The 72,089-nt window shown below is 32.1% G+C and overlaps 7 protein-coding genes and 1 non-coding gene across 10 annotated transcripts in view; 3 read left to right on the top strand and 5 right to left on the bottom strand.

Moving 5' to 3' along the window:
* Window positions 1–2,253: 2,253 nt before the first annotated feature.
* LOC146887511 (uncharacterized) lies at window positions 2,254–2,978 on the bottom strand. Its single transcript, XM_085671032.1, has one exon. The coding sequence runs from the start codon at window positions 2,898–2,900 to the stop codon at window positions 2,499–2,501; it is 402 nt and encodes a 133-aa protein (XP_085527158.1). The 5' UTR covers window positions 2,901–2,978; the 3' UTR covers window positions 2,254–2,498.
* A 19,912-nt stretch (window positions 2,979–22,890) lies between these two features.
* TRNAP-AGG (transfer RNA proline (anticodon AGG)) lies at window positions 22,891–22,962 on the top strand. Its single transcript has one exon. It is a non-coding gene; the product is annotated as a tRNA-Pro (tRNA).
* A 36-nt stretch (window positions 22,963–22,998) lies between these two features.
* Window positions 22,999–23,986, bottom strand: LOC114179533 (major pollen allergen Ole e 10-like). 2 transcript variants are annotated; one of them, XM_028065902.2, is made up of 4 exons: window positions 23,830–23,986; window positions 23,651–23,703; window positions 23,343–23,589; window positions 22,999–23,197 (listed from the first exon to the last, which is right to left on the bottom strand). In XM_028065902.2, the coding sequence occupies exons 1-4, from the start codon at window positions 23,891–23,893 to the stop codon at window positions 23,172–23,174; spliced, it is 390 nt and encodes a 129-aa protein (XP_027921703.1). In that variant the 5' UTR covers window positions 23,894–23,986; the 3' UTR covers window positions 22,999–23,171. The 2 variants fall into 2 exon arrangements, with proteins under 2 accessions (XP_027921703.1, XP_027921705.1); XM_028065904.2 differs by having other exon boundaries at window positions 23,675–23,703; window positions 23,830–23,983.
* A 6,668-nt stretch (window positions 23,987–30,654) lies between these two features.
* On the top strand, window positions 30,655–35,010 carry FLS2 (Leucine-rich receptor-like protein kinase family protein). Its single transcript, XM_028063879.2, has 2 exons — window positions 30,655–34,018; window positions 34,406–35,010. Exons 1-2 carry the CDS (start codon window positions 30,871–30,873, stop codon window positions 34,750–34,752), a joined length of 3,495 nt encoding a protein of 1,164 aa, XP_027919680.1. The 5' UTR covers window positions 30,655–30,870; the 3' UTR covers window positions 34,753–35,010.
* Window positions 35,011–35,325: 315 nt separating this feature from the next.
* LOC114178146 (uncharacterized) lies at window positions 35,326–36,313 on the bottom strand. Its single transcript, XM_028063880.2, has 2 exons — window positions 36,139–36,313; window positions 35,326–36,056 (listed from the first exon to the last, which is right to left on the bottom strand). Exons 1-2 carry the CDS (start codon window positions 36,175–36,177, stop codon window positions 35,466–35,468), a joined length of 630 nt encoding a protein of 209 aa, XP_027919681.1. The 5' UTR covers window positions 36,178–36,313; the 3' UTR covers window positions 35,326–35,465.
* A 1,545-nt stretch (window positions 36,314–37,858) lies between these two features.
* Window positions 37,859–38,850, bottom strand: LOC114177672 (chlorophyll a-b binding protein 3, chloroplastic). The gene has a single exon (XM_028063121.2). The coding sequence runs from the start codon at window positions 38,778–38,780 to the stop codon at window positions 37,989–37,991; it is 792 nt and encodes a 263-aa protein (XP_027918922.1). The 5' UTR covers window positions 38,781–38,850; the 3' UTR covers window positions 37,859–37,988.
* Window positions 38,851–59,696: 20,846 nt separating this feature from the next.
* On the top strand, window positions 59,697–61,613 carry SAD1 (Small nuclear ribonucleoprotein family protein). Its single transcript, XM_028062324.2, has 5 exons — window positions 59,697–59,829; window positions 59,974–60,035; window positions 60,141–60,264; window positions 61,109–61,181; window positions 61,346–61,613. The coding sequence occupies exons 2-5, from the start codon at window positions 60,002–60,004 to the stop codon at window positions 61,376–61,378; spliced, it is 264 nt and encodes an 87-aa protein (XP_027918125.1). The 5' UTR covers window positions 59,697–59,829; window positions 59,974–60,001; the 3' UTR covers window positions 61,379–61,613.
* A 1,526-nt stretch (window positions 61,614–63,139) lies between these two features.
* SS4 (starch synthase 4) overlaps window positions 63,140–72,089 on the bottom strand; it is a 9,767-nt gene continuing 817 nt past the window's right edge. For both annotated transcript variants that reach the window (XM_028064703.2, XM_028064704.2), the window contains exons 3-16: window positions 71,338–71,428; window positions 70,139–71,228; window positions 70,011–70,062; window positions 69,654–69,776; window positions 69,483–69,558; window positions 69,227–69,411; window positions 68,953–69,147; window positions 68,804–68,875; window positions 67,839–68,048; window positions 65,886–66,011; window positions 64,276–64,425; window positions 64,102–64,163; window positions 63,941–64,016; window positions 63,140–63,774 (exon numbers count right to left, since the gene is read on the bottom strand). In XM_028064703.2, the coding sequence (XP_027920504.1) occupies window positions 63,598–63,774; window positions 63,941–64,016; window positions 64,102–64,163; window positions 64,276–64,425; window positions 65,886–66,011; window positions 67,839–68,048; window positions 68,804–68,875; window positions 68,953–69,147; window positions 69,227–69,411; window positions 69,483–69,558; window positions 69,654–69,776; window positions 70,011–70,062; window positions 70,139–71,228; window positions 71,338–71,428 (2,685 nt within the window). In that variant the 3' untranslated portion in view covers window positions 63,140–63,597. The remainder of the gene's footprint in view (window positions 63,775–63,940; window positions 64,017–64,101; window positions 64,164–64,275; window positions 64,426–65,885; window positions 66,012–67,838; window positions 68,049–68,803; window positions 68,876–68,952; window positions 69,148–69,226; window positions 69,412–69,482; window positions 69,559–69,653; window positions 69,777–70,010; window positions 70,063–70,138; window positions 71,229–71,337; window positions 71,429–72,089) is intronic.

Genomic DNA, 72,089 nt, shown 5'->3' with positions numbered 1-72,089 from the left:
CTTTTGGCCTCAGTTATTAATTGAACCGAGGCCATAAGGGCTGTTAAAATTCCCAATTCGCGAGCCCTAGCTACTATTCATCATCTCCCCCAACTCTCTTCTCTCTGCGCGAATTTCTCTGCTCTACCACCACCACCACGCTCTGCCTCCGTCGCCGACTAGCATCCGCCGTCAATAGTCGTGCGTTGTCGCCTTCGTCGCGCTATCCAGGTTCACCGATTGCAAATCACCTCCCGCCGCGGGTGAGTTCGAAACTGCTTGGTTCATCTCATCATTAGTAGCCTTTGATGCGGTATTTACATTGGTATCACCCTTCTCCTCAGATTCTGATGAAGAAACACTTGGTGAATTCGAAATCGAGTGTTGAGCTTGCAGAACTTCTGATTGTTCTGGATCCAGTATCTGATCTTGTAGAGGAGGGTTTTCTGGCTTAACCTCTCCTTGTTGGATTTTGTGTTGTGTTTCAGTGGGAGCCATGGATGGAGGTGCACTGGGTGGTGCAGGAAGACACGCAAAGGGTGTGTGAAGTGGAGTACATAGAGGAAGCAATCCATGGGCAGCCCACCATACAGTTGCGGCGACAACGGTGGCTGCTGTAATATGGCTTCGATTTTTGTGGACCTGAGGCAGAAAAAGGAACCTTATGGCTCCGGTTCATTTAGAATTGAGGCATAAAAGGGACTCTATGGTCTCGGGTAATAACCGAGGCCAATATGCCTCGGTTCCAGACCCAAGGTAAAATGAGAAAAATAACCGGGGCAAAAAGCCCTTACTGCACTGGTGTTTGAGAAACCCTTAAGATCCCCAACCACTCGAAAAATCATCCATTGCTTGCAAACCACATGTATTCGTGCATCCAGTAATTAAACATCTCAATTTATCATGCAAACTTCAATTCATCCAAAATCACTCACAAAATATCATATTTCCCATGCTTTCCCAAACCCTAACATTGCACACATGTCCATTCATGGAATGATTTATCCAATACATCACAACAAAGTAACCATTCATCAAATCATGGCATCACTCAACATAATGGTGGTTCTATCACCGCTAGAAATTTCATAGAAAAACCCAGAAATCTAGGTCAAACGAGTTGTGTCGCCTAACAAGCCTTCGTTGCCACTAGGCGGTGTCTAGGCAGAAGCCCAAAAATTATGAAAACAACGCGAATTTGAGAAAAAATCATGCATCTTGACAAAGGCTTAACTCGAAACACATCATTCAAATAAATAACAAGTAGGTGCAACTCCCCTTACTTGCAAATCTTGCTCCAATTGCACTCCTAATGCTCCTCTTTGCCCAAAATTGATTCCTTTGGCTCCTACCATTTAGCACTGCTTTTGGTCTTTGAATTCTCTCTTGGTTCAACATGCAAAAAAATTAAATAATAAAAATTAACACACTAATAGCATATACTAGACTTGAACCTAAGTCCTCTTAGGACAATCAAGTACTCTCAATCAGTTTAGCTGGTATTGTTCCTTATCATAACTTTCTGCATTAAATAATTTATTGATTCCTCCCCTCACATTTATTAAATAAATATTTACTTATTTATTTAATTTTCTCGAGTCTTACAAGATAGTTGAGAAAACAAATGTAGATGAATGTGTGTAGATGAAAAGGTTGAGCTTGGATGAAATAGATGAATGTAACCGAAGAATGAGTCTCCATGAAACATATGAGTGTGAGAAAATTTATGAATGTGAATAAAAAAGAAGAATATGAGAAATTTATAAAAAACGAGAAAAGAAAATTATGAATAATAAGATTTGTTAAATCTCAACCATTAGATTAAATCTAATTTACAATTCATATTTAATATAAAAAATATTAAAAATAAACGAGACTAATTCCACCAAATCCATGCTAACCTTCTTTAACTTTAGTATGTCTTTATAATGCATGTCCCAAACTTAAAGTAAATATCAAGTTTAATCTTGTTTATTTTTAATACTTTTTTTATGGTTAAGGTCCATGAAACCGACTTAAATAAATAAATAAAGGAAAATGATTTTTTTACTACTAAATTTTGACAATTTTTTCTTACAATCATAAGTGTCATCTTTTAAGTAGTTTTTCATCTTTTCTTCTTCTCATTTTCAATATATATAAGAGAAAATTATCAAAATTTAATAGTTAAAATATCATTATCCATAAATAAATAAAATAATCTTTTACGTCGTACTACTATCCTACTATTGTACTTGAGTGGATTAGGCAAACAGCATGACAATTTGGCCGACGTTGAAGATAAATCAGTTAGTATTAACAATAGCATAATTCGGTTACTTTGTTTCACCACAATTCACTCTGGAGCTAAAGCTCCGATATTGTAATTATTATCACACTAGTACATAATCACCACTAAAGACACAAAATAAGCAGTTATTATTCCCCGTAAGCATGTTTGTTTGAACCCTGCGAAGATCTTCAGACATGCATATATGTATACACCTTGAAGGTTGTAATTAGCTATAACGAGGAGAGAATCAACGTCCAATCCTAGCACCGGTGTTGAACCTGCCATTTCCGAAATCCTGCTTTCCGGAGCCAGAGTTGTTAAAGGAGTCTACAGTTCCATTGTTGCCATTGGTAGGCACGCGATTCCCGTTAATTTTTGCACCAGTGTTGAACTTGCCATTTCCGAAATTCTGCTTTCCAGAAGCAGAGTTGTTGAAGGAAGTTTTAGTCCCGTTATTGCCCTTACTAGGCTCCTGCCTCTTCTTCTTGTTGGTGGTGTTACTCTTGCAAGGGTCGTTCGTCCTGTGATTGCAAGGGTGGTGCCTCCTATTGTTGCTACTATAACAAGGAACGTTGATTGTTACAACAGGATAGCGATAGCCATATCCTCCCAAATGCCCCAAACCCAGGAGGCTGCATAAAAAAGTCATGCTGTCAAAGGAAACTAAAGATCTCTCTCACTCTAACTCTATGTTCGTCAAGTTGATTTTCTTAAGCTCGTGTTTTTTCTGTAGGCCTGGCTTTTATATTTATGTTGAACGGAGAATCTGATGCTATTCATTCCTTAAACACAATTTGGAGTGATGACTTAATGTTTAGATGGAAGAGAATAGAAAGGAGTGAAAGGTCGTGGTTCGATCTTCTTGTTAACAATTTGAAAAAATGAATGAGTGCTCCGTTGATCGTACGAATGAAATAGAATGTTCAAAAAATCTGGTTAGTATAGACTTTTTAAACAAGGACAATGATATTTTGAGTAGTAAAAAAATCATTTTTCTTTAAACAATGGTTTTGATACCAATTCTAATACTATTTTATGTATCCTTACATCACATGCAAGATGAGGATATTACAAGGGATATAAAAAAATTCGTACCCGCGGGTATCTGCTATAATATCTGCAACAGGTAGTAAATGGATATTGAAAATGAATATCCACGGATAATGGGTATGTGTATTTTTTATACTCACCTGTTAACAAAACAAATACGGGTATCATATCATAGTATCCATACCTACTATATTCTAATTTAAATTAAAACAACTTATTAAAACATTAACACATTCATTTATTTTGAATGGGTTATTTTTTATTAATTGATTTTAAAAAATCTTCATTATTTATAAATTGTCATTGAACACTATTAAAATAAATTATTTTCCTTTTGTTTGACATTTATAAAGGTTATATATTATATTTTTATTTGAATTTATGATTATAATTTTTTATTAAATATTAAATATTTCTTTTGTAAATAACCATAAATACAAATGAATATTAAAAAAATAACATATACTCACGTAACATATACCCGCATAAATATAAGTATAGATATATACGAATATTTATCGAACCAATACCAAAATATTATTACTCATACCTTAGCCCTGACATTCTAAATATTACATTACGAATTGAGATAAGAGAAGCCCGTTCGCATTATCTTACAACGTGTAAAAGATTATCTCTAATAATTTCATATGTAAATTAAACGTTAAAACTTTGTCACCATCTTCAAATTCGCATATTGCGAATGAAAAAAATAGAAGTACTTTTATCAAAAAGCTATACTAGACTGATTTTTTAGTTCAATTTAAAAAAAAAAAAAACTATTAAAACATTACTTAAACGTATGTTGAAAAATTATTTACATAATAATTTACCTAGTTTTTGTTGAAGTTACGGATTATATTAAATAAAATTTCAAATAGGAACTTTTTATATATAAAATTAAATATAAATTTTAAAAATATGTTTCAATATTCCTGTAAAGAAAAGGCAACTCTTTCTATTTATTTATAAAATTAAATATAAATTTAAAAAATATGTTTCAGTTTTACCTTTGATTAATTGTTTATTTATTTTCATGTTCAGTAGATATAATTTGTCAAAGATTTTCCACTATATATACATGGTTAATAAATGAATTTATATAGTATTTTTGAGTTAAAAGAAATAAAATGATAAAAGTTCTCTTTGTATTCAGGGTGTCATAAAAATATAGCTAAAATAATAAAATTACTTTAGTTAACAAAAAGTTAAATTAACAAAGTGTCTTATATGTAGTTAATTAAACTAAAAAAAAATAAGTTAGTGGTTCAGTTTAAGTTGTTTCTTAAGCTAAGTTTGAGTATATTTTTGTGGGCAAACTATTTTTCTAGTATAGTTTATTTTTATATAATTTAATTTAGTTCAACTCATTAGTTCTAGTAGGCTATTGATGCAAATTTTTATAATTCACCACCATCTTTTTTTTCGACATCCTTTTTTGTTAAACAGTACCAGGAAATAAGATGTTCATAGTTTTTCATTTTGCTTTTGTTTAAAGAAAAAAAAATATAATTTAATAATTATAATAGTTCAATTTTTTAATATAGAAATTTTTAACTAAATTTGTAAATAATTAGTAGAATTCACGGTTAATTAACTTTATAGTTTAGTTAGATTTCGTGGAATTATTTATAGTGTTTTTTTCTTATGAAACTAAATCATTACCTAACATGTTGAGAAAAACCCTTGTGAATTCCAGTTTAAGACTTGTTACACCGAGAAACAAATATTTTGTCTCATTTAACATCAAAATTTTAAAAAAATAACTATTTAAACACACTGGAAGTAAAAAATTATTCCATTACTAATACACAACAACTTTTTGTTTATTAATACAGCTTATACGATTGATTTGCCGATTAGATGTTAATATATAGCTTATAAATGATGGAGTATATGTGAACCTAGATTTGAAATATCATAATTCTATAATTACAATATGTTAAAAGCTTTCATTTAAGAAAAAACAAATCCAGTACATAATTATCCCTTTCACACGAAAAGAATACATATTTAGTTCCCAACCATTGAAAATGAGTAAGTACCTGTTCGCTTTGCTGAGGATCTTATTCCCATCAAAGTTTCAAATATACGATAAGATCGGACAGCGTGTACATTACATTCAATTTCGTTTATAATATATGCTTCAATGATTTCTATATCAACTATGATTTTGAAATTTATCATTTTGCATTTTATCAGTTGCATCTTTGCATAATTAACTAATTTTTATGAAATTATTATTTTTGTAATTTTTTAGCATTTTAAGATGATTATATTTCTTAATCAAATCATTTACGCGTTTTAATAATCTTGCTTCTCTACTTGAAGTATAAACTTTACCACATGCTTTCGAGGAAAATTGTAATATGTATACTCTCTTACCAACAAAACTAATAGTCATTGATAAATCCAAAATTAGATTCGGATTTTAAAATTTAAATTATCGACGAATATTTCTGTCAATAACAAATCTTTTAATACAATTTGTTGATAAGATTTTTCAGAAAATTAGAGTTTGTATTATTGACAGATATTTTCATCGATAATTTATTTGATGATCAATTTCATTTGTAAAATCTCCTCAATAATTTGTAATTCTTATTATTGATAAAAGTACTCTTCGGTAAAATGGGTAATCAATTTTCTGTCATGTTTGATGAGAAATTTTGGAATATTAAGAGGAGATAGGTGACAAGAAGAAAAGGAGGAGGAAGAGAATGAAGAGAAGGAGGAAAAGAAAGAGAAGGAGGAAAAGGAAGAGGAGGGGAGGAGGTGCAACGGTAATGGAAGCACTATGGTGGTAGTGGCACGACGGTGACTCGTTGATTGTGGCGGTTGAAGTTAAAGGAGAAAGAGGAATTACGATGGATTTTGCATTCATCGATAATTATCGATGGATTTTGTGATCTATTATTATCGACGGATTTTGCGATCTATTAGTAAAATTTAAAGCAACCATTTTTTTGATGAATTTTTTACTATCGATAAACTCGAATTACCACAAATTTATGCTATTACATATTGTTTTTTGAGGATTTTGATTTGACTTTTGTTCAATATGTTTTTGGTGAACCAACTCGGCGTAAATTATTTGTCAATTGGACTAACAAACAATTATTTTTCAATCTAAAATAGTGTTTTAATTTAGGATTCCACAATCAACACAAAGTTAATGTGTAATTAGTTTATATTGTGGACTAAATTTATATAAATGTTCAATTTGTTGAATTCTCTTTATGTGAATATAGAAGTTCATGCATTTTTTTTCTTTCCCGATACTTGTGTGTTTGTGTTAGGATAAAGATGGGATAATGTAATGTAGTGAAAAAGAATGAAGAAGATGAAGATGGATTGAAGTGAAATTTTTGACAAACTAGAAATATAAAGGTGCAAAATGAAATTGCAGGAAAATAAATTGTCAAGATTGGAACAAAAATGGGTAAAGGAAATCAACCAAAGTAATGACCCAAATTGCAACATTTATCATTAGATTTGTCATTATTTGTTTGCACATGGTGTTTGAATTGTAAATACTATTTTTTGCCCATTTTTTGTACATGAACAACTTATTTATATTTTCTCCCCTCTTTTCGACAATTAAACCAAAATAAAAATTACATAATTTGTAATAATTGTTTAAAATCATCCATGTTTTGTCGATTACATAATTTGTAATAATTTTCTCCCCTTTTTTCAACAATTACATAATTTTGCTCGTTTTTCAATCTCGTGTTGTCACTCTTAATGTTGTCTACCAAATGTCTTTCCGTATGCATTTCTTGAGTTACCAATTGCTCTTCAATTTCCACTCTTGTACTTAGTTCATCTTGATTCTCTTTGCAACCATCTTTTTCTTAATCTTGTCCTTGATCTCTTCTGATTTTTCTATTTTGATATCCTCATACATGAATTTGAATGCCATTAAGATACATTTAAGAGTTAGTCTCTATAATTTCAGCATTTTTTTTCTTATTGCTTTCCTCTCAAACTTTGCAATTATTTTTACTAATTTAAATTGGATAAGTACACATAAAACCAAATTGAAATGGAAATGAATCTTTCCCATATAATTATATCGAATTTTGCTACTAATGTGTATTGTGTAGCAAGATACATATAGAATAAAGTTTGTGTGAGTATCACGTCTGCATCATTGTTTAGGTTGAAAAAACAAAAAGCAGCTTTGGTACGTTGTAAAAGATTCCAACAGTGAGCTTATGACCCTGTGATGCAACTATGCTAATGTCACGCAGCAAACGACAAGAAAAAGAAAATATTCTAGATGAAATTGTTATTTTTCGAAATAGATAAATATTCCATTGCTATCCAAACAAACTTTGATTCAGACATACTATTTTATTCTTTAATTCCCCCTCAACCGTTCATTTAAGATGAATAAGTATTTGTTCGCTTTGCTGAGGATCATATAAAGTATCAATTATACGAGAAGATATCAATCAAGGTGAATGTTACACTCAATTTCATAATTATATATATATATATATATATATATATATATATATATATATAGAAATTAATTTTAATTTTAGAAATTAAAATGATATCTATATCATGTTAGAAATTTAGCGTACATGTCCAATTTTATCATTTTATCAGTTGAGTGTTTGCATAACAAATTTTTAAGAAAACATTAAATATATTTGAAATTCTGTCAAATAAATGAGTTTTGATTTTCGTTCATGTAAAAAGAAATTCTTTAAAATTGAAAATTACGAATTTTGATTCCTAATGTTATATGATAATAACTAATTACTTATATATTAAATAAAAGGTTAAATACATGTCAAATGACACATTATAATATAATCTTAACACGTGTCACTTAAAAAATTATCCAAAAGCTTCGTGAAATAAATATTACTAATCTATCTTAAAATCAATACTAAACAATTAAAACATTAATTCAAATTTTTAGAGAAATGAAAATGAAGGAAAATATCTGAGGCAAGAAACCAAAATTCACATATTTTTGTAAAAAAAGTAATATCATAATGAAATTTACAGAAAATTTCCCAAAGAAACCAATTTTGGAAGAGTAAAAATATATTTAAAGCTGTTGCAAAATTTAGTTTTGTAATTTTTGAGAATTATATTTCATGAATTAGTATTTTTCAGCATACATTACTATCGTTGCTTCTCTAGAACCCTTGAGTTTCGACCGTATAATGTGTGTGCATTCTCTTTCATATTTTCATATATCATTGAGCTTTACGATAATTTCCAAATATGAGAAAGTTATTAAAGGAAATGGATAGGCTGTGGCGTATGCAAACAAAATTAAAATTTATAATATTAAAATTACATTTTTAGTAAATAAAAACTATTATTATTAATTTGGCTGAATAGAGTTTGATTTTAACATATGTGGATCAAGATATAAAAAAAATTCCACAAAATAAAAAATATCAAACACTATGATAAAAAAAAATTTAACGTCCGTTTTTCTTTTTGTTTAATGTTTGTTCAAAATATGTCTTTGCAGATTGAGAGCGAGATCCAATAAGAAAAACCCGATATTCAAAATAGTTTCCACTGGGACAATTGGAATAAAGGTGAGCTCTTGATTCATCTAATCCAGCTACCAGGAGGCCAACTCCATAAGGACGTTTCCATCACCGTTGCGTGCAAACCTACAACTCAAAATTGCATCACAAACACTGATTAGAAAGATATCTTTTAAGTTCAAACTCATACCCTATTTACTCAACTTCTTAAGACTAAAGCACAAATTACACAGGTATAACTACATATAATAGAAATAACATGTTTGGATAAACTTCACTCAAACACTTTTAAGAGAGAAAAAAAAAATAAGGAAAAATGAATTTTACTTCTTTATAAGTTAAAATTAGTTTATACATGGAGCTAATTTGTAGAATTTGTTTCCAAACTTAGCCAAATTTCTTCACAAAACAACTTTCTCAGCACAAATTTTGCATAATATAATATCTATGACACAACTGTTAGATTATGAAATCAAAACAGATCAAAAAAACATCAAATCATCTATCGATATAATAAATGATACCTAAATATTAAGAGTAGTTCTTACTAATAATAGTAGAATGCAGAAACGTACCAGATCAATAATTAGAAACAATATAAATGAAAAATTGATATCTAATCTTTCAAATAAAATCAATGAAAGATTACATAAAATTGTTTACGTGTGAGACGATACTGCTCTCTTCCCGATAGGTATGTCCAAAAGACTAAATGCTCACAAGCACGTATCAAATGTCTTATTTCTCTATATTAAAAACTAATTAACTAATTAATGGGATATCAATTTTATATCCTTACCAACAGAAACCAATGACCTCTCTACAGGTTACTGAATATTCAAGTGCATCACAGACCGTTCATTGAACATTCCAACACATCATAGACCATTCATCAAAAACTCAAGATTACATATTATCCATAAAATTAATAACCATGTACTATATAATTTATACTAACAAATAATATAATTTATTGATTAATGTTAATCCACAATAATAACAAAATAGAGAATAATAATTTTATATAATAAAATTATATAAAATACAACAACGACTGCATAACTCGCAATGATGCAAACATGAATATTATCATCCTTCACACGACAAAAAGAAACCTCAGTGGTACTATGTGCTACTTAAATTTCCAACAGTAAAAGAACCAAAAGCCTCTACCACACAAAATTTCAAATACAATAGTTGGACTGTCTTGTGGAAGTGAATCAACATTAAGATGGGAACCAACCTCCATACCTCGGGTACCGACATTATGTGGTTTAGGTTCACAACCTCTTGGGGCTAAGCTCTAGGTGTTAAAATGAGAATACCTTGAGCTTACGTGGACTCCTAGATTGGTTCCCACTAGCTACATATATAGGGAGCGAGGCACATGACCTCTGAATCTTTCCCAACTCACCTTAGTTAATTGTCATCGTTGTCATTGCTTGCAAGGTTTGTCGCTGCCATTTGCAAGGGAGTGTTGGAGCCTAAACCAATATGAAAATCCAGAAAACAAACGGTTCAAAACGCAAGAACTAGTAGGGAACCAAGAAATCAACAAGCATTTGAGTTTAAATGAACCAAAAACTCATTACGAAAGGTTCATTGTCATCGCTGCAATGGCAGGGAAGAGGACATTAAAATGGGTTTCTTGTTGCTATGTAAAATTAAATTTGACATCGGGGTTGTGCACATTAGACGTCAATTGACGTCAGGGTTTAGCTTACATAACCTTAATTAGCATCGGGGCTACGGACACAAACGTCCATTGATGTCGAGGTATAGTGAAGCTGACGTCATTTTTTGTGATTGACGTTAGGGTTTAGGGGGCCCAATGTCATTTTTGACGTTTTATTTACAAAAATGTCACTAGTCATTTTTTACGTTGGTTGTTTATTGTGTTGGCGTTAAAATGGTGACATGAAAGACCCATTTTGCATTAGTGACAATCATTCTAAATTTGAATCCTTAAGAGACACAAACAAAAGCTAAATTAGAGAAGGACGTGGAATAAGACAAAGATGGAAACATCACAATTTAGTATATTGATATAAGTCAATGAAGATTCGTCACAAAGATTGCCATCTTTGATAAGAACTAGAGTTGGAGACGCCACAATCTAACAAATTGATAAATCAACATAAAGAAATCCATCTTTGATAGGAACAAGAGTTCTGATCCAAAAACAAAGAAATCCACCAATTTTCATATTATTTTCATTAAAGGTGTCTACAAATGCATTTGGTGCCTTTATATATACGCAAAAATGTTTAAGCCACCTAAGAAACCCTAAAAGAAAGGTCACATACAACGAACCCAAAAATAACTTGAAAATTGAAAAACATATTCATCGCCCAACGAATTGACTGATCTAGTGACAGTTACAAACTATTAAAATTAAAATAAAATTTCAAATATTTTAGTTGAATAAAACTATATTATAATTGTGTTTCAAGTCATGATCTTCATCTCATTTGAATTCTAATTTTTATGGATTGTATTGGATCAGAAGATAGTTTTCTATCGTACCCTTTTTTTTGAAGAGAATTTATCCTCAAATCTATACCACTTGAAGATTCCTTCTCCTTAAGTTTGGTAGTGGTAGAAATAGCTCCCTCTTTCTTAAATTTCTCCTTATCCTTCAATGAGGTGGATGATTTTTTATAGGAGTTCCTTCTCTTGAGTTGTTGATCCTTTGGACCTTATCAACCTCTCATCATCTTCCCCTTCTTGGAGACAATTCGACCACGAATTCTAAAAGATACTACTCACAAACACACAAACACAAACATAAATCATAGAACACAAATCCTAAATAATCCTAAATAAAAGTTCTAGCTAAATGAGTTTTGGATCCGGGAAGAGAAAAATCTCTTATTATGAAAGGTTTGTGGAGGTCTGCCTCTATGGTCAAATACCCACTTGTAGAAAACATCAAACAACTTTAAAGTTAGAATGTTATGCTCAAACAAAAACAAAAGAATATTGACCAGACAAACACCAAAATTACATGTATGATCTTGATTGCTCAGGTTTCTTGGGGATGGAAAAACAAATTAACTCATGTACATATACTTCCAAGCTTGTGTTCTTATTCTAGATCATACTTTATTCTTTCTGTTGTTGATTGTAACATCCCTAAGGAATATTACTTAAAATAAATAATAAAAAAAATAAAATATATCAAAAGTCGCATTATTATTACTCCCAAACGCGGGAAAATTTAAATTTATGAAAACACGTGCCAAAACTTATAACATAAATAATAAACGTGTTACAAGTTCCCAAAATTCGTATTCATAAATGAAAACATAATAAAATACATGTGAAAATCCCCTAGCTCTAATCCTATAGCCAGCCCTCACTCCGTCACTTGAGTGTCCTCAGCATCACCTGTATCAACATCTGCTCCCGTGTAACGAATCACACGATCATCGCCATACACAAACAAAAAGGGTGAGCTGAGAAAAATAAAATATCAGATATAACATAAGCAAGATAAGTCATACACCCATCTTAGTCAATCTACTTAGTTCTTGGCCAAGACCTTAACCCCAAGGCGTTATAGCCTTCAATCACACAAATAGTTAGCCTCAGACTCGGGAATATGATGCTCACACGAACCTGTCCGCTCGTGGTCCTGCCTCTACGAACCTCCCCGCTCGTAGTCTTGCTTTACGAACCTCCCCGCTCGTAGTCCTACTCTACGGACCTACCCGCCCGTAGTCCAACACATGTGATCCACCAGCCCCGTACCTCCCCGCACGTGGCATCTCTCAAATGTGAGCACGGAACATACGAACCTACCTCGCTCGTATCCCCACGTGAGAGTAATTGGATATGAACCTCCCCGCTCATATCATCACATGTTAACCACCATCCAAGAACCTACCCGCTCATTGCTTAAGCACAAGACAAAACAAACAAAGAACAACAGCATTTCCGCCTGGCTCAGCCCACACACCTCCAGGCGAAATCGTTCCAGACCGCCTAGCGGTACCCACTCACCGCCAGGCGCCATCGCCCTTCCAGCGCTACTATTCTCCAGTCACCGCCTGGCGGGGCACACCGTGCCGCCAGGCACCACTCAGTGCAGAGCTCTCTCACGTTAAGCCTATCGCTTGGCGGTTATCAGTAGACCGCCAAGCGCCATACCAGAAACAGTACTTTACTGGTTTTTAGCACCTCAATTAGTCTAATTTGCCGCATAACTTATTTCGATGGACCAAACAGAGACTCCAATATCGAATCCTCATTATGGTTAGTCTACAACAATCAAATGTAACCAAGTACCTATACTTTACAATGATCAATCCATCTATTCTAGTTTTCTCAATTAACAAGAGCATTATCATAATATAGCAACTCCATCCACCCTATGAAAATAGCTAGCAATTCAATACCTTTAATCACACCCCCAAATATACCACACTATAATGACCAACGCTTTCCTTTAGCTCCAATTCCCATGCTTAACCCACTTATTGCATTCTTTTATCCTTCAATCATTCTTAATTATCATACCAAAACTCAAGGACTTATATTTGCTAACAAAATATGGTTATTCTCTTCTGCCACCATCTATTTATATCGGATTCTATATCCCCACCAACGTCTTCATTTCCTATTTGACATCAATGAATTGCAATTTCACTCTTCCCTTCAATTCACTATATATGTATGTATAATCCACTTCCTATCCATCTATAATTCCTCCACTCAAGCTACCTTTCTTCCCAACGACTCACTCATAATTTCTCTCGCATTCACTGTACCAAACTGTTCCATCATCAAAGCTTCCTCCCTCTCTCGCATTACCCACAGTACAACATCCAATCTGGGCTGCCACATATCATCGCCTGGCAGCCAGCACGGAGCCGCCAGGCAGCATACCAGACGCAGACTTCTTTACACGTTTTTCTGCATTCCTCACAATCTCAAACTCTCTCCTCTTCTTCCTCGATAACCACCACACATTTTTTTACATTATTTTCAACACCCACTCTTAACAATATTATATTTTTCGCATTCCATAATTCCAGTTACTTCCTAATCAGCCCAACAATCCAAGGTTCACAATAACTTCTTGGCTTCAACCCAAACCTCCCATATACGAAATTCCAATATGATCACAAGCATCCCAAACAGGAAATTCAGGACAATAAACCATCACACAATTATATAAAATCAATTGGAACTCAGCAATTTGTTACATTCACCCAAATCAGCATTAAAACCACCAAACAGAACGCGAACAGTGTCGCGTCGCCTAGCAGAAACTCATCGTCGCCAGGCAGTTCATGCCAAAACAAGAACAACTCAATAATCTGATGTGCCGCTTGGCAGTATGGGATGAACCGCCAGGTGATTTCTGGAAAAATCCAGAAACTTCAATCAAATAATGTAGAAACAACGCAGAAATCATGCTATAATTCATGGCATTGCATAGTTATTCAGACACAATCACAAAACACAAGAAAATAACTCCCCTAACCTGAAATTCGCTTCAAATTCGAATTAGTGTGAGTGTACTCCAATCAAAAGCTTCCTTGCCCTTGCTCTCACTCTCACGTTGGTTTCTCCTTCTCACTCTCCCTCTGCAATCAATCCCAATTCACCAGAATCAGAATCCTTCTGTCTAAGGCTCACACGAACTGCAACACTTCTCCCTTCACTAATTCACTCTCTCTAGCTTATGAGCACCCTATTCACTCATTCATTCACCAAAACGAAAATTATCATAAAATGGGGTTTAATAGCTATTCAGTGGATTATTAATCCGATTTTCCAGCCCCTTAGACAACTAGGTTAAGCTGCCCTTTTCAAATTCCATGCAAAAATAAAAGTAACCTAAAAAGAAGTTTAATTTGGTTCTTAACAAGACTTGAACCCACAACCCATCAATTACCAAGTCCAATGTACAACCAATTCAACCAATTCAGATTTGTGATAACTCTTACAACTTTAGGAATTTATCATCATGTCAAACATTCAATATATAACTTAAAAAATGCATAATTTAAATAACATTCAAGTGGCATACATAAGACTCAAACCCAGTCCTCACACACAATCAAAGTACTCTCAACCACTTGAGCTAGTACTTTTCCACGTTATAGTTCCACACATTAAATACTTTAAAGGTTTCCATTACTCACAATTATTAAATAATTATTTAAATAACTATTTAATTTTCTCGGGTCTTACATTGATGTCATCACTCCTTAATGAATAAGTCTTCCCTATGTAATATCATATTTTCTTCTTTCCATTATTGATGTCATTGCTCTTTCATAAACAATTATTCCTTAGGCAACAACACAAAACGAGTTGAGTTAGCACACACACATACACATTTCTCCTCTCTCTCTCTCTCTCTTTTCGTGTTCTTCTTTTTCTTTATTTTCTTTTAATGCTTTATGCTCTTGTTCACTATTTAGCTTTCATTCTTATTTTTCTCTTTTCAACACATATAATTTTTGCAATGTCATTTCTTCTTCCTTTTCAAGTATAGCATGTAATTTTGGAGGTCTTCATTACTCATGAGAGTTGCATTCCAATTAGGACATTGATGAGTTTCATGGCCATAACCTTTATAATTTAGAGCATTAGTACTTGTTTTGGCCCTTAACAGTGATTTGCTGCCATGCTCGTGCTTTCTTCTAAGCTCATATATTTTTTCATTTAGATGTACTATGCATGACACAATTTCATTAAGATCCTCCACCAAGGTCATACAAACACTAGGTGTATCTCTTCGTGCCACTCTCTTGGTACTTTCAAATCCTCTTACCAAATGATCATTGTGAGGAGTAGGATAGGTTAAATCATATGTAAAACCACTCCTAGAAAAATGTCTTTGCTGAAACATGTTGTATTGCTCAATATTGCTAGATCCTACAAGAAAGGTTAGTAAAACAAAATAATAATGAAATATATTTAAAACCTCACCACTCTTCTAAATGTTTCACTCAAAAATCCACTCGTGTATCACACTTAGTACTCTCTTGCTTTTTCCACTAAAATTCCCTTTAGCACTTGGCAAAAAACTCTGGTAGCTTAAGCAAAGAGTGGCAAATCAATGTGAAAAAGTTGCGAGATCTAAATCTCAACTTAAGAGGTCAAAAGTAAAAACAAAACTCTAGACAAAATTTCAAGAAATTTTAAAACGCACAAACCAATAAAATTAAAAAATAATAGAACTACCAAAAAGATTTAAATGAGGCAATAGGGGGACTCTAAGAAAAAGACTGATTGCAATTTAATAGATCAATAAACCACAAACCAAAAAAAATATGTAGTAAAAATTTGTGTTGAACTCTTCAAGTTTTATGTTTATGCTCTTGGATCCATACTTTTTCTTTTTCTTTTCTTTCAATATATATTTATTTCCTTTTGACTTGGATCCACTATTCTTTCTTTTCTTTTCAATTTTGCAGTTTAACACACAAAACTAAGCAGATTGTCCTTCAAACACCAACACTCATACAAAATTAAAGTAAATAGTTAATTGGAACTATAATTAACACAAAAACACAAAAATAAGGTAGAGAACACTAACATTAAAAAATAAAATTATTTGTTTTAGGTTTCCCAACATGACAAAAAATAAGATAGAAGAGGAAATAAAACCAAAAACATTGCTCTAGATATTAGATGATATTTGGTATCGAAGAAGGAATTCAAACCAGAACCTTGCTCTTAATACCAAAATGATATGATCCTATCGAGGAAAGACTACAATTTTCTGACTTTGAATTTCTTCTAAAATATAAATAAGAAAATCATATAAAGAACACATAATAAGACAGAAATGGAGATGTCACAATCTAGCAGATTGACAAGTCAATGAAGATTCACCACAAAGATTTCCATCTTTAATAAGAACCAGAGTTGAAGAAGCCACAATTAACAAATTGATAAGTTAAGGAAGATTCGCAACAAAGAAACCTATCTTTGATAAGAATTAGAGTTATAATCTAAGAACATAGAGAATCCTCTTAATGAAAAACCAATTTTCATATAACCATCTAAGGTGTCTACAAATGCATTTGGTGCCCCCTATATATACGCACAAATGTTTAAGCCACCTAAAAAACCCTAAAAGAAAGCCCAAAGACATTGGACCCAAAAATAACTTGAAAATTCAAAAACAGATCGGATTCATCGCTCATCAAATTCACTTGCGAAGCAATAGTTAAAAACTGTTAAAATTAAAAGAAAATTACAAATAGTTTTAGTTGCATAAAACTATTATATAATTGTGCTCGAAGTCATGGTCTTCATGTCCTTTGAATTTCGATCTTCATGGATTGTATTGGATCAAAATATAGTCCTCTATCATGAGCTTGAAGAGAATTTGTCCTCAAATTCGTACCATTTGAAGATTCCTTGTCCTTAACATTGATAGTAGTAGAAGTAGTTCCCTTCTTAAATTTCTCCTTATCATTCTATGAGGTGATGATTTCTTATAGGAGCTCATTTTCTTGAGTTGTTGTTCCTTTGAACCTGATCAAACCTCTTATCATCCCTTACTCCAATACAAAGAAGGATAAATCTTCAAGTGATACGAATACTAAAATAAATTGAAGTTAACCTAATCACTTAGTGAATAAATAAAATAAATTGAAGTTATTCAAGTGGTACTTCTTTTCAAACTACTCACTCAGTGAATAAATAAAACAATAAACTTATTTTAATAGTAAATTGAAGTTAACCCATAAATTATGAATCAAATTGATATCTAAAAAATCACAAATAAAAGTTTTAATGGTAATAACAACCTTCAAATTCACATGCACCAGTATTACAAAGTGTATCTTTTAATGTTTAATTAATAATTTAGAAAATTGCTCGAACGAAAAATTATTTATTAATTAATTTTTAATAAATTTTGTTGTCAATAAATATCTTACATGTTTTATTCTATATTAATTTTTGCCTAAATATATTGAAATTGAAATAACAATAAAATCTTATACAATCCACGTGAGTTAGGGTCAAATCATCTAAATAGACCAATTGACATATCTATCAATATTTTATATATATATATATATATATATATATATATATATATATATATATATATATATATATATATATATATATATATATATATATAATATTGATAGATATGTCAATTGGTCTATTTAGATGATTTGACCCTAACTCACGTATCTATCAATATTATATATATATAAATATATATATATATATATATATATATATATATATATATATATATATATATATATATATATATATATATATATATATATAAAGTAATGTACTTTGTCACGTGTCAATCTCTAAACAACTTTTTTTCTGAATTTTTTGTCATTTCACATCTTTCACTTGGTGCTTCGTCCAAAATAACACTATTACTTTTTCTAATTTACGCAACTACCACCAAATTAATACCCTCTCTATCTTACCTTATTTTCATAAATACAACTTATCACACATTTCTATTATTATTTTTATTATAATTTTATTATTATTAGAATTACAATTATTAATATTATTATTTTATTAGTAGCAATATTATTATTATTTATGACATTTATTATTTTTACTATTATTATTATTATTGATAATATTACTATTATTAATATTATTATTATTTATTAGCATTATTATTTTTATCATTATGCTTATTAGTAGTATTATTTTAATTGAAAACATAATTAGTATTAATAATATTATTACATTTAATAATAATATTAGTATTGATAATATTATTATATATTTATTATTATTATTATTTATATTATTATTATTATTTATATTGCTATTATTGTTATTATTAGTATTTATTATTATTAGCAATATTATTATTATTATTATTATAATAATAATAATAATTATTATTATTAGTAATATTACTATTTATCATTAATATTATTGTTATCATTGTCATTATTATTAATATTATTATTATTATTTATTAGCATAATTATTTTTATTATTATGATTATTAGTAGTAGTAGTATTATTTTAATTGAAAACATAATTAGTATTAATAATATTATTAAATTTAATAATAATATTAGTATTGATAATATTATTATTATATTTATTATTATTATTAAAATTATTATTATTATTATTATTCAATTATTTTAATTAATAATATTATTAGTATTAATATTAATAGTATTATTATTATTAGTTTTTTTATTTTTAATCTTATTAATAATAATAATAATTATTATTATTATTATTATTATTAGTTTTTATATTATTATTATTATTAGTTTTAATATTATTGTTATTATTAGTATTTATTATTATTATTATTATTAGCAATACTATTATTATTATTATAATTATTAGTAATATTACTATTTATCATTAGTATTATTGTTATCATTGTCATTATTATTATTATTAATATTATTGTTATTTATTATTATTATTATTTTACTTATTTATTAGCATTATTATTTTTTTATTATGATTATTAGTAGTATTATTTTAATTCACAGCATAATTAATATTAATAGTATTGTTACATTTAATAATAATATGACTATTAACTTTGTTGATATTGTTATTAATGCTATTACTACTATTATTTTTATTATTATTATATTTATTAATAATACTATTAGTATTGATATTAATAGTATTACTATTGTTATTAGTTTTATTATTATTTTCAATTTTAATAATAATAATTATTATTATTATTGATGGTATTGTTATTATTAACATTTGTTGTTATTATTAGGATATTATTATTATTATTATTTGTAATATTGTAATTTTATTATTATTATTATTATTATTATTATTATTATTATTATTAGTTTCAACTTATCCCTGTATACTAATAATTGTCTAATTTAATTGCCAATTTTTTTGTATCAATACTTATTATACATTTTATTTGTTGTTTGCTTATACTACACACATTATATTCACAATTTTTATTTCAGGTACATCCTCAATACTGATATTGAAGGTTTTTTTTCCTCAAGTTCAAATTTTTGTAAGTTTAGTTAAAATTTTCACTTAAATACTTATCATTGTCATATCTAATTTTTAAAATCTTATTTTATTAATATTCATTAAACATTTTATTAATTTTATTGATTGTTTGCTTATATTTAATATATTTTTTAAATATATTTTAGATATTAAGACACCCTTTATACTAAAAAATATCCTATGTATTTATTATATGTATAATTTTTATTTTTAAGTATATATTTAAGATTGATATAAGAGATGAATTCTTTGTGAGAAGGTCCAAGTTTAAGCTTTTGTAAATTTATTTAAAATTTCTACTTATGTACTAATTATTGTAATATCTAATTGCTAAAATTTTTATTTTATTAATATTTAATTGTTTATACAATTTTTTCTTAAATAAAAATTTTAACATTTTAATTTTTTTTAAATATATAGTCAATTGTAACAATATTAATTATTCTTAGAAAAACTCGATCAATAATTTCCAAATTTATTAAGAACTCAAAATATAAATCAATATAAAATAATACCCTTCCTTGTTCAACATATTTTCATGAATTACATAATCTAAAAAGAAAACCAATAAAAACAAAAGTGACGGCAGAAGCTAACACACTTATAAGCCACTTCTTTTTGCACCTCCATATATTTGTTTTTGTACTCCCATAAATTTTCTATTTATACAGTTCAGAATATAATTTTTTTTATTTTAAAAAGTAAAATTTAAATACACTTTTTTTCTTTGTATTATGAAATATAAAATCTGAAACATATAAAAAATTTATTCTAAATTATACCATCTGAAATAAATTAAAAAAAAAAACTATAGAGATGCATTATTAAAAATATTAATGGATTTTCTACAAATTTGAATTAGAAGTTCCAAGTACATGTTTTAATAAGGCTTAAATATTTTTTTTCCTCATTTTCGTAGTGTTTGTTGTGAATGGTTCTCATTTTGATAGAATGTTTAAAATGGTCATCATTTTTACCGAATGTTTAAAATGGTCCTCATTTTCGCAATTCGTGTTTTATTTAATCCTTTTCTGTGATACCGTTTACATACGGCGGAACTTATAAAGGGCAGGGGGTGGCCATGACCCCCCTTTGTTTTAAATTTTTTTTATATTTTATGTAATTTAGAAATTTGCAATTTTTTTTCAAATTTTTTAAATTATATGAAATTTATATTTAAAATTAATAGTTATTAAATTATGTGTGTTTTTATTTTTCTATAAAGCATAACATTTATTAATAATGAATAATAAAACATAAAATCAAATATAATAAAGAATAAAAATATTCATTAAGATATATTTTAGTTTTTTATTGTCTTTTTGAGTTTTCCCTCACTCTCACATGTTTTCTTTTTAATTTTTGAAAGAAAAAATAGTTGGACACAAACTCATTATTTTTTCTTTCGTTTCATTTGTTCTCTTCTATCATTGAAGAAAAAAAAAAGTAATTCTCCTATCTCACTTGATGGGATATTTGTTTAATAATTAACATAATTTTTAATAATTAATGTACTATGTGTTGTTTTATAATTGACTTTTAATTGTGACTTGATTGTCATAGATTCTTTGTTAGGAACTCTCAATTTTTGATTAAATTGTGATAACTTATTTTTTTTTATTTTAAACTTTTTTAGGAACTTTTGATTAGATTGTGATAAATATTGATAAAAAATAAAATAATAGATTCATTTTTGAAAGTGATAAAAGGGAAACTATTTATGTAGACGAAAAGAAAACAAATTCAATTTCTTTACATATTCTAAAACATAATAATAATGATCATATGTTCAACTACATGAGTCTTTTCTTAATGTTCAACAAATTAAAGGTGAGAAATTTTGTATTAATTATTTGGAAAGATTTTCATATTTAAGTTGGAAAAAAAATAGCTGAAAATTTTAGTTCTAGTTTAATTATTGATGAGTTCAAAAATTTGAAATAACAATATTTTAGATATGTGTGATTTATTTTCTAGTTACAATTATATTAAATTATGTATTAACTTTTATTGTATTAGTGGAAATAATTAAAAATATAAATTTTGAGTATATTATTTTGGCTCCTCCAAATTTATTGGCCAAGATCCGCCACTGGTAAAGGATCACCTATACAGTACACCTAACACACTCCAATGCAACGTAACACAAACCGTGTCACCTGTACAATACTCCGTTACTTAATTAAACAGTGTCACATAAAAGGACAAAATAAAACGAATTGCGAGAATGAAGACTATTTTAAACATTCGGTAAAACTGAGGACCATTTCAAACATGCTGTGAAGATGACCATTCGCAACAAACACTACAAAAATGGGAAAAAAAGGTATTTAAGCCTTTTAATAACCATAATTAGAAATTTCCAAAGACAAAAACGTTTGCTGGTTTGATTCCTGGTCCGTGAGGGTTACTGATTTGATTCCTAGTTCCTTCAGTTTTCTTTCCCCATCGTTATTAATAATTAACAACAGATAAATATTCAATTAATAGTTATCCATTAAATGCAAATAAAAGAGGGAAGAATTTTTTTTCAAAACTTTTTTGGAGCACGGTGCACAAATTAAAATTGTTAATTTTCCAAAGGCCTCCGAAGAGAAATTTTAAAGTATCTCGTGAAAAAAAAAAGTTTTTCAATGGAAATTTTTCGAAACTGAAAGTGTAACTAAGAGCCATATGATAGAGTGTGATATAAATGGTAGTTCTAAATTCTTCATACCAGTGCAATGGTGGTAATTTCATTTCTCTCCAAAAGTTAAAAAAAAAAAGTGTAAATCCATATGAATTTACATTAATTAAAATTTATGTAGCGTAATCTTGTTTTGATTGCAATGATCATCATCTTGTCCTCGTTGATTTTACATATATGTTCCTGAGATGAAAATTCTTTTTTGTTTTACTTATGTGAAAACTAAACATTTGAAATTAATTTCACATCTTAATTATTTCAAACATAATGAAAACTAAGACGGGTTTGACAGCTGATATTTTAGTGTTAATCTTTGCATTTATAAAACTAAACCGTTATGAAACATAGATTAAATTAATTTACTTTTAAGTGATATCAACATCGGGCATTTGGTCTAGTGGTATGATTCTCGCTTAGGGTGCGAGAGGTCCCGAGTTCAATTCTCGGAATGCCCCCATCGAATTTTTTTATTTTGGTTCTTTCTCACTGTATAACCTCATAACTGAATCATTGTACTTTTCATTGATATACTTAGTGAAATATAGAAAGATCACAGTACTGAATAATGAACTTCCTATTCATAACAGCACCTACACTAATAAACTTCTGAAATCAAACATATCCTATAGAGTAAAAATATATATCTTCTTCAGGTTTATTCCCTCTAAGCATACTTGCAGTTATCGTAACCTGCAGATGAAGAAAACAAAATGAAGTAGCTCAGAATCCCAACACACACACACAAAACATGTTTTAACAAAAACCTCAAATAAAGAAGACATGTCACACTTGTTTCCATTTTGTTATAAAGGAAGATGTAATGTTAATAGCTTACTTGGGTCACTGACAACTATGAGACCAGATCCTGAGAAGTAACAATTCCAACCATTTCCACCGCTGAATGCATAGTACTGATTCATGACAACAGAAGCATGGTTGAAGAGATTGTTGGGGTCGAAGCAGGATCCACCTGGCTGGATCATCTTGCAATCACCCAAGATGCTGCAAGCATATTCAATGTTATTCTGCAGTGTAGAATCACTCGATGAAGCTTTTGCCACACACCAACTCTTCTGGGCTTCCTGTATTTAAAACAAACTATGAGCTTTTTCATCCATATTCATATCCACAACATATACTTACTCGATTAAGCTCATGAGTTTTCACCAATCCATAAGCAAACTTCACATGCCCTCCTGCACAGGTCAACCAATTAATCAAACATTTAAGATGGTCAAAATCAAGTAAAAATGGGGAAATTGTAAAAGGATAATTCAGATAGAAGGAAGGAAACTTTAGGGTTTAACCCATGAATTAATTACCCAAGTTGTTGCACAGCAGAGGAAATATAAAAAGAAAAACAAGTGAACCAGTTGATTTGGCCATGGTGTGTGCTTTGAATTCGTATAGAGAGACAAATGATGCTATTTTCCTTTGAGAGTTTCTGTAATGTGAACTGAAAGGGCATGGTATAAATAGAGGTATAGGTAGTAATAGGGCGAGATAAATTAGTGTTAATTAATTAATACCTATCAGTTTTAAACCAATTATTAACTCATTAATTAGATCACACAGCGTTAAAGCGGTTGGAATGTAATGATAATAACAGTCCGAGAATTATAGACTTTTGTTGGAAGATGAAAGGATAGGTAAGAGAATTTTAGTGACATCTTAGGAATGTGCAGGTACTAATTTAGAAGATAAATAGGAACAGAAGAATGCGTGTTTTTTCTGCATATATACTTTGAAGGGAAAAAGTTGCATCTGAAGAAAAATTCTATATAAGCATATGTATTTGATTATTGATAATGATTCCTATTATGAAATCGCTGTTCATAGTTGTAGCCTTAAAAAAAATAGAAGCATAGCATGTTGTAATATATAGTGATAAGAAAAGAAAAAATCATGGCTTGGAAGAATGAAATTTGGAAGATGGTTACATTTAGAGACACATGCATTTCTTTTTCTGCATGCATATACTTGGAAAGGAAAAGTTTGCAGCTCAAGGCAATTTCCATGAATATATAAATTCAATTATTCATGATTATAGTTATTATCAACCATCAATCATCAAATGCAAATATTTTGATTTTCAATATCTTCATATTCCTTTTTTTCTTATTGCACGACGTAAATAGAAATATTCCAATACACGTACTCCCAACGTATTGTAATATAATAATAAAAATAAAAATAATACTACTAATAATTATTGTTATTATTATTATTCTTGAATTTAAAATATTTATACTTGGATATATGTTCTTAGTAAAAATATGGTGCATTATTATGACACCTCAACTAAGCCATCCATAAACTTGTTTTAATGACTAAAAAAAAGTTAAACATTTCATATTTTTATACTTTTATACTTTTAATCCTTGTTTTAGTGATTAAAAAGTTAAACAATTCATATTTCTATATTTTAATTTTCACTTACTTTTATTCCAAATTAAAATATTGATTTTAGATATCTTATTTAAGTAACTAAAGCATAAACGTTTTTTCAGCGGTGATAAAATTAGCCAACTTTTGCTTTTACGATTATTTACACTGACTTTTGTTCCAAATTAAAATAATTCAATTTATAATTAAAAATAATATTATCTTTTTTTATTTATAAGCAATTACTTAACAATTTTCTATATTATGTAGACTTGTCTGCACTACAAGAAAATATTTCATTAACCACCAACATTACTAAAAAACCTTATATTTCTTGCCAATTATGTTTTAAAAAAAAAAATTTGTAGGAAATACTTACAAATTTTGTTGTGAAAAAAAATTTGCAAGAAATTGCTACCAATTTTCTTGCAAAATATTTTGTATAAAACATTTTTCGCAACAAATTTTGTAGGAAATACTTGCAAATTTTATAATTTTGTAGGAAATGATTACTTACAAAGGAATTACTTGTCAATTAAAATTTTTAGAAAAAATGACAGAAAAAAATATTTTCTTGCAAAGTTTTTTAACAAATTTGCAAGAAAAGTCCCATGTAATATGAGAATGTCTAGTAGTGCAATTTTAGTGATCAAAAGTTGTTAGTCATGATTAATTTAGATACCAATTTACAAAATAAAAAATTATTAGTTACTAAAACAGTCACTATTATGAATCAAAACCTCTATGCTCAAGACAAAAGAGCAACAAAATGTACTTTTAGATATGAGGATGGGATGGGGATGGAGATGTACATATCCACACCATCGTCGTTCTCATACCCTCCATAATACTCATCCCCACCGCCGCTTAAAATACCTCATAGTCTATTAAATAACCTTTAATATATATATATATATATATATATATATATATATATATATATATATATATATCATAAAATGTGTTTCAAATGTCAAATAAATTTAACAAAATTTGGTAAGAAAGACTAAATTCATGCATTTCTAAAGATGAATGACTAAATTGGTATAAAGTTTCGAAGAGAGACTAATTTCAAAATTTATTGAAACTTGAGGGACCAAAAACATATTTAATCCTTTTGTTTTCAATATGCAAACCTATATGCAAACTTTTGGATGGTATTCGATAATATCAACTTTTTGAATATGAATTATGAATGAAAATATTAATGATCAAAATGTTCTCTATGTAATTTCTTTTTTAATTTTTATTTTATTTTATGGAAAGTAGGTTAAATATTAATGGAAAGAAAATTAAATATTTATGAAAAATAGGTTAAATATTTATGAGAAGCAGGTTAAATAAATAATGATATAAAAAAATCACATTCAAATTATGACAATTGAAACGTCATATAACGCATCACTGTAATGAAAAATAATGGCATTTTTTGGTGTCGTATTTCGCATTAGAATTCTTTTAAAATAAACAAATTAGGACGGTTTTAACTACCATTATTTGTGCACAAGATACGGCGGTCAAAACTGTCATTAGTTGTGCAATGCATTAAATGGTAGGTGTTGCGGCGATCCACCCAAAATATGACAGTCGTAATCGCTCTTTTATACCCCAAATAACCACCATATTTAATAATTTTTTTTGTAGTGAATATAATAATTTAATGTAATTTTCATGGATCTTTTTTATGATCATCCAACATATATCGAAGTTCAAAAGATGAAAGATCTATGTTAAAATTCTATTATTATTATTATTATTATTATTAACTTCATCCTTTGTTCTTTGTGCGATTTTGATCAAATGTATTATAAATTTTATTAGTGTATAAAAAAAGAGATTTCATCAAAATTTAAAAAGTTAAAGTAAACAAACATTTAAAATATTTTTTAATTTGAATATTTTTTTTCCTTCTATATGTTTCTAAAAATATTTTTAAATTTTATCAACTAGATTTCATTAACATTTTCAAATTTAATAAATGTTTTGGTTCTCATAAAATTTTATCTGGTATTCTAATTTGAAATATATACAATTATAATTTCTTTCTAAATATTTGATATAAAAAAAACAACATTCTCTTTAATATTGAATATTTAATAATTTATGTTTCCTTCACTGTAATTCTTTATTATTTTATAAAAATTAATTAATTAATATTAAAATAGTAAGAAAGTGGGTATGTGTGTGAGTATATATTGTTACCTGGTGGAGATAGGGATTAAACAAAAATTTGATATCCGTTAGATTTTGGTATAGATATGGGGATGAATTTTTTCTCTAAGGTGGATATTAGATAACAAAACTCATCCCTGTCCCACCATGTTGTCATCCATACTTTTAGGAGCATTGGGAGGTGATGAATTTTTATGTGGGTGTAATGTGGTAATGTAAAAGAAAGAGAGAAGTGTAGCTATTTTTTCTCTGATCCCTTTCATATGACAGATTGTGTAATTATATACACACATTGTAATACCAATGTAATTCTAACCTTAATTACAATAAACAATATAAGAAAAAATTGGTCATCATAACGTCACATTACAGGATTCAAATCAAATATAATATCATAGATACTGATTCTAATTATTATAAGAGACATTACTTATAATTATTAGAATCCACATTTCTTTAATCGAAAAAATTGAGAGATGTGAAACAGAGGTGGTAGAAAAGTAAAGAGTGGGGTGGGGGGGGGGGGGGGGGAAGGTGAGAACATAAGAGCATTGGGTTGTTAGGCTCATGAAAAGAGGTGTGATAATTCAAAGAAATTGGGCTCTCCTTTCTATATTTCTTTTTTTTATGTTTTAATTACTTTTTAAACCTAAAATTAATGTTTTGAAAATCTGTAAAGAAATTCATTTCACCTTTTTTAATTACCATTAATTAAAAACATTTTTTTTGAAAACAAATTTATTCACTCAGACAAAATTGAGTGTTGATAATGGAGTTAGAGGTATTGTCTAATTATGTAGAACATAGTGTCCGCGTTATGTAGACTCGCTAGGCGAGCCCCTTCTCACTGAGCGAATGATGAAATTGAGTTTGGCCGATAGTTAGGAGAGGTTTGCTTGTTGGGCAATTAGACTCTCACTACGTGAAAGTCAAACTTGAGTTTGGTAGAGACTCAGGGGGATGTAGACTTGTTGGATGAATCAACCTGTATATTTTGTTATAGTGCTTGTCTTGTTCCGCGGGTTGTTTATCCGTTGAGCGAGTACTTTCTATAAGTAACTCGTTGAGCGAGCAAATAAACTCATTGAGCGATATATGAGGAAGTATGAAATATATTTTGACCCTTGATATGTTAATATGCTTTTGAAGATAGTATAGTTATAAAGGGATGAAATAAGGTCATCTGTTACGAAATAAATATTGTGATATTACATATGTGTGGGTGGTAGAATGAGAAGGTAGCCATTTTTAAGGAGAAATGTTCTTATGTTTTGGTTAGTGTGTGGAGTGTATTGATGTTATAATTAGTAAGTAGACTATCCTAACTCTACTATGTACTGGACTCATATAGAGAAAAATATTTAAAGTGAGATAAAGGAGGTCATCATTTGTAGATTTGGTGAAGAGAGTCAAATCTATGGATGAATGATTTATCCTGTTATATCTCTTGGTATATGATGTGGTCATGAGATGGCAAAAGCCTTTGACGAGGGAGCGTGAGTATAATATAGGTACAAAATCTCAAGTTCTAATTAATACACGAAGTCCTTCAGAAGTTACAAAAGTTATGTTTATTGTATGATTTTTTTTTATAGAAAATCCTTCGGAAGTCATATGTACTATTTTTGTCTTTATGATTGTAATGTGAATTGGAACATAATGATCTATGTTTGATGGGTGATTGAAATTTTATGAATGAACTCTTATTATGATCATAACGTTATATATATATATATATATATATATATATATATATATATATATATATATATATATATATATTTTTTTTTTTTTCTTTTTTTTTTTTTCTTACTAGGTGGGAAATGGGAGAAGAAGAAGGATGATGGTGACATTTTTCTGTTTCTCGTCGTATGAAGCGAAACCCGCTTATTTTCTTTGGTTGTCACTTCTTTAAGGACCGTGAATTTTTGTGACACTTCTTAAATGTTTTCACGAATACTATTCTACTTGTTTTCATGAATAAATTTCTACTATTAGTCAACAAATTTATGAATAACCTCAATAATTTAGTATTTATATATATATATATATATATATATATATCACATCATTCAATTTATTAAGAAAATTCTAATATTTGTAAAATGTCAATAAAGGGCAATATTTTGTGGACAGATAAAGTTGATATTATTAATGTCGGCATAAGTGAGTGTAATTTCTGGCCAGAAAACCTATTATACATGTGTATATTTTCTTTTTCACTTAAGTCCAAAATTCTTTATTTCAATTAATAATAGTTCAAATCATAGACCACCATCCTCCAGAGTTATTTTTCAGCACACTAGCAACTCTAGAATCTACAGATCCTCACCAACCCTAAGCACTATCTCAAAAGTATGACGGTTGTTCTTATCAGATATGATCATGGTTCTTTTGAGGCAAATGAGGTTCTCAATGGTCGAGTTGATACTGTCAGTCGTTGCAATAACCTAAAAAGATTCACATATAAAACACTTCATTTATGTTTGAATCGTAATTAGAAAAATCAAGTTTAGTGGAATAAAATAAAAGAAATTATTCAACGAAAGAATACCGAAATATAATGATATAGAAGTAAGTAAAGAGAATTAACTCCATTAAGTAGTATCCAGTGTATTTATAAGTTTTTTTTAGCCAGATAAAGATTAGAAATCCAATTTAAGTATCGGAGATTTCTTAGAAAATAATAAGATAGAATATCAATATATCCGAATTGTTTAATATCGGAAAAATAAATGATCTATTCAACTCCGTATAATTAACTTTGAGTATCTCAGACTAGGTTCAATTCTAATATATTAACAGCTTCGAATGTAATTGTAGTGCTTGAAAAGGTTTCTCAGTAGTCTTGTCACCCCTTGAACTTGAACCATAGTAATATCCCAAATCCACACGTCAGAACCAATGTGCCAGCTTGACATTGTTTCAATCATTTTTTGCTTTTATCGTGTGCAACTTGCATGGAGTTCACACATTATTTATAACCAAGTTGTTTGGTGTCTTCATCGCACAAGTTGCTGCAAACCGCGTTTGGTGATATCCATGCATCTTCACTTTTGCTTCTTATGGTTAATGTCGACTCCTTTTATCTTAAATACTAATACACCATATTTGCTCCACTAGTCACGCTCAACTTCTTAATTAATACGTTTTCATATTCTTAATTCCCCATTCCAAACTGCTTTCCGTTAATTAAAGGCTATAAAAAGACAAAATCAGACGACTCAACAACACTAGCTATGCCAATATTCAACCCAAGTCTAGGAAAATCAACGTTCAACGCGTTCATCCAAATGCAATTTGCAATTAATCAAAGCTTCAAATTTTAATTATATTCTTTTACTTAGTATTAAACTGGTTTCTGCTAATGCTAGGTGTTAAAAAATAACTTATTTATTTATTGTTTGAAGCTCTATGGATAGCCATGTTAAAATAGTATCTACCATGTGTACTCTCTCTCAAAACCTTTGACTCTACATATCCATATTTTTGCGTATTCTATGGGTTGTCTCACTCAGTAGAAGATGCGACCTGATTCATTACACTGGTATGACATTGTAAGTCAAAGTTAAGATGCTCAATCCTCATCCAAACAATGAGGGTTTTTGTTCTAAGTAACATTAATCCCTGCTAAAGATTTGACTAGCCTAGATGTCATTGAACACACTCTGTCACATATGGGGGCCATGTCTTTTGAAATTATTGGTGGATCAATGAACATTATCAGTTGTATATAAAGGCTTCATTCACTTCCATTTTAGTATATCAGTAAACTGCAGTTGAACTTTCTACAATAATATTCCACAATGATGCTCTCCCTCAAGATTAGTTTGACTACAGTCATTGTTCTTTCCATTGTATCCATTGTTTCCCATGCTGAAACAAGCTTGGAGGTTGAAATTGAAGCCATGAAAGCTTTCAAGAACTCCATCACTGGTGACCCAAGTGGGGCTCTAGCAGACTGGGTAGACAGTCGCAACCACTGCAACTGGACTGGCATTACATGTGACCCATCTTCAAATCATGTCATTGCTATTTCTCTGGTTAGTCTTCAACTACAAGGGAAGATTTCACCTTTCCTTGGGAACATTTCAGGCCTTCAGGTTTTTGATATAACTTCAAACTCATTCACTGGCTACATTCCTGCTGAGCTTGGTCTTAATACTCAACTTACACAACTGTTTCTTGTTGACAATGCTCTCTCAGGTCCAATCCCTCCACAATTAGGTAGCCTTAAAAGCCTGCAGTATTTGGATTTAGGTAACAACTTCTTGAATGGAAGCCTCCCTGAGAGCATATTCAACTGCACTTCTTTGTTGGGTATTGCTTTTAATTTCAACAATCTTACTGGCAGAATCCCATCCAACATTGGGAATCTAGTTAACCTTGTACAGATAGCAGGTTTTGGAAATAATTTGGTAGGATCTATACCTCTTTCAGTAGGTCAGTTAGGAGCTTTGCTAGCTCTTGATTTTAGCCAAAACAAGTTATCAGGTGTAATACCTCGAGAGATTGGAAACCTGAAACACTTAGAATACCTTGAATTGTTCCAGAATTCCTTGACTGGGAAAATTCCTTTTGAGCTTGGTAAGTGTAGCAATCTTTCAAGCCTTGAGTTATCCGATAATCAGCTTATTGGAAGTATTCCTCCTGAGCTAGGAAATTTAGTTAAGTTGGAGAAATTGAAGTTACACAAGAATAACTTGAATTCCACCATCCCTTCAGCCATATTCCAGTTGAAATCATTAAAAAATCTAGGCCTCTCACAGAATAACTTAGAGGGAACAATATCTTCGGAGATTGGATATATGAACTCCTTGCAGGTACTAACCCTGCATTTAAATAAGTTAACTGGGGAGATCCCTTCATCAATAACAAACTTGACAAACTTGACATATCTGTCAATGAGCCAGAATCTCCTCTCAGGTGAACTTCCTTCAAACTTGGGTGTGCTTCGTAATTTGCAGTTTCTTGTTTTGAACACAAACCACTTTACTGGATCCATCCCCCCTAGCCTTACCAATTGTACTGGACTGGTAAATGTAAGTTTGTCTTTTAATGCTTTAAGTGGTAAAATTCCTGAGGGTTTTTCCAGGTCACCAAATCTTACTTTCCTGTCTCTTGCGTCAAACAAAATGACTGGGGAAATCCCAGATGACCTCTATAACTGCTCAAATCTTAGCACTCTAAGTTTGGCAATGAATAACTTCAGTGGATTGATAAAATCAGGTATCCAAAACCTGTCTAACCTTCAACGCCTACAGTTGAATGTAAATTCTTTCACAGGACCAATTCCACCAGAGATTGGAAACTTGAATCAACTCATTACTCTATCCCTCTCTGAAAATAAGTTTTCCGGTCAAATTCCTCCAGAACTGTCCAAACTTTCTCGCCTACAGGGGCTCACTCTTCATGCCAATTTATTAGAAGGTACAATACCTGATAAGCTCTCCGATTTGAAAGGACTAACCGAACTTTTCCTGCATCAAAACAAGTTGGTTGGGCAAATACCTGATACTCTCTCAAAGCTTGAGATGCTTTCCTACTTAGACCTTCATGGCAACAAACTTAATGGGTCCATTCCAAGAAGCATGGGGAAGCTAAATCAACTTCTAGTTCTGGATCTCTCTCACAACCAGCTTACAGGATCAATTCCGGGAGATGTCATTGCAAAATTAAAAGGCTTGCAGATGTATCTCAACCTTTCTTACAACCACTTGGTCGGAAATGTTTCAACTGAGTTGGGCATGTTGGAAATGATACAGGCTATTGACATTTCAAACAATAATCTTTCGGGCTTCATTCCCAAAACACTTGCTGGGTGCAGAAATCTGTTTAATCTTGATTTTTCAGGAAACAGTATTTCAGGTCCTATTCCCGCAGAAGCGTTTAGTCACATGGACTTGCTTGAAAGCTTAAACCTCTCAAGGAACCACTTAGATGGTGAAATCCCTGATATACTGGCAGAACTTGATCATCTTAGTTCCCTAGATCTTTCTCAGAATGACTTGAAGGGAATTATTCCTGAGGGCTTTGCCAACCTTTCCAACTTGGTGCATCTCAACCTTTCCTTCAATCAACTTGAAGGTCATGTTCCTAAGACCGGAGTATTTGCACAAATCAATGCATCTAGTGTGATGGGAAACCAGGATCTTTGTGGAGCTCAGTTCCTACCGCCATGCAGGAAGTCAAAACACTCACTTTCCATGAAGGGCATAATTATTATTGCTTCACTTGGATCTCTAGCTATACTTCTAGTTTTAGTGATTCTAATCCTCACTCGTGGCACCAAACTCCGCAATTCTAAAGAAAGAGACAGCAGTGTAAATCATGAACCAGACTACAGTTCAACATTGGCACTTAAAAGGTTCAGTACAAAGGAATTGGAGAATGCCACTAGTTTTTTCAGTGCTGACAGCATCATTGGTGCTAGCAGTTTGAGCACGGTTTACAAGGGTCAAATGGAAGATGGCCAGGTTGTTGCCATAAAAAGGTTGAATTTGCAACAATTCTCTTCCAATACTGACAAGATCTTCAAGAGAGAAGCCAACACCTTGAGCCAGTTGAGACATAGGAATTTGATCAAAGTACTTGGATATGCCTGGCAGAGCGGGAAAATGAAGGCTTTGGTTCTGGAGTACATGGAAAATGGAAATTTGGATAGCATCATACATGACAACGGGGTAGATCAGTCTGTGATCCCTAGGTGGACATTAGATGAAAGAGTCCGAGTCTTCATATCTATTGCTGAAGCATTGGATTATTTGCACTCGGGTTATCATACTCCCATTGTGCACTGTGATTTAAAGCCTTCCAACATTCTTTTAGATAGAGACTGGGAAGCTCATGTCAGTGACTTTGGGACAGCTCGCATACTTGGTCTTCATCTACAAGAGGGTAGTACCCTTTCGTCGTCAGCAGCTGTGCAAGGCACAGTTGGTTACATGGCACCAGGTAAAAGCCTTTCCTACTTTGCTAATTTCTTATCTTCAACGTACAATATGTTTTTATCACAGTTATTTTCATGGCAGACTTGCAATTCAAATGAATATTTAGTTCTTGTTGGATCTGTAGTAAATCCTGCACCTTAGATTGTCATAATCAGCGGAAGTAACATAAAAAAAAACGCTCTAGGCTTGAACAAGTGTTAGTGTCTATTTGCTGTTTTTACTATGCATATGAGGCCAAATTTGATTGTTCTGTTAAGAAAAGGTAGCATCACTACAGGATGTTATCATAACTTTTATTTGTTTTCAATCCTTAGTTTATTAACTTCTTACTCAAAAAGCTTTTTATAAGTTTCATACTCTAATCAAGATATTTCTGTCGTGTGATTCTCAGAATTTGCCTACACGAGGAAAGTGACAACTAAAGCAGATGTGTTCAGCTTTGGTATCATAGTAATGGAGTTCCTAACAAAAAGAAGGCCGACAGGACTCTCGGAAGAGAATGGTTTGCCAATCACTTTGCGTGAGTTAGTGGCAAAAGCCCTTGCAGATGGAACAGAACAACTTATGAATATTGTGGATCCTATGTTGACCTGGAATGTAACAAAAGACTATGATGAAGTGTTGGCAGAGCTCTTTAAGCTATCTCTGTGCTGCACCATACCTGATCCTGAACAGAGACCCAATATGAATGAGGTGTTATCTGCCCTTGTGAAGCTTCAAACAACACTGTCTTGTTAAATGATAAACACCACCAACCAACCAATTCTTGGAGCTGCTAGGAAGAAAAATTAAATGATTCCAAATTACCACATTAGTGCAGCCTTCAAAAACAGCACAGCCTTATTGTACCCATGTTAGTTTTCCAGTTATGATGAAATTCATGCAATATTTTTTAATGGATAACAAATAGGCAGGGAAACTTGAGTTTTTAATAAATGCATGGAAATTACCAGCCATCCTTCACATGTGTAATATAACATCTATTGTCCATTGCTACATGTTTTTTTCTTTTTCACTCCCCTTCCCCATCTTTGCTTTACATGCAAATGTAACTTGAATATTCATTAACAATTTTCACAATTCCACCAGGAAAATTACCGAGTACACTGTATAATAATAATCTTACAAGAAATAAGACGAACTAACAAAACTAAGCAAAAAGTTACTCTATCCAACCCTTGCATTAACTCTCTTCTCATTTACCTTACACAGTGAAATGTCCTCTCTTAATAGACAGATAATGAAGTTAATGTGAAATGAAAAATAACAAACTAATTTGAAGTTAATAGCCCAGTATTCCAAGGGGCATGGTGAAAGAATCTTCTAAGTTTTGTATTAGTCATCAAGGCTCTGAAGCTTCTTGAGAGTTGCATTTTGCATATAACACTTAGAAAGAAGAATACCATAAAGTAGACACCAAAGCTAAAGTGTAACAAGAAAAAGGGGTTGCCTCAATTACAGGAAGGATCAGTATGAAGAAATTCTCGAATGGTTGAAGGGAAGTCCAATTCTCCATAAGCACCACCATCAGAAACAAAAGCGGCTTTCCCTAAAAGCAGGTGTGCCAATCTCAAGGGCTCTAGCTTCTCTTCCCCACCACCATTCAGAAAGTGCTTGATCCACCCATCTAACCTCACCACCTCTTTCCTACACTTTGGCCCTTCCACACCAACAACTTTTTCATAAAATCCACCTTCACAGTGACAAGAACCACAATCATTAAAACTATCACCCCTTTGTTCTTGTTTATCTGATAACCCCAAAAGCTGCATTAACTGCTCAATGTCATCATCATCATCATCATCATCATCGTCTTCAGCTTCATTTACAGGAATAACATGATCTATTTGAGAAGGGTTTTGATAGGTTGCGGGAAATTCTTGGGGAAGGGAGAGGAATGCTTGAGGAGGTTCGCTGCTGTCTTGGGAGGGACAATTCTGGCTACAATTAGATTGGAGGAAGATGGGAGAGCCCAAAGTGCTTTCTTGTGTCTGAGATTCTATTGCTGCTGATGTTTGGTCTAATTTTAACCTCTTTTCAACCTGAACAACCATCGAACTTCAGAATTCAAAATTCATTAAAAAACAATGTTACGATGTTGAAATTACAATTACGCTTACGCACCTGTTTCAGTGAGGAGAAGAAATTGAAATGCGATGACATGATAGTGAGAATAGTCGAATTTTGTTCTCTATTTGTTGCTTTCCTTTATATGGTTAAAATATTGTGAACGACCCAGCAGTGTGGAGCACGCGAGAAATTAGGTCATTTCTTTATGCACCCCCTTTTTTATTTCCTTGCATCCCCTAACTTTGAAAATACCTCTTTTACCCTCACTAACATTAAAAGTCCTAATTCCTCTTTTACACTCCTAAATCTGATACTACATTTTGGATTGGTGAATCCGATGCATACAAGAATGAGCAATGAGGAATGGTTTCTTAAATCCGGTACCGCATTCTAGATTAGCCAGGATTGAGAATTTCGGAGCAGGTTCTTCTTCACGCAAAACCAAGGGATTCTCCTCTTTTCCCCTGAACTAACACAGACCTATACCCAACACCATTTGTTTGTACCTCCGTTCCATCTCGATCCTTTTTCTCTTCTCCATTCAAGCTTCATATATACACAAAACAATTTCCATTATCCTCGTCTTCTAGGATTCAGTTCTCCAACATCGCACCAATTCCTCACACAGTCACAACATTCACACGATTATAGCAACCACATTCATTCATGGTAATTACCCAAAACAGATGTAGTGAAAACGTCTTTTTGGAGTATATTTGATTTTATGTTGACATTTTTACAAAAAATAGAATAATAAAATTTTTAAGTTTATTTTATCAAAAATAATTGATTGTTAAAATTTGTCCTACAAAACTTTGTCAAAAGTATATTTTTTATTACATCATATAAGCTATAAACCTATCATCATATGAATTATTTTTCTTGACTAATCGATTTGTAATTAAAGAAAGGAAAAGTACATTTGACATTAGATTCACGGAAATATGGAGAACACTAAAAGTTTAGATTGTAAAGATAATATAATGAGAGCTAATTGTATGCATGTTAGTTTTCCGATAAATGTATGGAAATTTTCAACCTCGTCCTCCACGACCATGTAATATGACAATGGTTGTCATTGTTGCAAGCTTTATTATTTTTCCTCCTCACCTTTTTGCTTCATCCATTCATTTCTAAATTGCACGGTGGAAACCAGGAAAATTACAAGCATGCAATCATAATCTGGTAAGAAATAAGGAGAAACTGAAAAGAAAAAAGAAAAAACTATAAGCAAAAGGTTACACACACTAAACCCTTGTTTTATCTCCTACTCTTTCACTGTCAGTTAGAAATGAAATTTGCTCTCTCCCAGGAGCATGAAAGAACCTTCCAACTTTTCTGTTTGTCGTAGAGGCTCTAAACTTTCTACCACGCTCCCAATCAAATATAAACTCAGATTTAAATTAAAAATTTTGAAACTCTTTTCCCTGCAACGTCCAGTTTCAGATTACACATTTACCAATGGAATTTTTCACTGTGAGACTGTTAATAGATCACAGGACTCAATTTCAACAAACTGATTGCACATGCATAGCCAGAACTTCAGAATTCAGATTCCATCTTGAACATGTTACAGTGTTGGAATTACAATTTCATTTTCATACCAGTCAAGCGAGGAGAAGAAATTGGAATACGACAACGCCGATAATGCTCGAGTTAAAATTATGACCTAACACAAACACGTTTCTTTTACTGGAATCAACGAATCGAAGTTCAAATTGGTGGCGCCAAGAGCAGAAGAAAAAAAACCGTAAAAGAGAGAAGAAGATGGGAATTTGTAAAAAGCAAGTAACATTAAGTTGGATCGGATACACAAGATGATTATCTGAAGTACATTGCAATAACATATACTTCAACAAACAGAAATCTAAAACTCTCGAGTACACAGGTCATTCTGTTGATGCTCACTTTCCGGGGACGAAGTTGGTGGCGTAGGCCCAGGCGTTGTTGTTGACTGGGTCAGCAAGGTGGTCGGCGAGGTTCTCCAAGGGTCCCTTTCCGGTGACAATGGCCTGGACGAAGAAGCCGAACATGGAGAACATGGCCAACCTACCGTTCTTGAGTTCCTTGACCTTGAGCTCAGCGAAGGCCTCTGGGTCGTCAGCGAGACCCAATGGGTCGAAGCTGCCACCGGGGTAAATGGGGTCAGTGACCTCACCGAGAGGCCCACCGGCAATACGGTAACCCTCGACGGCGCCCATGAGGATGACTTGGGTGGCCCAGATGGCAAGGATGCTCTGAGCGTGGATGAGGCTTGGGTTGCCCAAGTAGTCGAGCCCACCCTCGCTGAAGATCTGGGAACCAGCTTTGAACCAGACGGCCTCGCCGAATTTCACGCCGTTGCGGGACAAGAGTTCGGGGAAGACGCAGCCCAAGGCTCCGAGCATGGCCCACCTGGAGTGGATGACTTCCAGCTCACGGTTCTTGGCGAAGGTCTCTGGGTCAGCGGAAAGCCCAGCAGTGTCCCAACCGTAGTCGCCTGGGAACTCACCGGTGAGGTAGGACGGGGGTTCGCCGGAGAATGGGCCCAAGTACTTGACACGGTCTGGGCCGTACCATGGGCTTCCGGAGGAGACCTGCTTGGTGGCGGTCTTCCTCATGCTGACCCTCCCGACTTCGGGGGCTGATGGGGCAAGCTTCACGGCCTTGCCAGCCAAGGAGGGGGATGAGAGTGCCATGGAGGATGCAGCAGCCATTGTTGCAAAAAACTTTGCTTTTTCTTTTTACTCTCTGCTTTCTGGTGTGGGAGTGGTGAATGGTTGGGGAGGGTGGGTGGCCTTTTATACGGTGGATGAAGCGGTTGAGCTCTTATCTTGGGCTATCTAAAACTACAATCTCATTGGGGGCTGAGATTGTGTTTGTACACGTGGCACCCTTTCAATCCACTACCGGGTTAGATTCCTCTTATGCTGTTTCACCAATGTGGGACTTCCACGTATGATTGTAGGATTCCACTAGATATTATTGCTCATTGTTATTCTATTTTGCAGGTGACCTGGAAAATGGCTTCAACTATGTGGCCATGGTTTGAGTTTGTGAGATATTTTTGGGTCCACATCCACTCTGTGGCAAGGTGCATGCGAACCACAAATTTTGAGTAGAGAAATTGTGAAAAGAACCAAGTGAAGGTTGATGGTTACGCGCGTCCATTCGGATGAAGGAGCAATTACATTACACGTCACATGAATTCAACAAACTAATCAATACGTGACTTGTTAAGGTTGGTTCACTACTTTAATATAAATAATAAATAGTTTATTTGATTTTTTTGTTTTCAAAAGAAGAGAAATCTAAAATAATAAGTTGATATAAAATAGCAGTGTTAATGGAGTTAAGTTATAGTTTACAGTTGTTTGGGAAGTTTTATTCTGCGGCCATAAGCAGTTTGGAAGAACTGCACGAGGATTTTGATCCACACATAAAAAGAGTTGTGCATGTTAGCAATGGATACTTTTACCATGTTGTTCGATTGTACATTTGATTTAGGTGAAATTCAGAGCTTATCCAAAATCTAAAATGGCAGCTTCTTATTGGATGGAAGAGGCATTTTGTGATATTCCTTTAGATAGATAAACTCTTGAGGGAAGAAAAGAAAAAAGTAAATGATATGAGATAGAAATTAAGATAGAAATCTCCAAGAGTGAATCACAGGTGGACAAATGAGATGGTTTTTCATCCCTGTTAACGGATATTATTGTGACGTGAAGTTGTACCAAATGCATTGTATAAATCATAATATTGAGGGGATAGTATTAGAATTTAGAAGAGAGTACTTGGTATAACTAATTTTGAAATGAAATTTAAAATTTGGTGATTTCACTGTTATATTTTATTCATTTTTATTTTATGTTTACTTAATTTTTCTCGTATATTTTATTTTCATTTACTTTGCCAAACACTTACTTTTCTAAAAATATTGAGATAATTTTATAACAATACGTAGAAAAAATTGTATATTTTTAATGCCAACAGAGTCAAATAAGTATATAAGAAACGTGTTAAGAAATAATTTTCTCCCAGTATAAGCTAGGCAATAGAGAATTCACGTTAAACTAAAAAGTCTTTGAAGAGCACTATTAGTAGTAGAAATAGTTATCTGACTCAATAGACCAGACCAGATAAAACTACTGACAAAACAAATAAATAAATAAACACTTTTTTCAATATCTAATTTATTATGGTTTAGAATTTCGGTCAGTTTTGCTTTTTTAACAGACTACACTTATTTAAAATCTATAACTATATATAAAGGGATTCCCTCTTTTGTATCCACATTTCATAATTCCAATTTTACCCTTTACAATTTAATTATTTATTAAATTTTTAAAAATTAACGGTTAATTTTACAAATTTTTATAAAACTATTTATTTATCTCCTTTTTCTTTTTTCTCATACTATTCATCAACAATTATTTTTTTCATATTTTCTCCATACATTTCACTTTAATTTTTATAAATATACTTTTATTTTGTTCATTAACTTAATAACATTACAATATCATCAATTATAAATATAATTCGAAAAATGCGTACACGCAGGCGCGATAGCGCCTGTGTTTACACTAGTATATATAAAAACACTCATCTATTATAATATATGAAAAAAAAAATACTACGTGATTTACTTTATTATTTATTTTATTTTATTGAGAAGTATTATTTATTAATTATTATCTATTATAATCTATATAATATATTAAAAAATTTATTTTATTATTCATTTTATTTTGTTGACAAGTGTATTAAAAGTTAAGTTTATAATCGTTTGACATTTTTAATTTCTCTTTTATTTATATTTATTTTATCAACATATATGTATGGAATGGAAGTTATTTATTTTTTTATTCATTTATTTTATGTTTTAATTTTATTTATTTTCCTGCCACATGTACATAGAATTAATTTTTATCCTTTTATAACTTTTATGATACACCAATACTTTAATTTAGGTCACGTATTCGTATACGATACTTTAGGATACCTTATCGATACTTATCAATGAAGTATCTAATTTATAAAGTCGTAGTACAGTACAAGAAAATATTTGAATAATGATCAATTTAGTAAAAAAAAAATAATTAGTCACTATATAGGGACCAATTTAAGTATCAATTTTAAAACTAAAAATTATTGGCAACTAAAATAGTTCCAAAAATTATAATTAGTCTCTAAATTGATAACTAAAATAATTTTTATTACGAATTGATTTCTAAATTGGTCACTAACATTAGTTACCAAGATTTTGACTACCAAAATAATTGGTTTCTAAATTGGTCACTAATATTAGCTACCAAGGTTTTGACTACCAAAATAATTGGTCTATAAATTGGTCTCTAACATATTTTTGGTTACTAATTGGTCATTATTTAAGAGTTTTCCTACAGTGCTACTTTTATGATGACAATAATTTATATCTTTATGTTGATAACTTTAGTACATATAGTTTTAATTTGGATTAACACAATAACAATCATATATTGATTATGTTTTTAAGAATTATTGTACTCATTTTTAATATTCATATATTACGTATCTATCACGTATTGTATCCTATTATTTTCAAAATAAATATATTCACATATCGGATACGTGTCCTATCTGATACATGTATCATATTCGTGCATCATAATTTCATTAATTGGTCATTTTATACTATTTTATACTCTCTCTTTTTTCATTTTTAGTTTTATCTTATTATGATTTATACTGTCATATGTCATACGAAGAAATATTTTTCTAAAAAATTATTTTACTTTTTTATCCATTTGATTTGTTTTTAAACTGATTTAGCCTAAAAATAATATATTTCAACTCTATCGTGTAATATCTAATAAATTATTATTTTAGCTCTTAAATAGAACTATATTACTTTCTCAAATTTAAAACTTTTATATCAATCTCCAAAATGTCAATTATGTATAAAATTGGAATTATTTTGTCAATCAATTTAATCCATGACATGCATTCATAAAAGTTATTTTGAAAATTTGTTGCTTTTTAAAATAAATAAATAAATAATTATTTCTTTAATGTGTATCCTTATACACATTTTAATTATCATTAAAAAAGTTATAGTCTATTTTCAATATATTTATTATTAAAGAATAACTTATAATTAAAATATAAACTTCAATGCCAAATTTAGGTCAATAATTTTGAGGGAGCCAAAATAATATATACTAAAAAATTTTGAATTCATCAATAATGGAATTAGAACAAAAATTTTCAGTTATTCCTTTTTTAATGTAAATAATCATATTGTCAGCAAGAAATTCATCTTTCATTTTGTTCTACAATTTTGTTTTGATAATCTTCGTAGAAAATAATAAACGAAGAATTAAAATAAGATGAATTAGACAATCAATCAAATAAAATGTTTTTAATTTGTTTATTCTTGCCAAGGATTAACATAATTCAATAATGGTTCATAAATTCTTGAAATTTGAATGGCTAGGAGCATCAATAATGAAATGTTGGAGTGAAATTTTAAACTAATCATCCTTTATCAATATACCTTTTTTAAAATTTAAGACAAAAAAAATAATTTATCACAATCTAATAAAAAAATTAGATGTAATTACTATATATATATATATATATATATATATATATATATATATATATATATATACACATTGGCGGAACTAGGTAATGACAGGGGGAGTCACGGCTCCCCCATTTTTTTTTTTTTTGAATTTTTTTACATATATTTATATATTTTTTAAAATTATATTATATATTATTTATATTAAGATTATATTATGGAAAATTATAATAAAAGATAAACAAAATTTTTTAATGGAGACATTAATTTATAAAAGAGATTAGTTTTTTTTCTGATTATAAAATTTTTCTACCATGTAAATTATCATGAAAGTGTGTGAAGAGAGATAAATACAAATTCTTGCATGATCTCTCACAGATCAAGGTTAGTATCTTATTATGATTTATGTATCGCTACCTATGGTAATTTTTTTTTAAGTTTTGAATTTATACAATATTGCTTATTTAATTAAAGTAGTATGAGTTTTGTTATGTTTTGCATTGTGATAATTGTGATTTGTGAATATAAATTTTATTTTTTCTAAATAGGCGAGTGGTGATAAATTTATATTAGAAAGATTATGATAAAAAGTAAATTGATTCCTTTTTTTCAAAGAGGAAGGTTTTAATAAAGATGAAAAAAATGCATTTACGTTAACTAAACTTGAGAAATTTAATAAGAACCAAGAATTTAAGACAATAAAAAACAAATCTCTAAAGTTCTCAGAAATCAAATTGATGATATACGAATGACTTATCTAAAATGGTATTCATGATTTGGTATAATGATATAATAACATGATATAATAGCAAATGATAGTAATATTTTTTTGAATTCTACTATTATGTGTGTTTGTTTTAAGGAAAGGAAATGAAGAGAAAAAATGAAGAGTTTTTCTTCTAAAGAAAAATTATATATAACAAATCTAATTTGGCCCCCCTACATTTTTAGTCCAAGTTCCGCCACTATATATATATATATATATATATATATATATATATATATATATATATATATATATATATATATATATATATATATATATATATATATATATATGATAATCAAGCCACAATTAAAAACTGATTATGGAAAAGTACATGAGATAAAATGAATATACAAAAGGCTCATGAGATAAAATATAATGATAATTATTAAACTAATATTTAAGTATCAAATGACACAAGAGAGAGTTGTTTTTTTTTTCTCAAAAATGAAAAAGAACAAATGAAAAATGAGAACAAAAATAATTTATTTGTGTCTAACTTCCATATTATCTTTAGAAACAAAAAGAAAACATGTGATCGTAGGAGATGAATACAATTCATGAGAGATTCAAAATATAATGAAAAAGAAAATAAAAATATCTTAATAAATAATTTTATTTTTTATTGTATTTGATTTTATGTTTTGTTATTTATTAACATTAAATATTGTACTCTATAAAAGATATAGAAAGATACCTAATTTAATTTTCATATTCTCAATATACACTACATATAATCTAAAATATTTAAAAAAAAATTGAAAATTTTTAATATACATACAAATAATTTAAAATAATTTTAAAAAAAATTGGGAGGGTCATGACATCCTCCCTTTCGCCCGTTCTAAGATTCGTCTTTGATCGTTCTATACTATTTTTTTCATTCTTAATTTTATCTTTTTACAACCTCTAATTACTTGGTCATTTAATAATTTATTAAAGAATAACTTACATTAAAGTATTAATAATTTTCTATACTATTTTTTTCATTTTTAATTGTATTCTCTTATGATTTATAATTACTTGATCATTTAATAAAACAAATTTAAAAAAAATATATTTTATTTTTATTTTTTTAAAATAATACTATTAAATAATAATATACATTTATTAACAATAAAAATTATTTATACTGCCATACAAAAAAATTTCTCCTGTATGATTTTTTTTTCTTCATCAACTTAATATAAGACCCACTTTTTTCTTATTTAAAAAGGCTTTGGGCCTTGTCTTACTAGAGGGCTCAGGGTCAACCCACTAGGGACCTCTAGAATCCCCTTTCCAGCCACTAACTCTCATTTTTGTCTCCTTTTCAAAAATAGTCCACCTCTTTTCTCTCTAGTCTGAAAGAGAAGTTCTGGTAGGATACAATAAGATCCTTCCTTAAGCTTACTAAACGTTATCCTCCGCGTAAGTAAAACTCTAACCTCATCCTCCCTTTCGTTTCTTTTCTGTTTGAAAACTTCAGTTCCACTTTAACTTCTGCTAGAGTCTTAGTTTTCGCCTCCTTTGGTCTGTTTTCCAGCTCTGTAAGTTGTAATCATGTCGTGATGCTCTTCTTTTGGGGCTTGTTCTTGGGTTAGCACCTGACAAAGTAAGGGAAGCTAGAACTCCTTCTTTTTCTTTGAAATGGATTGTACTTATTTTCGTTTTGGAATATGCTAAGTATTGTTTGATTGATGATTGCATTGAATGGGGATGAATTTCATGTTTGAGTATTTATGGGTTAGAGAATTTTAGGTTGTTTAGAATGCAATTGGAATGAGAGATATTGGTTGTTGCAATTGTTCAATTTGGTATCATCTATAAACCACTTTGAAATGAGTTTGAGAAGATAAAAGTGCAAGATACCAAATTGTGCAGTGGAGCAAGTCAAAATCTCACAACCAAAAATTATATAGTGTGGCACTACCCATTTTTTTACACTGCACATTTTTCGTAAAATGAAGGTTCCTACTTTGTTAACCGTTAGAGCTGAAATTTTAACAGCTGATCCTAGACACATAGTTCTTGACTTTGACCGGTCGGATTTTGAATCGGAGGTCTGTAGTGAGAGCAGTTTTTATCGCAAGGTCCTTGTAGTTTTGGTTGTTGACAACATTGACCTTTGTTGCTTGTTTGGTGCATAACTTTCTCTATAGTTATTCAATTAAGTTGGTTATTTTTGAATTTGGTTCTTGATTCAATCATATTTAATTTGAATATAAATACAAAACTTTTGGAGTTTTACACAAGTTGTAGTTTTGTTTCTAAAATCCCAAATTGTTTGCATAATGTGTTGTTAAGTTGGATTGAATAAAAAATATAAGAATTAGTTATGTTCCAAGAGAGATATATGTGGTATGGTTTTTAATGTGTTTTCTAATGCTTGTATGAGAATATAGGAGATTTGATAGGGAAATCCTATTTGATTTGATTAGTAGTGTGTTCATTAATGTAAGAAGTCAGTATTGGAGGTTTATCCTGATACTCTAGTGCTCATTCAAGACTCATGTAGAGTGGAATGAGTCATGTGGTGAGAGGGGCAGAAGATCTTGTCTTTAAGAGAAGCCCTAGGGTTCTTATGATGATTAAATGCACTAACCTTGCGTGGTAAGGTGAAACCCATTGACAATGACTCTATAGGTAGTAGAGGCCACCACAAGTGCAAAAACCACCAAGAATCATACATCAATGTCTAGATCCAGATAATTGAGTCTAGAGTGTCATCTTGTGTGATGGGTTAGTTGATATTGCTTAGCTTGGTGTAATTGGTGCGTTGTTCGGCAATTCTTTTGAGTGATATATATATATATATATATATATATATATATATATATATATATATATGTGTGTGTGTGTGTGTGTGTGTGTGTGTGTGTGTGTGTGTGTGTGTGTGTGTGTGTGTGAGAGAGAGAGAGAGAGAGAGAGTGTGTGTGTGTGTGTGTATTTCTTTTTCTTTTTGCGATTAGCTTACCCTTTCTCCACTTGTGTTATGTTTTCTTGTGGCGTTTTCCTTTTTGCAATGATCACCAAATATTTGGTGTGAGCAGATGTGGGAGCTCGCAGTGATCGTAGTGATCATGGAGATATTGTAGTTTAGTTAGGCTCGTTGGATTTTGCTTATGATGGAGCCCCTTTTAAAGTATTGTTATCTTGTAGTTTGTTGCTTTGTGAGCAAATTTCCAATTTAAACTAATCTGTATTTAAAGTCTGTTTATGGCATGTGTTTTGTGCCTTAGCTTTCGTGTACAGTATATTTTGGATGACTGTAAAAAGTTAATTCTGATATGCTTCTGCCTTGGCTATATTTTATTATGATTATGCGGCTTTTTATTTATTAGATTTATCTATTACATGGGATGTCACATTTTTATGGTGTTAGAGCGTGGTTCCTTAGAGTTTGTAGGCTTGTGCTTTCTTAGCTTTCGTTGTGTTTTCTTGGTCATGTTTTAGCTAAGTTTTTGGTTTATTCCAGTTAGACTGATGGTTTATCCTATGTGAGCAGAGATATGGCACCTCCTCGTATAGCTCCTCTACCCCCTTAGGGCGATGTGCTAGATCTAGCTAGGGCAATTGAGGCTACGACTACAGCCCTAACCAAACAAAGTAATGCCATTATGCAGCAGCATGAGGCTTCGATGCAGCGCCAGGAGGCATCTCTTGAGTAGCAGCAATTAGTGATGCAGTTGATAGAGGTTATAAGGTTGGCTTCTGAAGCTACTCAAAGGTAACATATGGAGGCTCTCTAGTAGTTGGAGGAGAACATGGTTAGTGGTCCTGCCTACAGTCCTCAAGCTCCACCTCCACCCCTTGAATGGAGCTTGGAAGATTTCCTGAAGCATCAACCTGCCAAGTTTAATGGCAAGACAAGTCCTGACCTAGCATACTAATGGATGAAGGACATGGTAAGAGTTTGTGCATGTTGTATGACTCTAGAGTGACACACTCCTTTGTGTTAGAGTCTTGTGTGTAAAAGTTGGGTTTGCCAGTATGTGGGTTGGAGTTTGATCTTGTGGTATCTACTTCGGCATCAAGTTTGGTTAGGACATCATCTTTGTGTGCAAGATGTCTTGTGGAGGTTGAGAGGCACATCTTTAAAGTTAACTTGATATGCCTACCTCTACAAGGGTTGGATGTGATCTTGGGAATGGATTGGTTATCTGCCAATCTTGTTCCCATCGCCTGTCAGGAGAAGAAATTATTGTTCTCCAACTCAGAGGAGCCCGAGTTGTTGTCTTCTTAGAGTGTGATGAAGGAGATCCAGGATGGTGTGCAATGCTTCATCATCTTTACTCATTTGGAGGTTGAGAAAGATGAAAGAATAATAGTGATTACTATGGTGTGGGAGTTCGAGGATGTGTTTCTTGAGGAAGTATTAGGGATACCTCCGAAGAGAGAGATGGATTCTGTTGACATGAGAAACCAAGGTGGTTTACTTCTTGAAGATTTGATGAAGATTGAATGAAGCTCTTTTGAACTATCTTGAAGCCATTACCATTGGAATGAAGCCTACATTGATGAAGGAAACGAGATTTGATGATATCCATGGTGATCAAGGTTGGAATGTGTGCTCCCCATGTAGTTACATCATTAAGAAAGTGTATTTATAGCTTGTAATTCATGTTGTAGACCTTAAAACATTAATTAGATGTAGTTTGGTCTTTATTGTGTTTTTGATCTGTTGAATGGTTTTTCAACAGGTTAAAATGTCTCTTTTAATCTATTAAATGGTTTTTCAACAGGTTAAAAGGTTGGCTGCAGTAGTCTTAAACTACAACAAATTCAATCAGTTGATTTAATTTTTAATCGATTAATTTCACTTAAGTCAAGTGAAATCAACCGATTGATTTGAAAATCAACCTGTTGAATTTTGTAACAGTTTGACTATAAAAGTTGTGATTTTCGAAAGAGAGTTCGGTTTTTTCATTTTAGAGCACGATTTGGTTCTAGAAACTTGTGGAAACTCTCTCCTTCGTGATCATAGGTGTTACAGCTGTTGAAGATTGATCTTGGATCAATTCTTGGAGCTTTTGGCTTGGTTTGAAGCTTGGAGAAAGTGGTTTGTGGTAGGCTAGGTTGTGCTACCACTGAGGTTTGATCTTTCTCAAGCTTTGTGTGTGTGCCTAGTGGTTTTCCAGGTCTGCAAGAGGGTTCTTGCTATGCTGGTGTGATTCTTGTGTGATTCAAGAGTCTTTTGTGTTGCTTTTGCATATTTTGGAAGTGTAAGGGTGGATACTTTGTAAAACTTTTGAAATAGTGCAAAGTCAAGCTAAGGTTGCCTTGACAAACTAAATGTAGCTCAGGTTTGAGTGAACCAATATAAAAATTCGTGGTGTCCTCTCTTCTCTAACCTTTCTCTTTTGCATTTTCATTTTAAAGTTTCATGAACTTGTGCTTTAATCATCTTTTTCATGTTCTTGCATGTTTTCATAACATCTGAAGCATTGAGCATGTTTGCATAATCACTTAGAACTGATCTTGATCATTCTTGAGCATTGTCTCTGGTTTAAAATTTAAATTCGCATTTATGCATTTTTCCCAGTATTTCAGTCAACTGTTTTTCAGTTTCAATCGATTGATTATACCAGATCAGAATCTGTTTAGTAAAATCAATCTGTTAACTCTGTTTTTGATCGATTGAAAGTGTATAGTTCAGTACTGTTTGCATCCTAACTTGGTGATCTATTTGATTCAATTAAAGGTGGTTTTTAGCTTGCAAAGATAGCCTAAATTTTTAACTAGCCAATTCAACCCCCCCCTTCTTGGCTTTTCAACCATTTCAAAACTAACAGAGTCCTCCATTGATTTAGTACCAGGAGCATGTCCAGTATCGATAGTTCCTTATCGTATGGCTCTAGGAGACTTGGTGGAGCTAAAGAAGCAAATATAGGAGTTGTTGGAGAAATAGTTTATCCAACCTAGTGCGTCGCTATAGGGAGCACCTATGTTGTTGGTGGGGAAGAAGGATTGTAGTTCAAGATTATGTGTGGGTTACAGGCAGTTGAACAAGCTGACTATCAAGAACAAGTATCCCATACTGAGGATAGATGATCTGATGGATCAGTTGCATGGGGCGTCGGTGTTTTCCAAGATTGATCTACGATCAGGGTATCACTAGATCTTAGTGAATGCAGAGGATGTCTAGAAGACAGCTTTCAGATCCTGATATGGGCATTATGAGTACGTGGTTATGCCATTTGGTGTGACCAATGCTCCAGCTTTGTTCATGGATTATATGAATAGGATATTTAGGCCATACTTAGATAAGTTTGTCTTGGTCTTTATAAACGACATACTCATCTATTATAGGACTTATGAGGAGCACACAGAGCATCTAAAGATAGTGCTTGGTATCTTGTGGAAGAAGCAGTTGTATGCCAAGCTGTCAAAGTGTGAGTTCTGAATTAAAGAAGTGCAGTTGTTGGAACACGTGATATTGGCGCAGGGAATTATTGTGGATCCAACTAAGGTGGAAGTTGTGATTAAGTGGGAATGTCCCAAGTCAGTAACGAAGATCAAGAGCTTTGTGGGTCTAGCTGACTACTATATGAGATTCATAGAGGGATTTTTCAAGATAGTGGTGCCACTGACACAACTCACCAGGAAGGACCAACTTTTGCTTGGACTGATAGATGTGAGGAAAGCTTTCGAGAGCTTAAGAAACGGTTGACGAGTGTTCCGGTGTTGGTTATCTCTAATGTTGGTAAACCCTTTGAGGTTTATTGTGATGCCTCTCATTAGGGATTGGGTTGTGTGTTGATGCAAGAAAGGAAGGTGATGGTGTATGCTTCAAGGTAGCTTAAAGTTCATGAGAAGAATTACCCCACTTATGATCTAGAGTTGGCAGCAGCGGTGTTTACCTTGAAGATCTGGAGGCACTATCTTTATGGTGCACAATTCCATGTGTTTAACGATCACAAGAGCCTCAAGTACCTATTTGATCAGAAGGAGCTAAAAATGAGGCAGAGAAGGTGGATAGATTTCTTGAAGGATTATGACTTCGAACTTCTATATCACCCGAGGAAAGCAAATGTGGTAGCATATGCTTTGAGTAGGAAGTCGGTACATGTGGCACACCTCATGATCAAGGAGTTGGAGTTGCTTAAGAGGTTCAGAGATATGAAACTACAAGTTGAGTTAGAACTAGATTTCATTAGATGTAGTGGCCTAAATATATCTAGTGACTTTTTGAGCCTAATCAAATAAAGGCATTCTATAAATAGTAACTTGCAAAAGGTGAAAGAGTTACTTGGATTGGATCAAGCAAAAGAGTTTGCCTTGGGTAGTGATGGTGTGTTGAGGTTCAGAGGTAGAGTATGTGTACCAGAGGATGCTGAGGTGAGAAGTGTAAGATTCGAGAAATTTAAATAATTAAATAAATAAATATTTAATAAATGTGGGTAGTTGGAGCCTTTATGACATTTAATGCGAATTATTATGACATGAAAATGTACTAGCTTAAGTGGTTGAGAGTATTTGATTGTGTGAGAGGACTTAGGTTCGAGTCTTATGTATGTCAATTGTATGTTATTTTAATATGTGTTTTCTTTTAATGTTATTTGTGAATGTGCTTAGTGATAATGTAATCCTAAAATTATAGGAATTATCACGAAACATGAATTGGTTGAATTGGTTGTGGACTTTGTAATTGAATGGTTGTGGGTTCAAACCTTGTTAAGAATGGATTTAATTTTCTTTTTGCCAAAATTTCTTTTGGCATGGAGATGAAAAGGCAGAAAACCCTAGTTGCCAAGGGAGGTAGCCTAGTGGGCTGGGAAACAACCAATAATGGTCTTTGAATGGTCATTAACACCTAATTCAAAGGCATTTTCGTTTTCCCTATCATTAACAAGCATTTAGGCTTAGTTAATGGGCTAATTAGAAAGTTTTTGGTGAAGAAAGAGAGACAAACATGAAAGGGCAGAGGACAAACGAAATTGACAGTGGAAAAAGGGGGTCTGAAGGTGTTTTGAGTGGAATTGAGAAGAACATCAAGTGCATTGGGAGAAGGCCAAGGCTAGACTAGTGGTGGCACAAGAGAAGTCTTGGTTCTTCCAAATTGAGCAAGGATTAACAGGTTAGGGGAGTTCCTTTATATGTGTATATGATCTGTACTTATTTTCGTGTTATACTGTATCAATGTGATGCCTTTGTATGATAAAAATATTGTACCTCGCAGGTACAAAAACCTGGGGTTTTGGTCAGGTGTTGATGTACCGCCTAGCGGCACCTTGCTTATCGTCAGGCGATGACTGGTACAGAGGCATTTTCTATGTCTTGAATTGGCTTGTCATGAGAGAGATTTATGGGAGTGAATTGGAATAGAAATTAGGGCAATAAAACTGGAAGGAATAGGGCACATGAATTCATTATGATTAAGGCAATGTGAGAAGTAGGATGGTGTGCTATATTAGAAGTGACTTTGTAAGAAGTATTGAATCTGGATTGGTGGTCTAATTTGTTGGAGATAAGATGGAAAGATGTAGAATACTGATTAAGAAGTGTTGAGAATTTAGATGCCTTAATGTGGGAATTGGTGTCTTTTAATCTATAAGTGGAAGAATGGATATAAATGCTAAATAGAGGGGATAATTATATGTTACTTAAAGGCACTGAATTTATCGATTGGAATTGTGACCATAATTGGTGTTGTTGGGAAGTTACTTTTATAGTGTCAATTTGGAAGTAATTGGATAAACATGTGTTGTGGGTATATAAGATTGAAATATAAGAGATGTGATTATGTGTCTGGAGTTAGGCAATAATTTGAGGATATGTAACAAGGTATTAAGATGAATTGGATTAAATTATGGTATGTTTTAGGTGCTAAAAATAGTAGCTGGGGTGCTACTGATATAGCGCCTGGCGGCACAGGAGTGGCCGCTAGGCGATAGGTTATCAGGGATATTTCCTAGAACGCGTGGCGCCTAGCGGTAAGGAGTGACCTGCCAGGCAATAGACCCTAAGACAGTGCGTCGAGAAGAAGCCTGACGCCTGGCGACAATGGCGTTCCGCCTGGCGGTCTACGCAGGATTTTCACCTAGCAGGGCTTAGGCAACGCCAAGCAATAACACTGCAGGTAGTGGGTATTCTTGTATGCATTTATGTGCTATGATGTAAAACTTGGATCAGTTGATGTTGTGCCATGAGCGAGTAGGTTCATGGATGGTGATGAACACGTGATGATATGAGTGGGGAGGTTCATATCTTGATACTTTCGTGTGGGGATACAAGCAGGGAGGTTCGTATGTTTTGTGCTCACACTTGAGAGATGCTGCAAGGGAGAGATTCGTAGCTGGTGGATCACATGTGTTCGACTACGGACGGGGAGGTCCGTAGAGTTGGACTACGAGTGGGAAGGTTTGTAGAGACAGGACCACAAGCGGACAGGTTCGTGGAAGCATCATATATCTTAAGTCTATGGTCAATTAATTGTGTGACTTGCAAGTTGAAAAGCCTTGGAGTATTAAGGTCTTGACCAAGAACTAAATAGAATAAAATAGTTGGGTGTATATTGATTTTATTAACTTATATGTTAATTATTATGAGCTCACCCTTTTTGTTTGGATTTGGCGATGATCGTGTGACTTGTCACATGGGAGTAGATGATATTCCAGGTTATATTGTGGATGCATAGTGACAAAGAGAGGGTTAGTGTGGGACTCATGACTAGGGATTTCAATTATGTTTTTGTTTTAAATTGGTGGTTTATTGGAACTTGTAATACATTGATGAACTCGTTTGTTTAATTTTAAGCGATATGAATAATTTTTAAAATTTTCCTGCATTTAGGAATTAATAAAATTATGACATTAATTTTCAATCATTATTTATTTATTTTAATTAACTAATTTCCAGTAGGAACGTTACATAATGCACACATTCTTGAGTCGTTTGATGGTCATGTTCATATATCTAATAAAGTATATTTCTTGATTGACCCTTTTTATGCCCATAACTTTATCTAATATATTCTTATAATCATGATAAGTTTATCTAGAACATGTATATTAACTTTTTCTTTATCTGTTTCATCATAAATTTTGTTATCATAAGAACCTATTCAATCTCAGACTCGTTGATACACGAAATAGGGAATAAAAGATAAGATAGTGTAACAATAAAAAAAAACAAGTCTTTCTTCTCTGTCATTTTATTCAGCAGGTTGGACTTATAATGACCATGTTTACATTGGTTGGTTCACTAAAAGATGACACATTTCCCTATAATAATAGAAAATGATCATATTATGATAGAGTCCAATTAACCAAATTAGGATAAAATATAATATGAGAGCTTTCTAGGTTTAATGAATCTTCTAGTGGGCCTTGTGGAATTAGGCCCGCTATTAATTTCCCCATCCTTCAAAACAATCTTGCCCTCAAGACTTGGTCGTTATTGTGTAGGTTGTATGTGGTTGTTGATTTTTTTTTTTCAACTGGATTTTTGGTTGGGTGGTTTGAGAGGCACGTTAGAAGCAATTCATAAGAGGTATGAGGTAGGTGAGAGGTGTGTCGTGGTTTTTAAGGGGTTCTCACTTAAAGATGTGCATGTGGTAGGTGGGTTGCGTGGTATGGCATTTAATGGTTTTCCATATGTGGAAACTTGTGGGAGAAGGTGGATGAAACAATGCAATCTCAACTGTTTGAGTGGCCAACATGACTTCTAAAGGTAAGGAAAGAGAAATAAAAGGTTGGGAAAGAGATTTTTGGAGTGTCCAAAGTATGAGTTAAGTGTTGGGTAAAATTTGTCTTGCTATCAAATGTCGAAAACAGGGTGGGTAGAGGGTTAGAAATGGGAGGAAAGCGAGGCTCTAGCGGATAATGAAAACAAAGGGGAGGCACAGGTCGATGGTAAGGTTTGAGGAGACAATTGTGCAAGACTGGGTGGACTAGGGAAATGTTTTGTCAATGTGCATGGTTATGAAAGAGAACGCAACCATTGATGTTGAAGTTGTGGTTTTGTTGAAAGTGGTTAATTGTGTTAGGTTCTGTTGAGGTGGCTTGTAACTCATGGGGTTCTATATATCAGAGGTGGTAGCATGTTGGTTAATGTATATTCTGGTGTGTCTTCTTCACTAATCAAAAGCAAAAAAACGATTAGAGATACAATTTTTGCCAGGAAAATACTTTTCATCACAATTGTAACAAACTCAACGACTCTTCTATCTTGGAGTTAGGATGAGGTAAGTTTTTTCATAGGAAAGGAGGATATGGGAGATAGATTTAGAATGGGGTGAGAATGAGGTTAGGGTTGGGATAAGAGACTTTGAGACGGTTGAGGAAGGATGTGTATGGTTTGTTTATAATGGAATTTGGAATCTGTAATTCTAGATTCCAAAGACAAATGAAGGCTATGTGAATCAAAGGATGGATCAAGTGATGGTGTTTGCATTGAGAAATTGGACAATAAGGTGGAGATAGTCTACTAAAGGTGGTCATGTTTAGTTTTTGGGTGGTTTATCGTTTATCTATGGCATTGTATAAGGCAGCAAAACGAGTTTCACTCTGGGCTAGGGTATTGTCAAATTGAGTTTAGAGGGAGTTTAATTTTTCCATGATAGTTTAAAGGGTTTCCTCCATTTCTTTGTTTGGTTTAGAAGGCATGGAGCTAGGTCAATGATAACATTAATTGATACATAGAATAAGGAATAAAAGATAAAACAGTGAAAAAAAAAACAATTATTTCTTCTTTGTCATTTTATTCAGTAGGCTGGTCTTATAAAGACCATGCCTACATTGGTTGAGACCATGTCTACATTGGTTGGGTTCACCAAAGGGTGACAATTATCCTTTATAATAACAGAAGAAAAAATCTTATGTTGATAGAGTCCAACTCACCAAATTAGGTTAAGATATAGTCTAAGAACTTTCTACATTTGATGATCCTTCTAGTGGGCCTTGTGGAATTAGGCCCATTATCACTTGTCCAATGGAGCTTTTTAACGTCTAATGCTAATAATCTTCCTTTTTTTATGATAACAAAACTATTATGAAACATGTTTTCTTACTTAAGTTGAAAGAATTATTGTTTTCTCTTAACATCGAAAACTTTTCTGATTAATTCATATTGATACCACTAGTTGATATTCTACTTGTTGATTTATGAGATTCAAACATGTATCAATATTCATTAGAGTTAATTAAAACAATAATTTTTCATAGAGTAAGCACATATAGATCCACAAATAAGTTATATAATATTGGTTATTCAATACTTGTTGATTAGTTCATTTATATCACTTGCCAATTACCATTTTTTAAGCCTTATTTTGTATTGTGAAGTCTTTTTTCTTATATGCTCCCTTACTTAAGCGTCTATACTCCCCTTCAATTGTATGTTTCTTTGTATTTCTCATTATGTCTACATGTTTGATTTCTATTTCTCCCATTTTTTGTCAATCAGCAAAGAGGTAAGGAGTAAAGGTAGAATATGAAAGCACATATATTGATTAAAATGATTTTTCATTGATAAGCTTGGATTACATAGGAAAAGATACAAATATAAATTGCAATTAAGATTGCAGAGGATGGGGAAACTAGATAAATATGAAGCACTTGGATTTTTCAATATATAATAGTGGTTTTCACTTATTATGCAATTACTATAGACATCTCTTTCATCCATTCTTGCTTCATCTCATTCATCTTCTCGGACAATGTAACATCTACAAGAGTCTTTACATCCTCTCAAGGAATTGGATTTCGAACTTCAAAAACTTCCTCTTAAGATGGATGGGGTTCAGTTTGAAGCACTTATTGTTCTTCCTCCATGAGGGTTATCTCTTCAGGACCTTCCTCTTATGGAATTTAGGGTTGCATAGCTTTCGATTTCATGCACATTAATACAATACACACAACTTTTCTATTTCCTTTAATCTAGATGTTTCATATTATAGTTTGTTATCGTATTTGTTATCGTATTTGTTATGAAGTAAGAGTTATTTGATAGTTGTTTGTAGTTGTTTCTCTTAACTTCATAATGACCTTTCATTCCCTTAGGTAGACTCTAAAGATATGAAACAACAACAAATGTTTTGTCCTTAAGAAACAATGTTGTCACATCGTTTAGAAAGAAAGTGTGAGCAGGGGTGATAATGGAGATTGTAGATTTCATATATTAAGTTGGAGTGACTGTGTCAAAGGATAAAGAGGGAGTTGGTGTGATAACATTTCATTCCATGCATCAAAAGTGTCTTCTAGAGTTATAATCTTTGAACCAATTTCTAATAGTTGATTGTAAGACCTGTATTCGTACTTGAGAGGAGTTCTTAGGCATTATCTTTCTTATTTTTCCTCAAATTCAGAGTAGGTAGTCTTAGGAGGACTAAATCTAGTACAACTTTTAGCATTGGAGAAGTCTCATACATGTGGAAATTAGCTATAACTTTTAAATCTAAGGGTATACTTAGATAGTCCATATAAAAAAGAAAATAGCTAGGGTATGTATAGACTACATGCCAGAATTTTAGCATTTTGTCAATGCTGTCTGAGTTGCCTATAATTAATCTATCTACTTTGGGTCTAAAGAAGGGTCTTATAAGACAAATGAGATTTTTATATGCATACCTTTTCCATGTTGGAGACGGAAGAGATACAATAACATCTTTAAGAAGATCGAAGTATTCTTAGGAAGGTTTGAAGTTTTCAAGATTAGGTCCAAGTTGGGTTGTTTGTTTTATTAATGGTATATGATTGATATACATGAGATGGTGGTTTGTAAGGTTTTGTACATGTGTCTTAGGTTTGTACATCGAGTTTTGGGATAAATCTAAGAGTGGTCAAATTATAAGCTTAAGGATAGGAGTTGTGCTTAGTGGTGGCCATGGTCTACCATTTATAAGTCTTTGACTAGGATGGACAGTGATTGTTTGTAATGGAATAATCAAGTTAAGAATATGATTATTTACAATTTTCATAAAGGTTAATTCATCTACAGATTAGTCAAAGCCAATTTTATAGGGAGAGTTAAGATAGTACTTTGTTCAGGACAATATTTACAGAAATTGTTTGCATAAAAGATGAAGGTGGACAAGACATATCTACAGATCACATGGGAGGTGAGAGTGCCTTTCAAGTTGTGCTTGATTTTCTTCTTCTTCTTCCAGGCAAAGAGCACCAAGTCATCATTAGATGAATTATCTTTCGCCTTTCTTTAAGTTTTGAGGGAATTGAGACCTTGGACAAATTCATCCATTTGGTAGGATTTTTAGAGGTTTCTTGCCAAGTAGTCTTTGAGAATGTTTCATCTGTTTCATCGGTCTTTTCAAGAGCAATTTCAATGTTAGAGGTCTTAGTGCTTTGTTTCCTTTGTTAGCTCTCCTTTTCTTGGATGAATATTTACTTTTCTGCAGCTCTTCTCTCTTCAATAGCTCTTTGGTTAAGGTATGAGCTTTTCCTTTAACCGGTTTGAAGCTTTCAAAAACTCCTTTGTGAGGAGTATTTTCATTTTCTTGCTTGTGGAGCCTTAACCTTTCCATATTTAGAGGTTCTAGGTTTATTCATTCTAGAGATGTTTAGTTGTATCATTTAAATGTCTGTCAATGACAATGGAAGTTGTTTCAGAGTGTGTTTGCACTTAATCATGATTTTGTTAAGTTCATCTTCCTTCATCTCATAGAATTTGACAAACACATTTTGAGTCCACAAAATCTTGTTCATTAGTATATGATGCTAGCTCCACCTCTTTTAAAATTTGTTTCATGGTTCTTATTAAGTTTAAATGAACAATGTGAGGTAGGTTGAATTGAATATCTGACATGAGATGGTAGATAATGAACTTTCCAAGTTCATTAATGTGACCTTTTTACACTTCTTTGGGAAGGAAAACTTTGTTGCGCACTTATTACCATATCTTTGCCATGGGAAAGAGGTCACGAGATGTGATTTTATTTGGAACATCCTCACTCTCAAAATCCCTCTCATATAACTTCTTCTTCGTTTCTTTGTCTTTGTACACCTTCTTCCACCCTGGGTAGTAGTGATTAGCTATTCTTTCAAACTCATAGCTTTTGAGAAAGCTTCAGGGTTCAAGGTGACTATAGTACCAAGAACGGTTGAGATAATGTTGATGTTTCCCCTGAACCTTGCGTTCTTCCAAAATTCTTTAACAATTTCAGGAAAGTTCTTCTGGGAGTCAGCAAAGTATCTTTTGATTATGCATTTCTCAAAGTTTTATATGAATGCTAACCCATAGACATCAAAGTTTGTAGGGTTGATGAAATGCTCAATCAACAAGTTGATTTCATTAGTTCTATCATAAGAGGAAGTGGATATCTCAAAAATATCAATGGAGTCAATGTAAGCCATTTCAGAGAAGGGGGAAAATGATTTTGGAGAGAGAACAAGTAGGTTTTTGTTTGAGATAAAATTGTAGAGAATGAGTGAGCAGAAAGAAATGACACGTGGAAGTGACAAGTGGAAATGACACATGGATATTTAAAAAAAATAAAAATATTATTAAAAAAAATTTAAAAAACCATGAAGTGACACGTGGAAGTCATTGTTCATGGTCGTTTATGATTTAAACGGTGTTAGTAAAAAATGACTCAATTAAACAAAATTGACGAAAATTTAGACCTATTTGAATACAAAACTAAAATTAGAACTTATTTGACAAAACTTGAGACCAAAAATATATTTTAACCTTAAAATTATTAGATACTTTTTAAGGATAATTTTTAAAATAAAAAATTGATTGAAATGTTTTATATTTTCTAAAATATGTAATTAATTAGTAATTTAAAAGAAGAATTTAGTTTTTGATATATAATATATACTTTCTGTAAAGCTAAGTAAAATATTTCTTAGATATTCTGGATGAATATATTTTTTTAATAACAACAAATTATATATTCTCTAAGATTTATTGATGAATGATAATTTATATTATATAGAAGATAAATTTTATATAATTTTTATTTATTAATCAGCTTACACGAGTATGATGAATTAAATAAATGATAACAAATACGTAAATACAAAATTCAAATATCATATATATCGTAGCTGTTTTAATATTTTTTTTAATTTAAAAAGATTGTAATTTTAATATATTTTTCAATGTTGTATATATTTTATATTTTATTCTAGTTCAATTGAATTTATATCTAATATATTCATATGAAGTATTGTAAAAAAAATAATTATATAAAAATATACAATAAGTGTAATGAAAATAACAAATTGACTTAAAGTTATGAATTTTTAAAATTCAAAAATAAAAACCGCAAAGTACATCCATTGATAGAATCTAAATGATAATATTAGATAGATGAAGATATAAAAAGATGGATTAAAATCTCAATTTAACGTAAATAATATTAAAGCTAAAAGCTTATAAATACGAGTCAATAGATTGAAAGTAAACAGTGTCATCACCTCAACGCTACTGTTAGGGCAATCTCTTATCTCTGTATCACGCAGCTACTACGTCTTCGCTTATCCCCACAAAGGTTTTAACTTCGCTTCTCTCGTTTTCACATACCAATTCAATTTCATCCAAAAGGGTTCCTAATAAATCCTTATTTTTTCAATATTTGGTTAGGGTTTAATACAAATTCGCAATTTTCATATTTAATTGTGTGTACCGTCCGCAGGTTTTGAGAAATTCGGCGTTGATATTCCATGGCCAACAATCCGTCACAGCTTCTCCCATCAGGTTAGTGATTTCATAATTTTGTTAGAAAGTTTGTTGGTAATGAGTAGATGCAATGTAGCATTGAAAGGTGTTTAAAAGTGTATGATTTGTGGTGGAAAATTGCAGAGTTGATTGATCGGTGTATAGGATCAAAAATTTGGGTGATAATGAAGGGTGACAAGGAGCTTGTTGGTACTCTTAGGGGCTTTGATGTTTATGTCAACATGGTACTTGAAGATGTTACCGAATAGTAAGTCATACCCTTTGCTGCATGTTTTTCTTCTGTTTTTATTTTGTATGTATTTGCTTGTTTATCTGTAGATTATGTGTTTATTGGGTAGGAAGGGGGCATTGGTAAAATGCAACAGAATACAACTCAGTAGTAACACTTACAATCCGGTATTGGGTTTTTACTCTGGAGGAAACTTCCTTAGGTGCTGGGTGGTTTTGGTTCTTAAACTTTCTGGGATGAAATTGTTTTATAGATGAGTATGATCCCCTTTGCTTTTTAAAATATCCTTCTAATTGGAGTTGTATTTATGTTGTCATATTTCGATAGTTCATGGTTCTGAACATTTTTGAAGAAAGTGTATATATCTCTACTTTGAATTGGTGTGATGTTGCAACCATAATGTTACTGGTTCAGAAATTATTGTATCTTCATTTTACATTTGTCTTTTTGGAGTGCCATTTACAAAATCGTTTTGGCAGTTTTATAACCATGAAGTTACTGAGAAATGTATTGGCTGCAAATACAATGATTTTAACCTGGAGTATGATTGAGTTTTTTTTTTTTTCCTTCGTCAGTTTCTTATATTGTATTTCTGCTCTTGTCGAACATAGCTAAATAAACCTTATTTAGCTTTCCCAATGTGGTCTTTCTTTTTGGTTTTAGAAGCCTAAAATACTTGCTGTAAGTTTGTTGAAGTAAATTTCGTACATTTGTAAGTGTAAATTTGTTCTGAGTAAATTTACCCTGGCATGATTTGTATCTGCTTTCGATTCTGTGATTCGTATGTTTATGTTTGCACACACATGCATAATCGTTAGGCATGTAATTGATTTGGTTTGTTGCTTTCATATTCAAACAACAGCGAGATCACGTCTGAAGGGAGACGGATAACCAAGCTTGATCAGATTTTACTCAATGGAAACAACATTGCCATTGTAAGTTGATATTCAATTACTTTTCGTTTACTTGAAATCTTTGGAGTATTAACAAAACATTTGATTTGGCAACTGTAGAAAGTGTCGACAATAATTTAAGGTTCAGTTTTTCCTCGCAAGTGTTATCCTGATACTTAACAAATCATTATCTGGCTTTAATGCAGTTGGTCCCTGGTGGTTCACCTGAGTCTGAATGAAGAATGTTACTTGATTGCAAACATTAACTCTGCAATGTTGCTCTAGGCATATAATTCCTAAATTTTAACGAGGATTCTTAGACCACTAGGTTTTTACTTGCAGAAGTTTGGTTTTAAGATACATGGTTGTAATGTTATGGCTATTCAACTTTTACCCCCATGTTAAACTGTGGATTGTCTATTGTAACAAGTAATGCTACTGATTATGACCATTAATTATGCGCGTTTATATTTCTTTTCCCTCTTCCGTTACTCGCTTTCACTCTCTAGATAAACTGATAGACTCAATTGGACTCCTTTTTATCATTTTCTGAATAATATACAGAATAATAGTTATTTTTTTAATATAAAATTTAGTCAATACGAAACTTGCTGTGAAAGAAAAAAAGTGCAATTAACCACTTGAAATTTGTTAATGGTAATATGATGAATTGACATAACTATTAGGATATCTTATATTTAGATGGTGTAAACTTTCTTTCATTAACAAGATTAGTCCTCTTATTGAGTTATAAAGTATAATGTTCTTGTTTCAAAAACAAATCTCATAACTATCGGGACAACATTATACTTCCTAAGACTTACATGAGTTTTGTGGTTGCATCTAACTGTAACAACTTACTGGAGCATTCCATCCTAAAATTACAAAAGGTTTGTGGGATCAGATCCTTTCGTGACCCTTGAGAGGACACGTCGAATCCATAATTAGAGAAACTGTGTATGTAAACATGACCAACTTCAATGTGAATGTCAACTATTAAGAGATGTGATAATATGATTAGGGATGTCAAAAATATCTGTACTCGCGAGTATCTGCGGATAAAACCCGCAACGGGTAGAAAATGGATATTAAAAATGGATACTCACGGGTATGAGTATTTTTGATACCCATATGTTAACGGGGCGGGTACGGATATCATAGTATCCGTACCCGTGGATACCCGTATCCGCTAAACTTTACCATATATATATATATATATATATATATATATATATATTAGTAAACAATATTATGAGTCTTCATTCAATAATGATGGTCAGATTCTTATCTCACAAATGAGTAAATTACTTTCATATACTGTGGAGGCATTGATGTGTCTCTAAGACGGGTTATGGATCAACATGGAAGGTAATGAAATTAACACTTTTACTTAGATATTTTAATTAAGTGATTGTTAGAAATTTTTACTGAACTTCTTATGTTTTAAGGCTCTTCTAGATTAAAATTGAACAACATGAAACTTTATACAATGTTGCAAAAGGTGGACATGGATGAAGTTAGTAATTTCTTTAATATTTTATTCAAAAATAAACTACAATATAAATTGATAGTGATTTTTTATTTGTTTGTTTTTCAAGAATCAATCGGAGAAAGGAGACTTGTTGATCTAAACACTAATTATGGTTAAATATTTATTTTTTTAAATATTTTTGTAAATATCTGCGGGTATTCATACCCGCGGATATTTGTGGATACCCGCGGATATGAAAAAAATAGATAAGTACCCACATAACGGATACCCGACGGATATGGGTACGGGTACGGAACGAATATTTATCCAGCGGGTAAGGTACGAGAGAGCTACTACCCGTACCCTACCCGCCCCGTTGACATCCCTAAATATTATATATGACTGAATAATATAGATTTAATACAATACTTAATATGCGAAACTTCCTCCTTAATGAACGACACTTTTGAATTTTACTTCCTCAGTTTACTGTTTTAGTCGTAAAGAGCTAGTAAACCAAGAAGAAAGCTTTCCATGCCCTTCTGCAAACCACAGGCAAAGAACATTTTTTTTGTTTAATCTTTTATACAATTTCTTTTGTAGGGAACAAAGTTGTCACGATTTACATGTATGGACCTCTGTATACTGTTGAAATATTAAAAAGAAAAAACAAGAGTATAGAGAAAGAACTACACAATGTTGCTAGTCATACTAAAGTGGAAATATCACCTAGAATTCGTCAAAGTATAGAGAAATATTGCTTCCATGACATAAAAAGGGAGTTACTGAGCAATGAGGCATGGAATCAACAGCATATTTTCCGCAACCGTGTCGCACTCGTCCTTATATTCTTTCCCAACCTGAAAGTTTTTAGCATGAAATGTTCAGTTAAGTCCTGTCGGTTGGGCTTTAACTCTGAGCTCTCATCACTGCATACAAAAACTGACAAAATTGAACGATTGCAAAGGAGAAGCCTTCTATTGTCAATTAAGCACGTTTTGATGCCTTCGCTCTTGCCACAGACTTTAAGTAGAGCTCTTCATATTGTGCTGATGATGTTTCCCAGCTGAAATCTATGTTCATGTCCTTCTGAACAAGTTGCTTCCACCTCTCAGGATTGTTCTTAAAGAGATTCAATGCTCGTACCAAAGCACCGCTTAATCCCTGCCAAAATTGTATTATTGTTGTTAGAGTTTAACAGAACAAGTAACAGCAAAAATTAATGTTTCTCTAGTCGTTAAAGATAGGTTTACAGGTGAAGTAGAATCAATGATGAAATAAATTTGTAATTTACTGCATCTCTGAAGATAATTAATTTACTGCTTGTTACCTGTTCATCAGCATTCACAAATGTAAATCCATTTCGAAACTGTGAAGGTATTGTATCGTCATCAACATCAAAAACACTACAAAATGAGACAGAATTTAGTTATTCTTTAGAAAACAAGAATTACGATTTCTGTCATGCCGTAACTTGCATGCTATGTTAACCTGTCATTTAGGCCACCGGTTTTTCTGACAATAGGTATGGCACCATATCTCATTGATATCATCTGCAGTAAATATATTAAAAAATTTGGTCAAAGAAAATGAATTGGAAAAAAAAGAGATTTTCTGCAAGTTTCTTAATATTTGAAATTCATGAACATCAATTTTGACCATTACCTGTGTTAGGCCACAAGGTTCAAAGATCGAAGGAATGATGAACATGTCAGATGCAGCATAAATAGCATGAGAGAGAGATTCATCATACTTCAATATCAACCTCACGTGATCATGATTCTGAAATTGGTTGGCAATGCCCTCAAATTCTTTCTAGAGAAGAAAAAACTGGTAATCAGTTGACAAAATTAGGGGAATGGACGAATTGGCATGTCAAAGAACAATCAAACTTCGACCAGCCTACATCTAAATAAATTTCTTGAAAAAAGAACTCAACGATTTTCCTTTTCAAATAATTATCTGCTCTCACCCGGGTGAACCAACAATAGCAGCATGTAAGTGCGTTATACACATGCATATATAGTTAATTATAATATTCATGATCTTCTCTCTAAAATCATTCAAGCCCAGGTTATTTATGTTTATGATCTCCGAGGTATGCTACAGCTTAAGATTACAGCAGCAGAGTTCAATGTTTCCAACTTCACGTTCAGTTATATTTTATCCAATTCATGATCCAATATGTGTAGGTAAGATTTGGAAGCTATTATCCAATTCAGGTGTTATGCATTATGTTCTGGTTGTAATGATAATACGAAGTTTGAACCCATTTGAAACTGCAAAACTATCCAAACCCCACATCAGTAACCCAATCTTAAAAACTTAACTAAAGAATTGTTGATTAATAGAAATGTTTTTAAAATTAGGCCCCTTATTGAACTAATCAGGGTACTAGTTCAAGTTTTTAACAGTCTTTAAACCAATATTAATTAATCAAGTCATAAAAATTAAATAATAGATAAATTAACATCAAAGAAACACAATATTGTAAAAACATTCAAAGTAAAAGCAAAAACCTAAATTATGTATATCACGATATATAGGTCGAAGTTTGAACAGCACAAAATATTGTGTATTAAACATGACAAGTTTCCATCTAGAAACACAAAAATAACAAATAACTTCACATGGATTATTCATTTCTTTAAGAAAAATTAAAATGATATCTAGCCCTTTTTTATTAACCCATTAAGAACCGGTATTTTGGCGATTTTCCTGTCCTTGACCTATTATTTTAAGGATGGCTTTGTAGTTTATTTTATTCAGACGAAATTAAAGTCGTGCATTAGTTTTCCACTCAAACCAGCTAGTCCTGTCTTCAAATTACAGATTAATAAAACTTCAATTGCAATCACAAAAATAGCTATTACGTACATGCAAATCAGAACAATAAGCAGTATAATAAGTTTTGTTGATATCTTATATTTACTAGTGATATGATATGACCAATGTAGACTTTATAAAGTTTGAAATCACTTTACAAACTGAAACTGTGTGGTTAAGTTAGGTTATAATGCAAAATTCAAAGATAGTATTAGGGATATCCTAGATGTAAGCCAAAACATTAAAAATAACAATATTGCTACCTGACTTTTCTCTAGTTTTCTCAACAATGTGATTGGGATCAGTAGTTAGTAATTTATTTCACCAAAAACATAAATATTTTTTTTGTTGTTGTTGACTTTCTTCGTATTCTATACAGTTTGATCGGCTCCTTTCTAAAAACAATAGAATACCTAAAAATTTCAACCACAAGGAAAGAAAACACGGACCTGAATATGTGGCACTGGACTTGAACCAAGTAGAACAAATTGTCCTCCCAACTCCAATGTTAGATATATTGCATGTCTAATAAGATGAACACCTTTTTGTGGAACCAATCTTGTTATACAACCAACCTATCAACGAAGAGAAAAGAAAAATGCCTTAGTAAAGCATTTTCAATTCTAAGAATAAGACATGAATAAATAACAATTTGAAATTTCAAGAGAAAGAATATTGATTCTCCATATGCATGAAAGATACCTATCAAGCCAGCACAAAATGACATCATAAAGCAACGTCATAAGGGCATTATATTATAAGTCAACCACTTCCAAAAGTAAATTGAATATGTTATAATTATGAGATATTCGTGTATCACGTGTTAAATAATTAGGCGCTTAATTTCATGTTAATTTCAGATTAGGTAACTCCATCTTCATCTCTGCAATCATTTTTCTTGTTCTCTGACCCATCTTCCTAAAGAACTCATTCTATTTTCCATAATTCCCCTCTTCTTCGGATCTGGTAGGTTGGACCAAAATTGTTAGGCACCTTGAAACATAGACAAGGAAAACAAGACAAAGAAGAACCAAATATAAACTCTCACACTGAATTATTCACTATTAGTTGTAAGAAAAAATGTTTACAAAGGAAAAAGCTTCCTATCACACAAGGTATTCCCTGTCACAACAGTCAAAGACTATCACCGGTACAAAAAAATGAAGACCCCTAACACCTCCCAAAAGGAAACTATTTATAGAATTCCTTAGAAAGCCTCTCTCACAAAACAACTAACTACATAACTCTTGTATTTCTAAATTTGTTACTATAATACCAATTCCATTTTTTTTTTCATTATTTCCCTACCTAACATTACCCACCACTGTCGGAACAACCATGTCCCCAAGGTTGAATTCTAAAAATTTATCTTTAATGGTAGAAGTGTCATGGCTGCTTTGGACCTGCCCTTTTGCCATTGCACCAACACTTGTTGTGGTGGCTCTTATGCTTCCTCTTCCATAGTCGTTTCTCATGGTACAACATCTTCTACAACAAATTGTGGAGCAAGATAAGGCTCATGCAACAAAACTGAACAGTCTTCCTTTAGTGCCACTTTAAGCCTAGAACCTTTTTCCCAAGCCAAAGATTAAACTAGTTTTCTTTACACCTATGCTACCTTCTACTGGAATATGCTTTGCAAGTTGCATGGTTCCCAAAACTCTCAGTGCGTTCTTGACAGATTCCACAAGATAGAGATATTTTAAAGAGTTTTGGTATCTTCATTTCAAATGTTACGCACACAAATGTAGTTAGCCCTAAATTTATCATTCGAAAAAATAATGGAAATTCTTAATGACAAGTAAAAAACACTGAGAGAACACCAAAGTAGTATTCATGAGTAGTGAACAATTCTCACCTCACAAGACTCTTTTATGGGATTAAATTAGACCCAAACCTAAATTCTACTATGGTATTAGAGTTTGTCCTAAATCTGTCATTGGGACACTAGAAAGGATTAATATGAAAGAAAGAAGATTCTTATTGAAATTGATTCATTTGAACAGTACATCAGTCTCTATAAATAGACAACTCTAACCCTAAAATAATAATTACAAAGAGATCTCTAATTCGAACAACCTATAACAACTTCTATTACCTTCTAGTAATACATTTAATATTCTACCAACTTCTAGTAATGCATTTAATATCCTACTGACAACATGGACCTAGCCTCCTATCAATACAACAAGCCCAAAAATATGATGAAGGAGTGGATTGTAAACCAGTTGACTAGAGATAAGGTCAAAGTAGTGTATATAGGTGGAGGTCAACCAACATCTCACAAGCTGGTTTTAATGGTCACGTAGGGCAAAAACCTAAATTCCAAGAGAGAACAGAAGAACAAACCTTGGTTTATTATGTCAAATAAAATATCCTTTAAGTTTAGGTTATATAATTACCAGTGGCATCCTGATATCTGCAGATGAAAGACCTAGGCTCCTTCTCAAGGCTTGCTTATTCTCTACTTTCCCTTGCAGATCAGTTGCATTGTACTGGACTGGAAGAAATGCATCAGTGGCAGGATTCCATGCATCAGTATCAATACCATTAAGAATACCAATGAACTTTCTGAAGTGGGAAGAGAGTGTTGAATGGAGACCATGTCCTCCCTGCATTTTTATTGGCACAACTTTTTTAAGACTGAAAAATTAGGAAGAGCTCTAGTTTAAAGTTAAAGAACGTTGAGAATGAACTATATGTCTCTCTATTGTTTTCTTAATATATAGACAAACAGAAAAATCCTCCTAAAACTAAATGCAAATAATTTCCAAACCATGCCAATTTGCAAATCGGATCAGGTAACTTAGTTCCCTTCTGTTAGACAGGTAATAACAAATTCCAAATGATGATACAAAGACATAGGCTAGAATCCTTCTTTATTATTAGTAGCAGAGCCCGTTTTATTCTTGTTGAGAACAAAATTTACAGAAAGCTTAAGTTGTTAGGTGGACCACACCTGCAATTGAAAGCCACTTGGGCTTGAAAAATGAACAAAATAAAATCTCACCAATCCTTATAGAGGGTTTTTTAAATTAAAGAAAAAACAGTGTGAGGAATATTGTTTGATTTGAGACATAGAAGTAGCAAAATCAAATTCTAAAGACTCAATATGTCATGGTCAAGAACCAACTCCCTTGAAAAACATTACGTGGAGACATCTATACGGTTTTTTTATATCTAAGAATCCTTTTTCCAAACTATCAATTGTCTGTAGAAGGAGAATATAGGAGATGTTATTCTTAATTGTTCTTATGTTTGTACCAACATGTGTTATTGGCTTATTGTTTATATTAATTAATTAAAGACAAAAGGTATTTTGGTAGGACTAGAAAATACATACTGCAATAGAAGAAATAAACCATACCTCTGCAGTTCTCACTTCTTGGGCATAAGTAGGTGAAACTGTTGTGACAATGTTTGAGAAAACAATCCCACCCTGATCATGAAAGAAAATCTATTACTTATATTTACTGAAGATATATAATATGATCGGTAATAATTTTACGACCTTACCTTGACAGAATTAACTCTATCGTGTGCTGAATTGTCCTGCATTTTATCTGATTTGTTTAGATTCTGGCTAACAAGACCACATGAGTCTAACTCTGAGGCTGCTGCAGTCCCCTGATACTCAAAGTTGTGGCATGTAAAGCATATCCTAGCTGAATTTAATCCTTTATGTACAAATATCTCCCAGTACAGAGGAGCCTAGGAAAGAAACAGATGTCATACTATATTAGTAACTAAAAGAGCAAAAATATGCTACAAAGACTTAGACATATCGTACAATAAATGCTGTCTGCCAATCATGGCAATGAATGATATCTGGCTTCTTGCCAGCTTGCAGAAGAAAGTCAAGAGCAGCACGGCTAAAACATGAAAATCGTCTGAAATCATCATGCTCGCCATAAAATTTTCCTCTCCAAAAGAACTTAGAAGGATGCTCGGGCTCAATGAAATAAACAGGAAGACCTGCACAGTCAAAATGAAGTTACTGAACCAGATAAAGACAATCAATCAAACAAAAATATCTAACAGAATACCTTCAATACTGCCAACCCAGATTTTATTTTTGTGTAATTGGCGATCAAAGTATGATTCTATTGGCACGCTCAAAGCCTGAATGAATAATCATATTACTTCAAGTGGTGCAGGATACCAACTACCAAGACTGTATCAACACGTTCAATTATTTTCTTAATGAAATGGCATACCCGTAAATTGCAGACACGATCATATTGCATACAATCATATTTGGGAAGCACAATTTCAACAAGGTGCCCTTTCTTTTGCAGTGCTTTACCTAGACCACTGACAACATCCCCCAAACCACCAACCTGTTCATGAAATAAATTAATTTAAACATTACTAGATGTTAGACAGACTTAAGACAGACTTCCACATAGACAATGACATTATTTCTAGTTGATTTCATGCTACATAATTTAAAGAAAATAAAGATGCTTCTGCCATGCCTCTAAGATTCCAGTAGGTGTTATAATTAAAATCTAGGGACAACACAAAATGAATTCACTAGGATAAAACATAGGGATTAGGGTGCATGAGTGCACCTTAGCTACTGGTGCCATCTCTGCTGCAATATGAATCACATGTAATCCTGGACTATAGATAAAAAATAAGAGATGCATCAGACAGTAAAAGATATATCAAATTGTAATTTACAATTAAAAGTGAATACCTTGTTCCAGAAGTTAAAAGACCAAGAAATGCAGAAATAGCCTCATGTTCATCCTGTTCTTTGTAGGCCATATATGTTTCACTAATACGCCTGTCTCTCCTCCACACCTTTTCTCTCAAAAGACTTGCATCATCTACTGATATTTTCTTTTCTATTGCCCAACCATCAATCAGAAGTAACAGTTGACTCCAAAATTCCCATGGCATATCTTCAACCGGTTCTTCCAGCGCCCTTGTCTTGCTTTGTTCTTTCAGAGTATCAAGTGTATCTTGAAATTCCTTCACTGATTTTTGATATAGCTGAATGTAAGAATTTAACTCTTCATCTGATTTTTTAAGACGCTCATCCAATAGGTTTACCTTTTGTTTCATTAGTTCACTATATTTTTGCAATTGATCAGATGATAGCTTATAGATATTAGCTTCTTCAAGAGATGTTTCCAACTCATCAACCTTCCTCCGAAGATCCTGATTTTGTTGCATCACAATAACAGCTTGATCAGCTTGTTTGGTCGCTTTATCTAGCAATGATTGCAAATTTTCAACCTTACCCAATAAATCCTTGCATTCGAATGTCAGTGTAGAAAGTTTTGATACATCCTCCTGAGAACACAGTTTTGATTCCAAGTCTTTTAGGGCTGATTCCAAAGATGATCGTTCCTTTTCCAATGCCACCAAACGTTCATCATTATTCTTGACAACACTAAACTGTGTTTTAAATGATTCTAAAGTATTCTTCAAAGATGCATTTTCTGTCCTTAATGAATTAAGCTCCTCAGTAAGGGGGTGAATAATACCCTTATTACTGAGAGGGTTTGCATCCCTCAAATCTCCGTTTTGAAGGCCACCCAATTCTTCATATCTTGCTTCAGTGACTCCCTTTTCGGCCAACTCATCACGAAGTTTTTCTAACTGCTGCTCCAATAGTTCCACGTGTATTTTTTCTTGGGCGGCAACTTTAATTTGCGCATCAGTCTCAGCCAATCTCGTCTCTAAGTCATTGATTTCTCCTCGCAATGCATCCTTCTCAGCAAGAATCATTTCAAGATTTTCAAGTGCACGAACTCTAGCCTGATTTAAAAGAAGAATGTCTGCATGAAGAATATAAAATTCTTAATGATTAATGGGGAAACAAGATATTGAACAAAAAGTAAAAATATGAGAAAAAAAATCCATAATTATTCCAAAAAGATATCTTACTTTTCTCTGCATTTCTTATCATGCCCAGCAAATCCTCAAGTTGCTTACCAGACACCGGTTCAGCCTGCTCTGCTCCATTTATGTTCATGGCCTATTTCATAATAGAATAATAAGTTGTTACTTGTATATGTTTTAACCTCTCCATTTTCATGATATAGGTACCATAATTATATATGTGCAAAAGAACATTCATATCCCCTATTATTGTATTACAAGTTCGTTTAACATTAAAATTCAATAAGAAACGAAAACATAAGAACGTTGGAAGCGTTGCAAAGTGAACAGGTACAAACTGCTTTAGTTACAAAAGCTAAATTACATGTCTATAGATAATGAAAGAAATTAAACCCAAAAGAATGTTGGTCTTTCTCTTGATATTCAAATCTTGTTCTTTTGCCATAGGTCATTCCCACTAAAGGCAACCCTAATCACAGGCAAACCTAATCACGTTGAGAAATTTAAATAAATAAATAGAAAATGAATAAGAAACTCAGATAAATTACCAAACTACGATCTCAACTGTTTTAATCATCAATGCCCACTTCTTAACAAACGTATTCTGACAAAAACTTCCTTCAACCAAGATTCAATTCTTTCTTCTGCATATCGGCATCACTCTATTCTTGTCCGACATCTATGCTTCATACATGCATTGCAAATTTGGCTACTAATTTTTCTTTAAGAAATTTTAAATATATAGCTAAAGAAGCTTTCAGGAAACATTCAAGGAAGCTAAATTTCTCTATCACTGT

The sequence above is a fragment of the Vigna unguiculata genome, chromosome 3 (genome assembly GCF_037176805.1).
Source record: "Vigna unguiculata cultivar grain cowpea cultivar isolate G323 ecotype 2 chromosome 3, ASM3717680v1, whole genome shotgun sequence".
NCBI lineage: Eukaryota > Viridiplantae > Streptophyta > Magnoliopsida > Fabales > Fabaceae > Vigna > Vigna unguiculata.
The sequence above is the reverse complement of the archived record's forward strand: the minus strand, read 5'-3'. Positions and strand labels throughout refer to the sequence as shown.

What these genes read in the sequence shown, in the direction of transcription:
- LOC146887511 (XM_085671032.1), bottom strand. Translation starts at nt 2,900, where the DNA reads ATGACTTTTTTATGCAGCCTCCTGGGTTTGGGGCATTTGGGAGGATAT.
- LOC114179533 (XM_028065902.2), bottom strand. Translation starts at nt 23,893, where the DNA reads ATGGCCAAATCAACTGGTTCACTTGTTTTTCTTTTTATATTTCCTCTG. An exon ending in AAACTCATGAGCTTAATCGA is followed by an intron (nt 23,590 to 23,650) that starts GTAAGTATATGT and finishes TTTTAAATACAG; the next exon opens with GAAGCCCAGAAGAGTTGGTG. An exon ending in CATAGTTGTCAGTGACCCAA is followed by an intron (nt 23,198 to 23,342) that starts GTAAGCTATTAA and finishes CTTCATCTGCAG; the next exon opens with GTTACGATAACTGCAAGTAT.
- FLS2 (XM_028063879.2), top strand. Translation starts at nt 30,871, where the DNA reads ATGATGCTCTCCCTCAAGATTAGTTTGACTACAGTCATTGTTCTTTCC. An exon ending in AGTTGGTTACATGGCACCAG is followed by an intron (nt 34,019 to 34,405) that starts GTAAAAGCCTTT and finishes TGTGATTCTCAG; the next exon opens with AATTTGCCTACACGAGGAAA.
- LOC114178146 (XM_028063880.2), bottom strand. Translation starts at nt 36,177, where the DNA reads ATGTCATCGCATTTCAATTTCTTCTCCTCACTGAAACAG. An exon ending in TCTTCTCCTCACTGAAACAG is followed by an intron (nt 36,057 to 36,138) that starts GTGCGTAAGCGT and finishes ATGGTTGTTCAG; the next exon opens with GTTGAAAAGAGGTTAAAATT.
- LOC114177672 (XM_028063121.2), bottom strand. Translation starts at nt 38,780, where the DNA reads ATGGCTGCTGCATCCTCCATGGCACTCTCATCCCCCTCCTTGGCTGGC.
- SAD1 (XM_028062324.2), top strand. Translation starts at nt 60,002, where the DNA reads ATGGCCAACAATCCGTCACAGCTTCTCCCATCAG. An exon ending in GTCACAGCTTCTCCCATCAG is followed by an intron (nt 60,036 to 60,140) that starts GTTAGTGATTTC and finishes GGAAAATTGCAG; the next exon opens with AGTTGATTGATCGGTGTATA. An exon ending in CTTGAAGATGTTACCGAATA is followed by an intron (nt 60,265 to 61,108) that starts GTAAGTCATACC and finishes TTCAAACAACAG; the next exon opens with CGAGATCACGTCTGAAGGGA.